The sequence below is a fragment of the Drosophila teissieri genome, chromosome X, assembly GCF_016746235.2.
Source record: "Drosophila teissieri strain GT53w chromosome X, Prin_Dtei_1.1, whole genome shotgun sequence".
NCBI classification, from domain to species: Eukaryota; Metazoa; Arthropoda; class Insecta; order Diptera; family Drosophilidae; genus Drosophila; species Drosophila teissieri.
The window spans coordinates 23,803,819-23,875,907 of NC_053034.1; the positions used below are offsets into that span (position 1 = coordinate 23,803,819).

Below are 72,089 nucleotides of genomic sequence, written 5' to 3' on the forward strand. Positions count from 1 at the left end.
ATTTTCAATTCTGTTTGCCATCCAACATATAGGATATTCTCTTATATATTAAGAGAATACAGTAATATTATATTGATATTTCCTTTATTCATATATAATTAAATATATTTTTCCATTATTCATATGATAAATATTCATTTCCATATGTTTAATATTTAATTTCCATATATTATTGTCGAAATCATATAAATACATAAGTTTCGAACAATACGAGAGGTCGGCAACCACTGCCTACCTATAGTAGTTTTTGAACCCTCTGTCGATAAAAGGGTCGCTTACACTACTATAACCTTTCACGTATATGGATTATTCCTATATTTCCAAGAGAATATAGGAATATTTTATCATTTCTTCATTTATCCATACGATAAATATTCATTTCCATATGTTTAATATTTAATTTCCATATATTATTGTCGAAATCATATAAATACTTAAGTTTCGAACAATACGAGAGGTCGGCAACCACTGCCTACCTATAGTAGTTTTTGAACCCTCTGTCGATAAAAGGGTCGCTTACACTACTATAACCTTTCACGTATATGGATTATTCCTATATTTCCAAGAGAATATAGGAATATTTTATCATTTCTTCATTTATCCATACGATAAATATTCATTTCCATATGTTTAATATTTAATTTCCATATATTATTGTCGAAATCATATAAATACATAAGTTTCGAACAATACGAGAGGTCGGCAACCACTGCCTACCTATAGTAGTTTTTGAACCCTCTGTCGATAAAAGGGTCGCTTACACTACTATAACCTTTCACGTATATGGATTATTCCTATATTTCCAAGAGAATATAGGAATATTTTATCATTTCTTCATTTATCCATACGATAAATGTTCATTTCCATATGTTTAATATTTAATTTCCATATATTATTGTCGAAATCATATAAATACATAAGTTTCGAACAATACGAGAGGTCGGCAACCACTGCCTACCTATAGTAGTTTTTGAACCCTCTGTCGATAAAAGCGTCGCTTACACTACTATAACCTTTCACGTGTATGGGTTTTCTCTATAATACTAATAGAAAATATAAATATTTCATCATTATTTCCTTTATTAATATATAATTATATTATAATAATAATATATATTATAATATTATTATTATTATATTATATATTATTATATTATATAATATTTATTTTCATATGTATATTATTTAATATACTTATATTTTGTCTGTATTCATGTGATAAATATTCATTTTCATATGTTTTATATTTAATATACCTATAGTATTGGGGTTTCTTTCGTATACTAAAAGTATATACGATTATTTCATATATTTCTCCTTTAGTCATAATAAAGTTTTCATTTCTATTACAAGATAAGGACAATGTCACTAAATTGATGACGAGGTATTTGGCAACTTGATAGAATTTTGTAAAGTCTTTAATTCTATATCATTAGTAGATGGGGACAATTTCATATTTGGCAACTTGATAGAATTTTGTAAAGTCTTTAATTCTATATTATTAGTAGATAGGGACAATTTCATATGCGCGCGTCACTAATTCGATGACAATGCATTTGGCTACCGGGATCGATCCGAGAGGCAGGCAGGCGCTAAACCTCACGAACCAACAATAATAAGTACATTAGTGTACTTATTTCGAATCATCAAGCAAAGGATAAGCTTCAGTGGATCGCAGTATGGCAGCTGCTCAACCACTTACAACACCTTGCCTGTTACAAAAGTCGTTTACAATTGATTCTAGGCTTTGTCATTGTATTAAATAATGCTTTTATATGTAACTAGCGCGGCATCAGGTGATCGAAGATCCTCCCAATTTACTATGTTACAAATTACATTGGCATCACATCCATTGTCGTTTATAAAGTAAATTATAAACTTTAAATGGTTTAGAAGCCATACAATGCAAATTGCCCCTTATTTATCATTGCAGTCCAGCACGGATACGACCTTAGAGGCGTTCAGGCATAATCCAACGGACGTAGCGTCATACCACTGTTCGCTCGAACAAGTATTGTGCCATTGGTCCGTACCTGCGGTTCCTCTCGTACTACGCAGGAATGCTGTCGCAACAACGTTTTGTCATTAGTAGGGTAAAACTAACCTGTCTCACGACGGTCTAAACCCAGCTCACGTTCCCTTGCATGGGTGAACAATCCAACGCTTGGTGAATTTTGCTTCACAATGATAGGAAGAGCCGACATCGAAGGATCAAAAAGCGACGTCGCTATGAACGCTTGGCCGCCACAAGCCAGTTATCCCTATGGTAACTTTTCTGACACCTCTTGTTAAAAACTCTTTAAACCAAAAGGATCGATAGGCCGAGCTTTTGCTGTCCCTGTGTGTACTGAACACCGAGATCAAGTCAGCATTTGCCCTTTTGCTCTATGTGTGGTTTCTGTCCGCACTGAGCTGGCCTTGGGACACCTCCGTTATTATTTGAGAGATGTACCGCCCCAGTCAAACTCCCTACCTGGCAATGTCCTTGAATTGGATCATACCTGAGTAATTGGAGTTATACCAAATTTTCAAATCAAAAATACATAAATGCATCGTTTTATTAAAGAATTTGTTTGCGATTATATAACAAACTCGTGATACTTTGATCAAGAAGCTTGCATCAAAACCCAATACCATAAGATATAATAAATATATCCGTATAATGGCTAGGAAATGATACACGTTCCATTTAATCAAGTAAGTAAGGAAACAATAAGAGTAGTGGTATTTCATTGACGATACCAAACCGAGGTCTAATATCTCCCACTTATTCTACACCTCTTATGTCTCCTTACACTGCCAGATTAGAGTCAAGCTCAAAAGGGTCTTCTTTCCCCGCTAATTATTCCAAGCCCGTTCCCTTGGCTGTGGTTTCGCTAGATAGTAGATAGGGACAGTAGGAATCTCGTTAATCCATTCATGCGCGTCACTAATTAGATCAGTCGCGATCGAACACTCAACGAGTGCAGACGTGCCTACGGACCGCCAGCAAGAAATTGTTTCGCGTTTCTTTACCTCCGTTATTCGTACCGTTCACCGCGTCGCGAGATATCGCCACGCGCTCTGATTGGCTCAGCTCGCGTGCCTAACGGACACGCACTAATACTAACGCACACTCGAGCGTGCGTGTTATCGGTATCAACAGTTACTTTTGGCTAAAGTCACTGCGAACAACTCAGCAGCAGCCACGTGCTGAGGCTGGTACACCAACAAACGGTACCTACCGTGCCCTCCTCCCCTCCTTCCAAACTCCGAGACAACATGGACTGGCAAGCCCCCCCGCGACCCGCCAAGCTGGCCAAAGCGCCGCGAAAGAAGGCGCTCAAGGAGAAGGCGAAGAGCAGCAGCTCAAGCGAAAGCAGCTCCTCGGATTCTGAGCCTGGAGAAGTCAAGCGCAAAGCAGCGTGCAGAGACGCCAAGGAAGCCGCCGACAACGTGCCCAGCACCAGCGCAGCTCTGCGCAAGAAGCTGGAAAATAACTCCTTCGCCCTTCTGTCCAGCACTGAGGACGAAGATAATGACGACGACAACTCCGACAACGAGCAGCAAACCCCTGTTGAGGAACCTGCTCCAAAAACCACGAGAAAACCCAACCCGATCCCGAAGACCATCAAGCCACCCCCGATCTACATCCCTGACGTGACCAACATCACAGCGCTGGTTAAAATGATTACGACTCTCGTCGGTGCCCAAAAAGAATTCTCGTACAAGACTGAGAGGAACAACAATGTACGAGTAATGATGCCTGACAAGGAATCCTACACAGCCCTTCGTCAGCAGCTCGTGGCACAGAACAAAAGGCACCGCACATTCCAACCCAAGGATGAGAGAGCGTATAGAGTTGTCATCAAGGGACTGCATCACTCAACCGACCAAACCGAGATTAGAGAGGAACTCTCGAAACACGGCCATACTGTCAGGGACCTGCACAACCCAATCGGCAGGAAATCTAAGGAACCCCTGGGGATCTTCTTTGTAAACCTGGAACCGGCGAGCAACAACACCGAAATATACAAGCTGAAGAGGATCTGCAGGTCGGTCGTCACCGTTGAGCCGCCTCTGAAATTCAACGACGTACCGCAGTGCTTCAGATGTCAAGGGTTCGGACACACCCAGCGCTACTGCTTTCTTGAGTTTCGCTGCGTCAAGTGTGGTGGCCCACACTACTGCCCACCGCGCTTTCCAATCTCTGAGGATCAATTCATGGAATTCTTTAACACACTAGGTGACAGGTTCATCGCAGCGGGTGACTATAACGCCAAGCACACCCATTGGGGATCTCGACTTGTGACGCCAAAGGGTAAGCAATTGTACAATGCGCTTACGAAGCCAGAAAACAAGCTAGACTATGTATCCCCGGGTAAGCCTACATACTGGCCAGCAGACCCAAGAAAAATCCCAGACCTGATCGATTTTGCAATTACTAAACATGTCCCCCGCAACATGGTCACCGCCGAAGCACTAGCAGATTTATCATCAGATCACTCACCTGTTTTTCTAAATATGCTAACTCGCCCCCACATCGTCGACCCACCGTATAGACTCACAAATTTTAGAACAAACTGGCCAAGGTATCAAAAGTATGTCTGTTCACACATAGAACTAACGACGGCATTATCTACAAAGGAGGATATAGACAAGTCAACGGAAACTCTTGGAAACATTTTAGTTTCGGCTGCAAAGGCTTCAACCCCGCCAGTGACGTATGCAAAACCAAACTACATCAAAACTAATCGCGAAATCGAGCGGCTGGTATTAGATAAACGACGCCTACGAAGGGATTGGCAGTCTAATAGATCGCCAATTACAAAGCACATGCTTAAGATAGCCACACGCAGGCTTACCAATGCTCTCAAACAAGAGGAAAAAAACAGCCAACGTTCATATATCGAGCAACTCTCTCCCACCAGCACTAAGTACCCTCTTTGGAGAGCTCACAGAAACCTAAAGACTCCAATAGCGCCAATTATGCCACTACGAAGTCCCTCTGGCACCTGGTTTCGAAGTGATGAAGAAAGAGCCAGTGCTTTCGCTGACCATTTACAAAATGTATTCCGACCAAATCCCTCTACCGACACATTTATTCTCCCTCCTTTAATAGCAGCCAATCTAGATCCTCAAGAACCCTTTGAATTCCGACCATGTGAACTAGCAAAGGTTATCAAAGAGCAACTGAACCCAAGAAAATCGCCTGGCTACGACCTAATAACTCCAAGAATGCTCATTGAACTCCCAAAGTGTGCTATTCTTCACATCTGCCTGTTGTTCAACGCAATCGCCAAGCTTGGATACTTCCCTCAAAAATGGAAAAAGTCGACCATAGTAATGATTCCAAAGCCAGGAAAAGATAAAACGCAGCCATCATCATATAGACCGATAAGCTTACTAACATGTCTTTCAAAGCTGTTTGAAAAAATGCTACTCCTTCGGATTAGCCCTCATCTTAGAATAAACAACACACTTCCAACACATCAATTTGGCTTTAGAGAAAAACATGGAACCATCGAACAGGTCAATCGAATCACGTCAGAAATTCGTACTGCTTTTGAACATCGAGAATACTGCACAGCCATTTTTCTAGACGTCGCGCAGGCATTTGACAGAGTGTGGCTCGATGGACTTTTGTTTAAAATAATCAAGCTGTTGCCCCAAAACACACATAAGCTACTGAAGTCATACCTATATAACAGAGTGTTTGCAATAAGATGCGATACAAGCACTTCACGCGATTGCGCAATCGAAGCTGGAGTGCCGCAAGGCAGTGTACTGGGTCCAATCTTATACACCCTGTATACGGCGAATTTCCCCATAGACTACAATCTAACAACCTCCACGTTCGCTGATGATACCGCGATACTCAGTCGCTCCAAATGCCCAATAAAAGCCACGGCACTCCTATCCCGACACTTAACATCTGTAGAACGATGGCTTGCCGACTGGAGAATTTCAATAAATGTTCAAAAATGCAAGCAGGTTACCTTTACCTTAAACAAACAAACATGCCCACCACTGGTCTTGAATAACATATGCATTCCACAAGCCGACGAGGTAACATATCTGGGTGTTCATCTGGACAGGCGGCTCACTTGGCGCAAACATATAGAAGCCAAATCGATACATCTTAAACTTAAAGCAAGGAACCTCCACTGGCTCATAAATGCTCGCTCTCCACTTAGTCTGGAGTTCAAGGCTCTTCTATACAACTCCGTCTTAAAACCTATCTGGACTTATGGCTCCGAGCTGTGGGGCAACGCATCCAGAAGTAACATAGACATTATTCAGCGAGCACAGTCAAGAATTCTGAGAATTATCACTGGAGCGCCGTGGTACCTTCGGAACGAAAACATACACAGAGACCTAAAAATCAAATTAGTAATCGAAGTAATAGCTGAGAAAAAAACGAAGTATAACGAAAAGCTGACCACCCATACAAATCCCCTCGCAAGAAAACTAATCCGAGTATGCAGTCAAAGCCGGCTGCACCGCAACGACCTCCCAGCCCAGCAATAAACTTATTAGGGCATTAATGAAAAAACTATCACTAAGTGAAAGTTAATTAAGTTAGATTAAGATTTGAACACTTATTGTTAGTCTCTTAACACAAAGGGAAGATTCAATAAATAATAAAAAAAGCAAAAAAAAAAAAAAAAAAAAAAGTGTGGTGGCCTCCACGACTCCAGGGCGTGTGTAAAAAAGGACGACGAGAAAGCATGCTGCCTACATTGCCAAGCCGACCACCCAGCGTCGTTCAAAGGTTGCCCCGCATACAAGAAGGCTAAGGCTCAACAAGCGCCTAAGCCCAAACCAAGGAACACGGAAAGCAACAACAAGCCCTCTTTCGAGCTCCCAAATATCACAAAAGGAATGAGCTATAGAGACGCGCTTAGTGGCACAAACAAGCCCCAAGGAAGCATTCCCCCACCGACACCCCCAACCCCACCTGAAGCCCCTCAACCTAACCACATGGAGGCCATGTTCAATCGATTTGAGAGCCTGGTCGAAAAAATGATGGAGAAGATGTTTGCTCAGATGACGCAGCTTGTTGCTTCCATCCTCAACAGCAAGTCATGCAAATAAGTCTCAACATTGTCTTCTGGAATGCGAACGGCTTGCAGAGAAGCAAAGCCGAAGTCGAGCACACCATCAAAACCGATAACATCGACGTCCTATTGGTCTCCGAATCCCACTTTTGCCCCAGATCCCACTTCACCATCCCCGGATACGAACTCATCACAGCCAACCACCCATCAGGCAGAGCACGAGGAGGAGCGGCCATGCTCATCAAAAGCGGCATCCAGTTCACTGAACTGCCTGCGATACAGGAGGATTGGGCACAGTGTGCAGTGGCCAGAGTCAACAGCCTACAGGGAGATATTACGGTTGGAGCGGTTTACTTCCCCCCCAGGCACGCGATTACAGAAACTCACCTGCATGAGTTCTTCGAGTCCCTTGGACCTCGCTTCATTGCAGCCGGAGACTTCAATGCAAAGCACTCCTGGTGGGGGTCCCGCACAAATAACCCCAAAGGTAAAACGCTCCACAAGTACCTGATACGCAAAAACCTGGACTGCCACTCTACTGGAGAGCCCACACACTGGCCCTCGGACCCTTCTAAGCCGCCGGATCTGCTGGACATCGCGATCTGCAAAGGCATAGGTCGTGCCAAACTCGTCTGCACCACATACGACAGGCTCGTATCGGACCACAGCGCCGTCAACCTGCTCCTCAACATCCCCGTCCTCAGGAAGACGCCGCTCCGTAGACTCACGGGGAATCGTACCAATGCCCCAAAGTTCACGTTCTGGATGCTCTCCTCACTAAACCCAGACCCAGACCTCTCCACACCAAGCAACATAGACGCGGCCATCGATGACTTAAACAAGGAGATACATAATGCCGCCGAGTTTGCGAACCCTCCTCCCCCTACGACCCCGAGAACTCCAGCAAGGGACCTGCATCTGTGGTCCCCAGAAATCGCCGCCCTCGTGGCCGAGAAAAGACGCCTCAGAAGGGTATGGTTCCTCTCGCGTAACCCCAGGGATAAGACAGCGCTCAATCGTGCCTCCAAGGAACTGAAGGAAAAACTGACGACCCTACGCCAAGACTCGTTTCAACGTTTCCTTGAAGACCTGGAACCTGGAGACCCGCAGCACAACCTGTGGAACGTCACGCGGCATATCAAAAGACCTGCCAAGAAAACGGTACCAGTGCGTAAAGCGGACGGCACCTGGTGTCGGTCTGAGGCAGAAAGAGCCGAAGCTTTTGCTGACCACCTCCACACTGCCTTCACACCGTTTGACCGATGCACAGCTGCAGAGCAAGCTGACACCATCAGAGCTGTTGAAAGCCCATGTGCTCCAGGACCAGCAATCCAGCCCGTTGCACCAGAGGAGATCGCGCAGGAAATTGCCTCACTGAAAAACGGCAAGTCCCCAGGCCCCGATCGCATCGACGCTACTGCACTAAAAATGTTACCCACATTTTGCTCACAGCTGCTCGCCAACATATTTAACAGCTGCTTCCGGCTAGGGTACTTCCCGAAACTATGGAAACGCGCCGATGTGATCACCATCCTCAAGCCCGGTAAACCTGAAGCCAATCTCGCCTCCTATCGTCCGATTAGTTTGCTGGCAATCCTCTCCAAAATACTCGAAAGAGTATTTCTGCGCAGAGTGTTGCCAGCACTGGACGAGGCTGGTTTGATCCCCGATCACCAGTTTGGCTTCAGGCGCTCCCACGGAACACCAGAGCAATGCCACCGGCTTGTAGAGCAAATATTGGAGGCCTTCGAAAGGAAGCAATACTGCTGCGCCGTCATGCTGGATGTCAAACAGGCCTTCGACAAAGTCTGTCACCCTGGTCTCCACTACAAGATCAAGTCGCACCTTCCCGGATCCCACTTCGCCTTCCTCAAATCCTTCACCGAGGGTAGAGAGTTCCAAGTTCGCTGCGGAACAGCGACCAGCACGCCTAGGCCGATAAGAGCCGGAGTACCCCAAGGCAGCGTTCTTGGACCAATACTGTACACACTCTACACAGCAGACCTTCCTATCACACCCTCCCGAAGCCTAACAGTGGCCACATACGCCGATGACACCGCCTTCCTAGCCTCCGCCTCAGACCCCCAAGAAGCATCAGCCATCATTCAAAGCCAGCTGGATGCCCTCGACCCATGGTTGAAGCGATGGAACATTGCCGTGAACGCAGACAAATCCACCCAAACTACTTTCTCCCTGCGCAGAGGAGACTGCCCCCCAGTCACGCTCAACGGGGAAACTATTCCATCTTCAAGCACCCCGAAACACCTCGGATTGACGCTAGACCGGAGGCTCACTTGGCGCCCCCACCTAATCGCCAAACGACACCAGGCCGACCTGCGCCTCAAGCAACTCCATTGGCTCATCGGGAAAAGGTCCAAACTTAGGGAGAACCTAAAACTCCTCCTGTACAAGGCCATCCTGAAGCCAATTTGGACTTATGGGATTCAGTTGTGGGGCACTGCAAGCGTCTCTAACCGAATCCGCATACAACGCTTTCAAAACAAGTGCCTGAGGCTAATCTCTGACGCTCACCCATACCACGAGAACTCGACAATCCATAAGGAGCTAGGAATACCGTGGGTAGCAGAGGAAATCTCCCGATTCAGTGCGAGATACGCCAAGCGTCTAGACAACCACCCAAACCATCTGGCTATCAACCTCCTGGACAATAGTGAAACCATCAGGCGCCTCCAGAGGAAACACCCGCTTGATCTCCCCCACTTATAACCTCCTGGACAATAGTGAAACCATCAGGCGCCTCCAGAGGAAACACCCGCTTGATCTCCCCCACTTATAACCCACTACAATGAACCCCCGACCTATCTACAACTTTGTAATCCCTTAAGTTAATGCCCCCCCCACCCAATCATTTAATTATTGTCCACATGGACAGATTTTAAATTAATAAATGTACGATACAACAAAAAAAAAAAAACTAATTAGATGACGAGGCATTTGGCTACCTTAAGAGAGTCATAGTTACTCCCGCCGTTGACCCGCGCTTACTTGAATTTCTTCACTTTGACATTCAGAGCACTGGGCAGAAATCACATTGTGTCAACACCCGCTAGGGCCATCACAATGCTTTGTTTTAATTAGACAGTCGGATTCCCCAAGTCCGTGCCAGTTCTGAATTGATTGTTAATTGATAATCGTTATAATTAATAAGAACTAATTGGTTTAACCCAAATAGTATTCTTAAAAATTTTAGCAAGAAAGTTCCACAATTGGCTACGTAACTAAACTATCCGGGGAACAAGAAACTAACATAAATGCTAGAAACTCTATTTACCCAGAACGAGCACATAAACCATGTTATTGTTTCCCAATCAAGCCCGACTATCTCAATCTTCAGAGCCAATCCTTATCCCGAAGTTACGGATCTAATTTGCCGACTTCCCTTACCTACATTATTCTATCGACTAGAGACTCTTCACCTTGGAGACCAGCTGCGGATATTGGTACGGCCTGTTGAGAAGTTTGCGTGTCCCCACCATAAATTTTCAAGGTCCGAGGAGAAAATATCGACACAACAGTATATGTCATGCTCTTCTAGCCCATCTACCATATCTCTCTGCGAAAGACTTCCATGGTAGTACGGCTATAAAACAGAAAAGAAAACTCTTCCGATATCTCTCGACGGCTTCTTTATGGTCGTTCCTGTTGCCAGGATGAGCACGAGGCCCATATTTAATAACAAACGGATACTCAACAGGTTACGGAATTGGAACCGTATTCCCTTTCGTTCAAAATTATTCAAGTGTATTATATTCGCTTTTTGTATGTAGTTTGGCATTTTTGTTTTACTTGAAAATTTTCGGCTTTCGCCTTGAACTTAGGACCGACTAACTCGTGATCAACCACTGTTCACACGAAACCCTTCTCCACTTCAGTCCTCCAAGGTCTCATTCGATTATTTGCTACTACCACCAAGATCTGTACCAATGGCAGCTCCATGCAGGCTTACGCCAAACACTTCTACGCATACCATTGTACCTTCCTACTCACTAAAGTTTCAAAATTTATATCACAAGTAATATAAATCATCTACTTTAGCGGTAATGTATAGGTATACAACTTAAGCGCCATCCATTTTAAGGGCTAGTTGCTTCGGCAGGTGAGTTGTTACACACTCCTTAGCGGATTTCGACTTCCATGATCACCGTCCTGCTGTTTTAAGCAACCAACGCCTTTCATGGTATCTGCATGAGTTGTTAATTTGGGCACCGTAACATTACGTTTGGTTCATCCCACAGCGCCAGTTCTGCTTACCAAAAGTGGCCCACTGGGCACATTATATCATAACCTTGAACTTCATATCAAGAAAGTTAAGGTTCTTACCCATTTAAAGTTTGAGAATAGGTTAAGATCGTTTCGACCCTAAGGCCTCTAATCATTCGCTTTACCAGATAAGATTATTTTATATAATATTAAAATGCACCAGCTATCCTGAGGGAAACTTCGGAAGGAACCAGCTACTAGATGGTTCGATTGGTCTTTCGCCCCTATACTCAATTCTGACAATCGATTTGCACGTCAGAACTGTTTCGGTCTTCCATCAGGGTTTCCCCTGACTTCAACCTGATCAAGTATAGTTCACCATCTTTCGGGTCACAGCATATATGCTCAAGGTACGTTCCAGTTAGAGGCATAAATAATATAAATATACATTATACATAACTATATAGAACGCCCCGGGATTGTGTTAATTAGCTATAAATAGTTAAAAAACTAATCCCATTAGTAGTCAAGTTAATTACGCTATTAGGTTTATATCCCAATAACTTGCACATATGTTAGACTCCTTGGTCCGTGTTTCAAGACGGGTCCCGAAGGTATCCTGAATCTTTCGCATTGTTAATCATACAAGTGCATATAATAAACATAAAAATCAATGATAATTATGCCATTATATAATTCCGAAAAATTAACGCACTGTAATCATATAAATCTATCAGCACTTTATCAAATTAATAACATTTATTCTGTGTTAAAATGCAAGCACTTTAATTTGAATTTCCACCGAGCACAATGTGGCAGCTGGTGTTCCACAAGGAAGTGTTCTGGGCCCCCTGCTCTACTGCCTATATAGCCACGACATGCCGCAGCCGGATGTAAGCCTTTACGGGAACTCAATGTTGGCCACATTTGCCGATGACGTGTGCGTCACCTACAGGTCCCGATGCGAGCACGACGCAGCGGATGGTATACAGGACTTTGCAGATCGATTCTCGGAATGGGCAAGACGTTGGAACATTGGCATAAATAGCAGTAAATCCAACAACGTTTGCTATACTTTAAAGCGGAGAACGCCACCGCCCGTCTACATCGAGGCAGCCCTTGTACCACAGCCGAACGCAGCCAAATACCTTGGAGTGCTTCTGGATCGCAGACTCACATTTGCCAAGCATGTGACCGACATTAAAACTCGCCTACGTGCTAAGGTGGCGAAGCACTACTGGCTACTGTGTCCGCGCAGTAAATTGTCGCTATCCAACAAGCTGACAATCTACAAACAGATTTTAGCTCCAAACTGGAAGTACGGGTGCCAAATCTGGGGCTTGGCATGCGACAGCCAAATCAAAAGAATCCAGGCTATACAAAATAAGGTCGCAAGACTCATCACCGGATGCGAGTGGTTTGTGCGAAATACCACCCTGCACAGAGACCTGAAACTCGCAACGGTATTTGACGAGATAAACCAGCACTCGAGCAGATACCATGACAGGTTGGAGAGCCACAGAAATCCGCTGGCCAGCGCTCTAAACAGATCTCGCCCACTAAGAAGGCTGAATAGAAGACAACCGAGGGATCTCATATCCCGATCTCCTGTGACAAGGGTCAGCAGAAGCGGACGCTTATCTTAATTCCTATATGTTATCTGTGATTGTTATGTAATTGTAGTAAAATCATTGTAAAATAGAAAAAGCTAACTGTAGTTAGCCGGCGCGCCCAAATGGGCTGAATTAATAGAAAAGAAGGACACAAAGGGGCTCCAAGTTTTCCCCGTATGCCTTAATAAATAAACAATTATTATTATTAAAAAAAAAAAAAATTTGAATAAACTATAAGTTATATTTTATGATAAATTTGGGATATGCTAATAGATTACAATGTCCTTATATGGAAAAAATGCACACTATCCTCATAATATTATTTAAATATTACAATTTTAATGATGAATTTTCCATAACGGATATTCAGGTTCATCGGGCTTAACCTCTAAGCAGTTTCACGTACTGTTTAACTCTCTATTCAGAGTTCTTTTCAACTTTCCCTCACGGTACTTGTTTACTATCGGTCTCATGGTTATATTTAGTTTTAGATGGAGTTTACCACCCACTTAGTGCTGCACTATCAAGCAACACGACTCTTTGGAAACATCATCTAGTAATCATTAACGTTATACGGGCCTGGCACCCTCTATGGGTAAATGGCCTCATTTAAGAAGGACTTAAATCGTTAATTTCTCATACTAGAATATTGACGCTCCATACACTGCATCTCACATTTGCCATATAGACAAAGTGACTTAGTGCTGAACTGTTTTCTTTTCGCTCGCCGCTACTAAGAAAATCCTTGTTAGTTTCTTTTCCTCCCCTAATTAATATGCTTAAATTCAGGGGGTAGTCCCATATGAGTTGAGGTTGTATATAACTTTTTATTGCTATTAATTCTTTATATATAATGATAAAACATTTTATTAAATTCGTTGTAATAATTTCCATTATTTTTTGTAGCTTAGTATTTTCCATTAACGAACCAACGAAGAAAATAACATAACCAAATTTTTTCTATTTCCGAATCATTAATAAGAGACAATCCTAGATGAAAAATAATTCAATTTTTTATGCTAGACATTTCTCAGTATTATTTGATTGAAAAAGAAAATATTTCTCTTCGTTTTTCACATTCAAATGTGAGGATAATGTTTTTCATATACAGTTTTTAATATTATGAATAAAATTATTATTTTATCCAATAATATACCATATGCTTATAAAAATTTATAAACAACTTAATTAGCATAGTCTTACAACCCTCAACCATATGTAGTCCAAGCAGCACTATAAAATTAATTAAAGTACATAACAGCATGGACTGCGATATGCGTTCAAAATGTCGATGTTCATGTGTCCTGCAGTTCACACGATGACGCACAGTTTGCTGCGTTCTTCATCGACCCATGAGCCGAGTGATCCACCGCTTAGAGTTTTATAATTCATTTCTATATAATGTCAATATTGTTTTTATTGAAAGAAATTAAAAATACACCATTTTACTGGCATATATCAATTCCTTCAATAAATGTATTTTTATACCTAAAATAAATGCTGCGAAATGTCTTAGTTTCATATAAGCAATATGTATCATATAATTACCATTTTATTTATAATTACCAATATGGGCGATACATACTGCATTTTATATAAAACATTAACCTGATGGATGCCAGGTACAACATTGTATATTTTAGGTTGTTGCATTAGCCAACGTATGCTCATAACTAAGATGAACAATACATATTCGCAACGCGTGTATATTATGGTCCATATACACACAAATTTTAAAAATTCGATTGTCCATTTTCGAATTTTTAGGAAACACATTGTTTATTTTTATTTTAAAGCAATATATAAATCATATTATTTTTTTGTGAATCCGCAAAACTTCACACACAATATATTGTGGTCCCCAATCACAATTTTTAACTTATGTGGATTAATGTGGACCGCAGTCACATATAACCCAATGTGGTGGCTAACCACATTTTATGATGTTTGGCTAGGAAAACCAGATCATCATTTTAATTTGATTTTTGATTCTTTGAATCAATTGAATTATTGTGTTCGATAATAGTCATATATAATTGCTTTTGTAAATAATCATAAATCATGTGCTTTTGTAAATTGATCTCATTGTAATTTGGTAAATTTGGTTTTTGGTAAATTCAATTTATTTGTATTATAACAAATGTTTATTAACGGTAAGGATATTATACAATAATGATCCTTCCGCAGGTTCACCTACGGAAACCTTGTTACGACTTTTACTTCCTCTAAATAATCAAGTTCGGTCAACTTTTGCGAAACAACCGTAACACGCAAGGCGTCACAGTGATCGTTATTGGGAATTCCAAGTTCATGTGAACAGTTTCAGTTCACAATCCCAAGCATGAAAGTGGTTCAGCGGTTTACCCGGACCTCTCGGTCTAGGAAATACACGTTGATACTTTCATTGTAGCGCGCGTGCAGCCCAGGACATCTAAGGGCATCACAGACCTGTTATTGCTCAATCTCATTATTGCTAGACGCAATTTGTCCATTTAAGAAGCTAGTGTCCTTATAATGGGACAAACCAACAGGTACGGCTCCACTTACATAAACACATTCAAACACAATAAACATTTTACTGCCACCATGAATGAAGGCTATATAAGCTTCAGCACCATAATCCTGAAGATATCTATTTAATATATTTGAGTCTCGTTCGTTATCGGAATTAACCAGACAAATCACTCCACGAACTAAGAACGGCCATGCACCACCACCCATAGATTCGAGAAAGAGTTATCAATCTGTCTTACACACTTATGTTCGGACCTGGTAAGTTTTCCCGTGTTGAGTCAAATTAAGCCGCAGGCTCCACTCCTGGTGGTGCCCTTCCGTCAATTCCTTTAAGTTTCAGCTTTGCAACCATACTTCCCCCGGAGCCCAAAAGCTTTGGTTTCCCGGGAAGCGACTGAGAGAGCCATAAAAGTAGCTACACCCAATTGCTAGCTGGCATCGTTTATGGTTAGAACTAGGGCGGTATCTGATCGCCTTCGAACCTCTAACTTTCGTTCTTGATTAATGAAAACATCTTTGGCAAATGCTTTCGCTTAAGTTAGTCTTACGACGGTCCAAGAATTTCACCTCTCGCGTCGTAATACTAATGCCCCCAAACTGCTTCTATTAATCATTACCTCTTGATCTGAAAACCAATGAAAGCAGAACAGAGGTCTTATTTCATTATCCCATGCACAGAATATTCAGGCATTTGAAGCCTGCTTTAAGCACTCTAATTTGTTCAAAGTAATAGTACCGGCCCACAATAACACTCGTTTAAGAGCACTAATGCAGGTTTTTAAATAGGAGGAACATATGAAAAAATACAAGTATTTAAACACATATAAGAACTCCACCGGTAATACGCTTACATACATAAAGGTATAGTACTAACCACAATTGTAAGTTGTACTACCCGTATGAAGCACAAGTTCAACTACGAACGTTTTAACCGCAACAACTTTAATATACGCTATTGGAGCTGGAATTACCGCGGCTGCTGGCACCAGACTTGCCCTCCAATTGGTCCTTGTTAAAGGATTTAAAGTGTACTCATTCCAATTACAGGGCCTCGGATATGAGTCCTGTATTGTTATTTTTCGTCACTACCTCCCCGAGCTGGGAGTGGGTAATTTACGCGCCTGCTGCCTTCCTTAGATGTGGTAGCCGTTTCTCAGGCTCCCTCTCCGGAATCGAACCCTGATTCCCCGTTACCCGTTGCAACCATGGTAGTCCTAGATACTACCATCAAAAGTTGATAGGGCAGACATTTGAAAGATCTGTCGTCGGTACAAGACCATACGATCTGCATGTTATCTAGAGTTCAACCAATATAACGATCTTGCGATCGCTTGGTTTTAGCCTAATAAAAGCACATGTCCCATAAGGTTCATGTTTTAATTGCATGTATTAGCTCTAGAATTACCACAGTTATCCAAGTAACTGTTAACGATCTAAGGAACCATAACTGATATAATGAGCCTTTTGCGGTTTCACTTTTAATTCGTGTGTACTTAGACATGCATGGCTTAATCTTTGAGACAAGCATATAACTACTGGCAGGATCAACCAGAATAATGTTTCTTTTTTATATTTCATTCATATTTTTTGAATTGAAATAAGTAATATAAATATTATAGATTTCCATTTTATATAATTCCATTTCTTATTATAAAATTTGCCTTTGGGTTTAAATCTATTTTAATTCGATTACGGCCATTTTTATATAGCAATCGTATTCGTATTCGTAAATTCCATTCTTGTTTTATATATATATATATTTCCATAATTTTTTATTTATATTATACATATTTCATTCTAAAATATCATTTTGTTTCCAACATACATAATTATTGTATCCACACATGTACAATTTTTGTTTAACCAATATAAATATTGAGCTAAATCATTTGCATTTTGATGATAAATTTAAAATTTATCTTTTTCCATATAACTCTCTGGTAATATATAACATAAAACCGAGCGCATATGATGATTTATATATAAAATTTGTAATTTTCCAAAATTTTTATTATACCGCGGGTAACGATATTAACACTTCCAACTTTATGACAGGTAATAAATAATAATATATTTGCCTGCATCCAAAAATTAACGATAATATATGGAAACGATTTGTTATTCTATGTATAATAGAAACTTGACTTTTGTTTCAACGATATTATCTAAGGGCGTATATTCCTATTAACCGCGGAGCCAAGTCCCAATGTTCATAAGAACTGAGAAACAAATTTGTACGGAAAATAATATACTTTATTTGTAAGTAACCAATGTAATACGAGAGGTCGGCAACCACTGCCTACCTATAGTAGTTTTTGAACCCGCTGTCCTCAAAGCGGGTATTTTCAATTCTGTTTGCCATCCAACATATAGGATATTCTCTTATATATTAAGAGAATACAGTAATATTATATTGATATTTCCTTTATTCATATATAATTAAATATATTTTTCCATTATTCATATGATAAATATTCATTTCCATATGTTTAATATTTAATTTCCATATATTATTGTCGAAATCATATAAATACATAAGTTTCGAACAATACGAGTGGTCGGCAACCACTGCCTACCTATAGTAGTTTTTGAACCCTCTGTCGATAAAAGGGTCGCTTACACTACTATAACCTTTCACGTATATGGATTATTCCTATATTTCCAAGAGAATATAGGAATATTTTATCATTTCTTCATTTATCCATACGATAAATATTCATTTCCATATGTTTAATATTTAATTTCCATATATTATTGTCGAAATCATATAAATACATAAGTTTCGAACAATACGAGAGGTCGGCAACCACTGCCTACCTATAGTAGTTTTTGAACCCTCTGTCGATAAAAGGGTCGCTTACACTACTATAACCTTTCATGTATATGGATTATTCCTATATTTCCAAGAGAATATAGGAATATTTTATCATTTCTTCATTTATCCATACGATAAATATTCATTTCCATATGTTTAATATTTAATTTCCATATATTATTGTCGAAATCATATAAATACATAAGTTTCGAACAATACGAGAGGTCGGCAACCACTGCCTACCTATAGTAGTTTTTGAACCCTCTGTCGATAAAAGGGTCGCTTACACTACTATAACCTTTCACGTATATGGATTATTCCTATATTTCCAAGAGAATATAGGAATATTTTATCATTTTTTCATTTATCCATACGATAAATGTTCATTTCCATATGTTTAATATTTAATTTCCATATATTATTGTCGAAATCATATAAATACATAAGTTTCGAACAATACGAGAGGTCGGCAACCACTGCCTACCTATAGTAGTTTTTGAACCCTCTGTCGATAAAAGGGTCGCTTACACTACTATAACCTTTCACGTATATGGATTATTCCTATATTTCCAAGAGAATATAGGAATATTTTATCATTTCTTCATTTATCCATGCGATAAATATTCATTTCCATATGTTTAATATTTAATTTCCATATATTATTGTCGAAATCATATAAATACATAAGTTTCGAACAATACGAGAGGTCGGCAACCACTGCCTACCTATAGTAGTTTTTGAACCCTCTGTCGATAAAAGGGTCGCTTACACTACTATAACCTTTCACGTATATGGATTATTCCTATATTTCCAAGAGAATATAGGAATATTTTATCATTTTTTCATTTATCCATACGATAAATGTTCATTTCCATATGTTTAATATTTAATTTCCATATATTATTGTCGAAATCATATAAATACATAAGTTTCGAACAATACGAGAGGTCGGCAACCACTGCCTACCTATAGTAGTTTTTGAACCCTCTGTCGATAAAAGCGTCGCTTACACTACTATAACCTTTCACGTATATGGATTATTCCTATATTTCCAAGAGAATATAGGAATATTTTATCATTTCTTCATTTATCCATACGATAAATATTCATTTCCATATGTTTAATATTTAATTTCCATATATTATTGTCGAAATCATATAAATACATAAGTTTCGAACAATACGAGTGGTCGGCAACCACTGCCTACCTATAGTAGTTTTTGAACCCTCTGTCGATAAAAGCGTCGCTTACACTACTATAACCTTTCACGTGTATGGGTTTTCTCTATAATACTAATAGAAAATATAAATATTTCATCATTATTTCCTTTATTAATATATAATTATATTATAATAATAATATATATTATAATATTATTATTATTATATTATATATTATTATATTATATAATATTTATTTTCATATGTATATTATTTAATATACTTATATTTTGTCTGTATTCATGTGATAAATATTCATTTTCATATGTTTTATATTTAATATACCTATAGTATTGGGGTTTCTTTCGTATACTAAAAGTATATACGATTATTTCATATATTTCTCCTTTAGTCATAATAAAGTTTTCATTTCTATTACAAGATAAGGACAATGTCACTAAATTGATGACGAGGTATTTGGCAACTTGATAGAATTTTTCAAAGTCTTTAACTCTATCATTAGTAGATGGGACAATTTCATATGCGTCACTAAATTGATGACGAGTCATTTGGCAACTTGATAGAATTTTTTAAAGTCTTTAATTCTATATCATTAGTAGATGGGGACAATTTCATATTTGGCAACTTGATAAATTTTGTAAAGTCTTTAATTCTATATTATTAGTAGATAGGGACAATTTCATATGCGCGCGTCACTAAATCGCGCGATATAATGTCCTATGAAATGTCCGATGACAATGCATTTGGCAACTTGATAGAATTTTGTAAAGTCTTTAATTCTATATCATTAGTAGATGGGGACAATTTCATATTTGGCAACTTGATAGAATTTTGTAAAGTCTTTAATTCTATATTATTAGTAGATAGGGACAATTTCATATGCGCGCGTCACTAAATCGATGACAATGCATTTGGCAACTTGATAGAATTTTGTAAAGTCTTTAATTCTATATCATTAGTAGATGGGGACAATTTCATATTTGGCAACTTGATAGAATTTTGTAAAGTCTTTAATTCTATATTATTAGTAGATAGGGACAATTTCATATGCGCGCGTCACTAAATCGATGACAATGCATTTGCAACTTGATAGAATTTTGTAAAGTCTTTAATTCTATATCATTAGTAGATGGGGACAATTTCATATTTGGCAACTTGATAGAATTTTGTAGTCTTTAATTCTATATTATTAGTAGATAGGGACAATTTCATATGCGCGCGTCACTAAATCGATGACAATGCATTTGGCAACTTGATAGAATTTTGTAAAGTCTTTAATTCTATATCATTAGTAGATGGGGACAATTTCATATTTGGCAACTTGATAGAATTTTGTAAAGTCTTTAATTCTATATTATTAGTAGATAGGGACAATTTCATATGCGCGCGTCACTAAATCGATGACAATGCATTTGGCAACTTGATAGAATTTTGTAAAGTCTTTAATTCTATATCATTAGTAGATGGGGACCATTTCATATTTGGCAACTTGATAGAATTTTGTAAAGTCTTTAATTCTATATTATTAGTAGATAGGGACAATTTCATATGCGCGCGTCACTAAATCGATGACAATGCATTTGCAACTTGATAGAATTTTGTAAAGTCTTTAATTCTATATCATTAGTAGATGGGGACAATTTCATATTTGGCAACTTGATAGAATTTTGTAAAGTCTTTAATTCTATATTATTAGTAGATAGGGACAATTTCATATGCGCGCGTCACTAAATCGATGACAATGCATTTGGCAACTTGATAGAATTTTGTAAAGTCTTTAATTCTATATCATTAGTAGATGGGGACAATTTCATATTTGGCAACTTGATAGAATTTTGTAAAGTCTTTAATTCTATATTATTAGTAGATAGGGACAATCTCATATGCGCGCGTCACTAATTCGATGACAATGCATTTGGCTACCGGGATCGATCCGAGAGGCAGGCAGGCGCTATACTATAGCTAGTGCGCTGCGCTAAACCTCACGAACCAACAATAATAAGTACATTAGTGTACTTATTTCGAATCATCAAGCAAAGGATAAGCTTCAGTGGATCGCAGTATGGCAGCTGCTCAACCACTTACAACACCTTGCCTGTTACAAAAGTCGTTTACAATTGATTCTAGGCTTTGTCATTGTATTAAATAATGCTTTTATATGTAACTAGCGCGGCATCAGGTGATCGAAGATCCTCCCAATTTACTATGTTACAAATTACATTGGCATCACATCCATTGTCGTTTATAAAGTAAATTATAAACTTTAAATGGTTTAGAAGCCATACAATGCAAATTGCCCCTTATTTATCATTGCAGTCCAGCACGGATACGACCTTAGAGGCGTTCAGGCATAATCCAACGGACGTAGCGTCATACCACTGTTCGCTCGAACAAGTATTGTGCCATTGGTCCGTACCTGCGGTTCCTCTCGTACTACGCAGGAATGCTGTCGCAACAACGTTTTGTCATTAGTAGGGTAAAACTAACCTGTCTCACGACGGTCTAAACCCAGCTCACGTTCCCTTGCATGGGTGAACAATCCAACGCTTGGTGAATTTTGCTTCACAATGATAGGAAGAGCCGACATCGAAGGATCAAAAAGCGACGTCGCTATGAACGCTTGGCCGCCACAAGCCAGTTATCCCTATGGTAACTTTTCTGACACCTCTTGTTAAAAACTCTTTAAACCAAAAGGATCGATAGGCCGAGCTTTTGCTGTCCCTGTGTGTACTGAACACCGAGATCAAGTCAGCATTTGCCCTTTTGCTCTATGTGTGGTTTCTGTCCGCACTGAGCTGGCCTTGGGACACCTCCGTTATTATTTGAGAGATGTACCGCCCCAGTCAAACTCCCTACCTGGCAATGTCCTTGAATTGGATCATACCTGAGTAATTGGAGTTATACCAAATTTTCAAATCAAAAATACATAAATGCATCGTTTTATTAAAGAATTTGTTTGCGATTATATAACAAACTCGTGATACTTTGATCAAGAAGCTTGCATCAAAACCCAATACCATAAGATATAATAAATATATCCGTATAATGGCTAGGAAATGATACACGTTCCATTTAATCAAGTAAGTAAGGAAACAATAAGAGTAGTGGTATTTCATTGACGATACCAAACCGAGGTCTAATATCTCCCACTTATTCTACACCTCTTATGTCTCCTTACACTGCCAGATTAGAGTCAAGCTCAAAAGGGTCTTCTTTCCCCGCTAATTATTCCAAGCCCGTTCCCTTGGCTGTGGTTTCGCTAGATAGTAGATAGGGACAGTAGGAATCTCGTTAATCCATTCATGCGCGTCACTAATTAGATGACGAGGCATTTGGCTACCTTAAGAGAGTCATAGTTACTCCCGCCGTTGACCCGCGCTTACTTGAATTTCTTCACTTTGACATTCAGAGCACTGGGCAGAAATCACATTGTGTCAACACCCGCTAGGGCCATCACAATGCTTTGTTTTAATTAGACAGTCGGATTCCCCAAGTCCGTGCCAGTTCTGAATTGATTGTTAATTGATAATCGTTATAATTAATAAGAACTAATTGGTTTAACCCAAATAGTATTCTTAAAAATTTTAGCAAGAAAGTTCCACAATTGGCTACGTAACTAAACTATCCGGGGAACAAGAAACTAACATAAATGCTAGAAACTCTATTTACCCAGAACGAGCACATAAACCATGTTATTGTTTCCCAATCAAGCCCGACTATCTCAATCTTCAGAGCCAATCCTTATCCCGAAGTTACGGATCTAATTTGCCGACTTCCCTTACCTACATTATTCTATCGACTAGAGACTCTTCACCTTGGAGACCAGCTGCGGATATTGGTACGGCCTGTTGAGAAGTTTGCGTGTCCCCACCATAAATTTTCAAGGTCCGAGGAGAAAATATCGACACAACAGTATATGTCATGCTCTTCTAGCCCATCTACCATATCTCTCTGCGAAAGACTTCCATGGTAGTACGGCTATAAAACAGAAAAGAAAACTCTTCCGATATCTCTCGACGGCTTCTTTATGGTCGTTCCTGTTGCCAGGATGAGCACGAGGCCCATATTTAATAACAAACGGATACTCAACAGGTTACGGAATTGGAACCGTATTCCCTTTCGTTCAAAATTATTCAAGTGTATTATATTCGCTTTTTGTATGTAGTTTGGCATTTTTGTTTTACTTGAAAATTTTCGGCTTTCGCCTTGAACTTAGGACCGACTAACTCGTGATCAACCACTGTTCACACGAAACCCTTCTCCACTTCAGTCCTCCAAGGTCTCATTCGATTATTTGCTACTACCACCAAGATCTGTACCAATGGCAGCTCCATGCAGGCTTACGCCAAACACTTCTACGCATACCATTGTACCTTCCTACTCACTAAAGTTTCAAAATTTATATCACAAGTAATATAAATCATCTACTTTAGCGGTAATGTATAGGTATACAACTTAAGCGCCATCCATTTTAAGGGCTAGTTGCTTCGGCAGGTGAGTTGTTACACACTCCTTAGCGGATTTCGACTTCCATGATCACCGTCCTGCTGTTTTAAGCAACCAACGCCTTTCATGGTATCTGCATGAGTTGTTAATTTGGGCACCGTAACATTACGTTTGGTTCATCCCACAGCGCCAGTTCTGCTTACCAAAAGTGGCCCACTGGGCACATTATATCATAACCTTGAACTTCATATCAAGAAAGTTAAGGTTCTTACCCATTTAAAGTTTGAGAATAGGTTAAGATCGTTTCGACCCTAAGGCCTCTAATCATTCGCTTTACCAGATAAGATTATTTTATATAATATTAAAATGCACCAGCTATCCTGAGGGAAACTTCGGAAGGAACCAGCTACTAGATGGTTCGATTGGTCTTTCGCCCCTATACTCAATTCTGACAATCGATTTGCACGTCAGAACTGTTTCGGTCTTCCATCAGGGTTTCCCCTGACTTCAACCTGATCAAGTATAGTTCACCATCTTTCGGGTCACAGCATATATGCTCAAGGTACGTTCCAGTTAGAGGCATAAATAATATAAATATACATTATACATAACTATATAGAACGCCCCGGGATTGTGTTAATTAGCTATAAATAGTTAAAAAACTAATCCCATTAGTAGTCAAGTTAATTACGCTATTAGGTTTATATCCCAATAACTTGCACATATGTTAGACTCCTTGGTCCGTGTTTCAAGACGGGTCCCGAAGGTATCCTGAATCTTTCGCATTGTTAATCATACAAGTGCATATAATAAACATAAAAATCAATGATAATTATGCCATTATATAATTCCGAAAAATTAACGCACTGTAATCATATAAATCTATCAGCACTTTATCAAATTAATAACATTTATTCTGTGTTAAAATGCAAGCACTTTAATTTGAATAAACTATAAGTTATATTTTATGATAAATTTGGGATATGCTAATAGATTACAATGTCCTTATATGGAAAAAATGCACACTATCCTCATAATATTATTTAAATATTACAATTTTAATGATGAATTTTCCATAACGGATATTCAGGTTCATCGGGCTTAACCTCTAAGCAGTTTCACGTACTGTTTAACTCTCTATTCAGAGTTCTTTTCAACTTTCCCTCACGGTACTTGTTTACTATCGGTCTCATGGTTATATTTAGTTTTAGATGGAGTTTACCACCCACTTAGTGCTGCACTATCAAGCAACACGACTCTTTGGAAACATCATCTAGTAATCATTAACGTTATACGGGCCTGGCACCCTCTATGGGTAAATGGCCTCATTTAAGAAGGACTTAAATCGTTAATTTCTCATACTAGAATATTGACGCTCCATACACTGCATCTCACATTTGCCATATAGACAAAGTGACTTAGTGCTGAACTGTTTTCTTTTCGCTCGCCGCTACTAAGAAAATCCTTGTTAGTTTCTTTTCCTCCCCTAATTAATATGCTTAAATTCAGGGGGTAGTCCCATATGAGTTGAGGTTGTATATAACTTTTTATTGCTATTAATTCTTTATATATAATGATAAAACATTTTATTAAATTCGTTGTAATAATTTCCATTATTTTTTGTAGCTTAGTATTTTCCATTAACGAACCAACGAAGAAAATAACATAACCAAATTTTTTCTATTTCCGAATCATTAATAAGAGACAATCCTAGATGAAAAATAATTCAATTTTTTATGCTAGACATTTCTCAGTATTATTTGATTGAAAAAGAAAATATTTCTCTTCGTTTTTCACATTCAAATGTGAGGATAATGTTTTTCATATACAGTTTTTAATATTATGAATAAAATTATTATTTTATCCAATAATATACCATATGCTTATAAAAATTTATAAACAACTTAATTAGCATAGTCTTACAACCCTCAACCATATGTAGTCCAAGCAGCACTATAAAATTAATTAAAGTACATAACAGCATGGACTGCGATATGCGTTCAAAATGTCGATGTTCATGTGTCCTGCAGTTCACACGATGACGCACAGTTTGCTGCGTTCTTCATCGACCCATGAGCCGAGTGATCCACCGCTTAGAGTTTTATAATTCATTTCTATATAATGTCAATATTGTTTTTATTGAAAGAAATTAAAAATACACCATTTTACTGGCATATATCAATTCCTTCAATAAATGTATTTTTATACCTAAAATAAATGCTGCGAAATGTCTTAGTTTCATATAAGCAATATGTATCATATAATTACCATTTTATTTATAATTACCAATATGGGCGATACATACTGCATTTTATATAAAACATTAACCTGATGGATGCCAGGTACAACATTGTATATTTTAGGTTGTTGCATTAGCCAACGTATGCTCATAACTAAGATGAACAATACATATTCGCAACGCGTGTATATTATGGTCCATATACACACAAATTTTAAAAATTCGATTGTCCATTTTCGAATTTTTAGGAAACACATTGTTTATTTTTATTTTAAAGCAATATATAAATCATATTATTTTTTTGTGAATCCGCAAAACTTCACACACAATATATTGTGGTCCCCAATCACAATTTTTAACTTATGTGGATTAATGTGGACCGCAGTCACATATAACCCAATGTGGTGGCTAACCACATTTTATGATGTTTGGCTAGGAAAACCAGATCATCATTTTAATTTGATTTTTGATTCTTTGAATCAATTGAATTATTGTGTTCGATAATAGTCATATATAATTGCTTTTGTAAATAATCATAAATCATGTGCTTTTGTAAATTGATCTCATTGTAATTTGGTAAATTTGGTTTTTGGTAAATTCAATTTATTTGTATTATAACAAATGTTTATTAACGGTAAGGATATTATACAATAATGATCCTTCCGCAGGTTCACCTACGGAAACCTTGTTACGACTTTTACTTCCTCTAAATAATCAAGTTCGGTCAACTTTTGCGAAACAACCGTAACACGCAAGGCGTCACAGTGATCACGTCCGGAGACCTCACTAAATAATTCAATCGGTAGTAGCGACGGGCGGTGTGTACAAAGGGCAGGGACGTAATCAATGCGAGTTAATGACTCACACTTACTGGGAATTCCAAGTTCATGTGAACAGTTTCAGTTCACAATCCCAAGCATGAAAGTGGTTCAGCGGTTTACCCGGACCTCTCGGTCTAGGAAATACACGTTGATACTTTCATTGTAGCGCGCGTGCAGCCCAGGACATCTAAGGGCATCACAGACCTGTTATTGCTCAATCTCATTATTGCTAGACGCAATTTGTCCATTTAAGAAGCTAGTGTCCTTATAATGGGACAAACCAACAGGTACGGCTCCACTTACATAAACACATTCAAACACAATAAACATTTTACTGCCACCATGAATGAAGGCTATATAAGCTTCAGCACCATAATCCTGAAGATATCTATTTAATATATTTGAGTCTCGTTCGTTATCGGAATTAACCAGACAAATCACTCCACGAACTAAGAACGGCCATGCACCACCACCCATAGATTCGAGAAAGAGCTATCAATCTGTCTTACACACTTATGTTCGGACCTGGTAAGTTTTCCCGTGTTGAGTCAAATTAAGCCGCAGGCTCCACTCCTGGTGGTGCCCTTCCGTCAATTCCTTTAAGTTTCAGCTTTGCAACCATACTTCCCCCGGAGCCCAAAAGCTTTGGTTTCCCGGGAAGCGACTGAGAGAGCCATAAAAGTAGCTACACCCAATTGCTAGCTGGCATCGTTTATGGTTAGAACTAGGGCGGTATCTGATCGCCTTCGAACCTCTAACTTTCGTTCTTGATTAATGAAAACATCTTTGGCAAATGCTTTCGCTTAAGTTAGTCTTACGACGGTCCAAGAATTTCACCTCTCGCGTCGTAATACTAATGCCCCCAAACTGCTTCTATTAATCATTACCTCTTGATCTGAAAACCAATGAAAGCAGAACAGAGGTCTTATTTCATTATCCCATGCACAGAATATTCAGGCATTTGAAGCCTGCTTTAAGCACTCTAATTTGTTCAAAGTAATAGTACCGGCCCACAATAACACTCGTTTAAGAGCACTAATGCAGGTTTTTAAATAGGAGGAACATATGAAAAAATACAAGTATTTAAACACATATAAGAACTCCACCGGTAATACGCTTACATACATAAAGGTATAGTACTAACCACAATTGTAAGTTGTACTACCCGTATGAAGCACAAGTTCAACTACGAACGTTTTAACCGCAACAACTTTAATATACGCTATTGGAGCTGGAATTACCGCGGCTGCTGGCACCAGACTTGCCCTCCAATTGGTCCTTGTTAAAGGATTTAAAGTGTACTCATTCCAATTACAGGGCCTCGGATATGAGTCCTGTATTGTTATTTTTCGTCACTACCTCCCCGAGCTGGGAGTGGGTAATTTACGCGCCTGCTGCCTTCCTTAGATGTGGTAGCCGTTTCTCAGGCTCCCTCTCCGGAATCGAACCCTGATTCCCCGTTACCCGTTGCAACCATGGTAGTCCTAGATACTACCATCAAAAGTTGATAGGGCAGACATTTGAAAGATCTGTCGTCGGTACAAGACCATACGATCTGCATGTTATCTAGAGTTCAACCAATATAACGATCTTGCGATCGCTTGGTTTTAGCCTAATAAAAGCACATGTCCCATAAGGTTCATGTTTTAATTGCATGTATTAGCTCTAGAATTACCACAGTTATCCAAGTAACTGTTAACGATCTAAGGAACCATAACTGATATAATGAGCCTTTTGCGGTTTCACTTTTAATTCGTGTGTACTTAGACATGCATGGCTTAATCTTTGAGACAAGCATATAACTACTGGCAGGATCAACCAGAATAATGTTTCTTTTTTCATATTTCATTCATATTTTTTGAATTGAAATAAGTAATATAAATATTATAGATTTCCATTTTATATAATTCCATTTCTTATTATAAAATTTGCCTTTGGGTTTTTAAATCTATTTTAATTCGATTACGGCCATTTTTATATAGCATTCGTATTCGTATTCGTAAATTCCATTCTTGTTTTATATATATATATATTTCCATAATTTTTTATTTATATTATACATATTTCATTCTAAAATATCATTTTGTTTCCAACATACATAATTATTGTATCCACACATGTACAATTTTTGTTTAACCAATATAAATATTGAGCTAAATCATTTGCATTTTGATGATAAATTTAAAATTTATCTTTTTCCATATAACTCTCTGGTAATATATAACATAAAACCGAGCGCATATGATGATTTATATATAAAATTTGTAATTTTCCAAAAATTTTATTATACCGCGGGTAACGATATAAACACTTCCAACTTTATGACAGGTAATAAATAATAATATATTTGCCTGCATCCAAAAATTAACGATAATATATGGAAACGATTTGTTATTCTATGTATAATAGAAACTTGACTTTTGTTTCAACGATATTATCTAAGGGCGTATATTCCTATTAACCGCGGAGCCAAGTCCCAATGTTCATAAGAACTGAGAAACAAATTTGTACGGAAAATAATATACTTTATTTGTAAGTAACCAATGTAATACGAGAGGTCGGCAACCACTGCCTACCTATAGTAGTTTTTGAACCCGCTGTCCTCAAAGCGGGTATTTTCAATTCTGTTTGCCATCCAACATATAGGATATTCTCTTATATATTAAGAGAATACAGTAATATTATATTGATATTTCCTTTATTCATATATAATTAAATATATTTTTCCATTATTCATATGATAAATATTCATTTCCATATGTTTAATATTTAATTTCCATATATTATTGTCGAAATCATATAAATACATAAGTTTCGAACAATACGAGTGGTCGGCAACCACTGCCTACCTATAGTAGTTTTTGAACCCTCTGTCGATAAAAGGGTCGCTTACACTACTATAACCTTTCACGTATATGGATTATTCCTATATTTCCAAGAGAATATAGGAATATTTTATCATTTCTTCATTTATCCATACGATAAATATTCATTTCCATATGTTTAATATTTAATTTCCATATATTATTGTCGAAATCATATAAATACATAAGTTTCGAACAATACGAGAGGTCGGCAACCACTGCCTACCTATAGTAGTTTTTGAACCCTCTGTCGATAAAAGGGTCGCTTACACTACTATAACCTTTCATGTATATGGATTATTCCTATATTTCCAAGAGAATATAGGAATATTTTATCATTTCTTCATTTATCCATACGATAAATATTCATTTCCATATGTTTAATATTTAATTTCCATATATTATTGTCGAAATCATATAAATACATAAGTTTCGAACAATACGAGAGGTCGGCAACCACTGCCTACCTATAGTAGTTTTTGAACCCTCTGTCGATAAAAGGGTCGCTTACACTACTATAACCTTTCACGTATATGGATTATTCCTATATTTCCAAGAGAATATAGGAATATTTTATCATTTTTTCATTTATCCATACGATAAATGTTCATTTCCATATGTTTAATATTTAATTTCCATATATTATTGTCGAAATCATATAAATACATAAGTTTCGAACAATACGAGAGGTCGGCAACCACTGCCTACCTATAGTAGTTTTTGAACCCTCTGTCGATAAAAGCGTCGCTTACACTACTATAACCTTTCACGTATATGGATTATTCCTATATTTCCAAGAGAATATAGGAATATTTTATCATTTCTTCATTTATCCATACGATAAATATTCATTTCCATATGTTTAATATTTAATTTCCATATATTATTGTCGAAATCATATAAATACATAAGTTTCGAACAATACGAGTGGTCGGCAACCACTGCCTACCTATAGTAGTTTTTGAACCCTCTGTCGATAAAAGCGTCGCTTACACTACTATAACCTTTCACGTGTATGGGTTTTCTCTATAATACTAATAGAAAATATAAATATTTCATCATTATTTCCTTTATTAATATATAATTATATTATAATAATATATATTATAATATTATTATTATTATATTATATATTATTATATTATATAATATTTATTTTCATATGTATATTATTTAATATACTTATATTTTGTCTGTATTCATGTGATAAATATTCATTTTCATATGTTTTATATTTAATATACCTATAGTATTGGGGTTTCTTTCGTATACTAAAAGTATATACGATTATTTCATATATTTCTCCTTTAGTCATAATAAAGTTTTCATTTCTATTACAAGATAAGGACAATGTCACTAAATTGATGACGAGGTATTTGGCAACTTGATAGAATTTTTCAAAGTCTTTAACTCTATCATTAGTAGATGGGACAATTTCATATGCGTCACTAAATTGATGACGAGTCATTTGGCAACTTGATAGAATTTTTTAAAGTCTTTAATTCTATATCATTAGTAGATGGGGACAATTTCATATTTGGCAACTTGATAGAATTTTGTAAAGTCTTTAATTCTATATTATTAGTAGATAGGGACAATTTCATATGCGCGCGTCACTAAATCGATGACAATGCATTTGGCAACTTGATAGAATTTTGTAAAGTCTTTAATTCTATATCATTAGTAGATGGGACAATTTCATATTTGGCAACTTGATAGAATTTTGTAAAGTCTTTAATTCTATATTATTAGTAGATAGGGACAATTTCATATGCGCGCGTCACTAAATCGATGACAATGCATTTGCAACTTGATAGAATTTTGTAAAGTCTTTAATTCTATATCATTAGTAGATGGGGACAATTTCATATTTGGCAACTTGATAGAATTTTGTAAAGTCTTTAATTCTATATTATTAGTAGATAGGGACAATTTCATATGCGCGCGTCACTAAATCGATGACAATGCATTTGCAACTTGATAGAATTTTGTAAAGTCTTTAATTCTATATCATTAGTAGATGGGGACAATTTCATATTTGGCAACTTGATAGAATTTTGTAAAGTCTTTAATTCTATATTATTAGTAGATAGGGACAATTTCATATGCGCGCGTCACTAAATCGATGACAATGCATTTGGCAACTTGATAGAATTTTGTAAAGTCTTTAATTCTATATCATTAGTAGATGGGGACATTTCATATTTGGCAACTTGATAGAATTTTGTAAAGTCTTTAATTCTATATTATTAGTAGATAGGGACAATTTCATATGCGCGCGTCACTAAATCGATGACAATGCATTTGCAACTTGATAGAATTTTGTAAAGTCTTTAATTCTATATCATTAGTAGATGGGGACATTTCATATTTGGCAACTTGATAGAATTTTGTAAAGTCTTTAATTCTATATTATTAGTAGATAGGGACAATTTCATATGCGCGCGTCACTAAATCGATGACAATGCATTTGCAACTTGATAGAATTTTGTAAAGTCTTTAATTCTATATCATTAGTAGATGGGACAATTTCATATTGGCAACTTGATAGAATTTTGTAAAGTCTTTAATTCTATATTATTAGTAGATAGGGACAATTTCATATGCGCGCGTCACTAAATCGATGACAATGCATTTGGCAACTTGATAGAATTTTGTAAAGTCTTTAATTCTATATCATTAGTAGATGGGGACAATTTCATATTTGGCAACTTGATAGAATTTTGTAAAGTCTTTAATTCTATATTATTAGTAGATAGGGACAATCTCATATGCGCGCGTCACTAATTCGATGACAATGCATTTGGCTACCGGGATCGATCCGAGAGGCAGGCAGGCGCTATACTATAGCTAGTGCGCTGCGCTAAACCTCACGAACCAACAATAATAAGTACATTAGTGTACTTATTTCGAATCATCAAGCAAAGGATAAGCTTCAGTGGATCGCAGTATGGCAGCTGCTCAACCACTTACAACACCTTGCCTGTTACAAAAGTCGTTTACAATTGATTCTAGGCTTTGTCATTGTATTAAATAATGCTTTTATATGTAACTAGCGCGGCATCAGGTGATCGAAGATCCTCCCAATTTACTATGTTACAAATTACATTGGCATCACATCCATTGTCGTTTATAAAGTAAATTATAAACTTTAAATGGTTTAGAAGCCATACAATGCAAATTGCCCCTTATTTATCATTGCAGTCCAGCACGGATACGACCTTAGAGGCGTTCAGGCATAATCCAACGGACGTAGCGTCATACCACTGTTCGCTCGAACAAGTATTGTGCCATTGGTCCGTACCTGCGGTTCCTCTCGTACTACGCAGGAATGCTGTCGCAACAACGTTTTGTCATTAGTAGGGTAAAACTAACCTGTCTCACGACGGTCTAAACCCAGCTCACGTTCCCTTGCATGGGTGAACAATCCAACGCTTGGTGAATTTTGCTTCACAATGATAGGAAGAGCCGACATCGAAGGATCAAAAAGCGACGTCGCTATGAACGCTTGGCCGCCACAAGCCAGTTATCCCTATGGTAACTTTTCTGACACCTCTTGTTAAAAACTCTTTAAACCAAAAGGATCGATAGGCCGAGCTTTTGCTGTCCCTGTGTGTACTGAACACCGAGATCAAGTCAGCATTTGCCCTTTTGCTCTATGTGTGGTTTCTGTCCGCACTGAGCTGGCCTTGGGACACCTCCGTTATTATTTGAGAGATGTACCGCCCCAGTCAAACTCCCTACCTGGCAATGTCCTTGAATTGGATCATACCTGAGTAATTGGAGTTATACCAAATTTTCAAATCAAAAATACATAAATGCATCGTTTTATTAAAGAATTTGTTTGCGATTATATAACAAACTCGTGATACTTTGATCAAGAAGCTTGCATCAAAACCCAATACCATAAGATATAATAAATATATCCGTATAATGGCTAGGAAATGATACACGTTCCATTTAATCAAGTAAGTAAGGAAACAATAAGAGTAGTGGTATTTCATTGACGATACCAAACCGAGGTCTAATATCTCCCACTTATTCTACACCTCTTATGTCTCCTTACACTGCCAGATTAGAGTCAAGCTCAAAAGGGTCTTCTTTCCCCGCTAATTATTCCAAGCCCGTTCCCTTGGCTGTGGTTTCGCTAGATAGTAGATAGGGACAGTAGGAATCTCGTTAATCCATTCATGCGCGTCACTAATTAGATGACGAGGCATTTGGCTACCTTAAGAGAGTCATAGTTACTCCCGCCGTTGACCCGCGCTTACTTGAATTTCTTCACTTTGACATTCAGAGCACTGGGCAGAAATCACATTGTGTCAACACCCGCTAGGGCCATCACAATGCTTTGTTTTAATTAGACAGTCGGATTCCCCAAGTCCGTGCCAGTTCTGAATTGATTGTTAATTGATAATCGTTATAATTAATAAGAACTAATTGGTTTAACCCAAATAGTATTCTTAAAAATTTTAGCAAGAAAGTTCCACAATTGGCTACGTAACTAAACTATCCGGGGAACAAGAAACTAACATAAATGCTAGAAACTCTATTTACCCAGAACGAGCACATAAACCATGTTATTGTTTCCCAATCAAGCCCGACTATCTCAATCTTCAGAGCCAATCCTTATCCCGAAGTTACGGATCTAATTTGCCGACTTCCCTTACCTACATTATTCTATCGACTAGAGACTCTTCACCTTGGAGACCAGCTGCGGATATTGGTACGGCCTGTTGAGAAGTTTGCGTGTCCCCACCATAAATTTTCAAGGTCCGAGGAGAAAATATCGACACAACAGTATATGTCATGCTCTTCTAGCCCATCTACCATATCTCTCTGCGAAAGACTTCCATGGTAGTACGGCTATAAAACAGAAAAGAAAACTCTTCCGATATCTCTCGACGGCTTCTTTATGGTCGTTCCTGTTGCCAGGATGAGCACGAGGCCCATATTTAATAACAAACGGATACTCAACAGGTTACGGAATTGGAACCGTATTCCCTTTCGTTCAAAATTATTCAAGTGTATTATATTCGCTTTTTGTATGTAGTTTGGCATTTTTGTTTTACTTGAAAATTTTCGGCTTTCGCCTTGAACTTAGGACCGACTAACTCGTGATCAACCACTGTTCACACGAAACCCTTCTCCACTTCAGTCCTCCAAGGTCTCATTCGATTATTTGCTACTACCACCAAGATCTGTACCAATGGCAGCTCCATGCAGGCTTACGCCAAACACTTCTACGCATACCATTGTACCTTCCTACTCACTAAAGTTTCAAAATTTATATCACAAGTAATATAAATCATCTACTTTAGCGGTAATGTATAGGTATACAACTTAAGCGCCATCCATTTTAAGGGCTAGTTGCTTCGGCAGGTGAGTTGTTACACACTCCTTAGCGGATTTCGACTTCCATGATCACCGTCCTGCTGTTTTAAGCAACCAACGCCTTTCATGGTATCTGCATGAGTTGTTAATTTGGGCACCGTAACATTACGTTTGGTTCATCCCACAGCGCCAGTTCTGCTTACCAAAAGTGGCCCACTGGGCACATTATATCATAACCTTGAACTTCATATCAAGAAAGTTAAGGTTCTTACCCATTTAAAGTTTGAGAATAGGTTAAGATCGTTTCGACCCTAAGGCCTCTAATCATTCGCTTTACCAGATAAGATTATTTTATATAATATTAAAATGCACCAGCTATCCTGAGGGAAACTTCGGAAGGAACCAGCTACTAGATGGTTCGATTGGTCTTTCGCCCCTATACTCAATTCTGACAATCGATTTGCACGTCAGAACTGTTTCGGTCTTCCATCAGGGTTTCCCCTGACTTCAACCTGATCAAGTATAGTTCACCATCTTTCGGGTCACAGCATATATGCTCAAGGTACGTTCCAGTTAGAGGCATAAATAATATAAATATACATTATACATAACTATATAGAACGCCCCGGGATTGTGTTAATTAGCTATAAATAGTTAAAAAACTAATCCCATTAGTAGTCAAGTTAATTACGCTATTAGGTTTATATCCCAATAACTTGCACATATGTTAGACTCCTTGGTCCGTGTTTCAAGACGGGTCCCGAAGGTATCCTGAATCTTTCGCATTGTTAATCATACAAGTGCATATAATAAACATAAAAATCAATGATAATTATGCCATTATATAATTCCGAAAAATTAACGCACTGTAATCATATAAATCTATCAGCACTTTATCAAATTAATAACATTTATTCTGTGTTAAAATGCAAGCACTTTAATTTGAATAAACTATAAGTTATATTTTATGATAAATTTGGGATATGCTAATAGATTACAATGTCCTTATATGGAAAAAATGCACACTATCCTCATAATATTATTTAAATATTACAATTTTAATGATGAATTTTCCATAACGGATATTCAGGTTCATCGGGCTTAACCTCTAAGCAGTTTCACGTACTGTTTAACTCTCTATTCAGAGTTCTTTTCAACTTTCCCTCACGGTACTTGTTTACTATCGGTCTCATGGTTATATTTAGTTTTAGATGGAGTTTACCACCCACTTAGTGCTGCACTATCAAGCAACACGACTCTTTGGAAACATCATCTAGTAATCATTAACGTTATACGGGCCTGGCACCCTCTATGGGTAAATGGCCTCATTTAAGAAGGACTTAAATCGTTAATTTCTCATACTAGAATATTGACGCTCCATACACTGCATCTCACATTTGCCATATAGACAAAGTGACTTAGTGCTGAACTGTTTTCTTTTCGCTCGCCGCTACTAAGAAAATCCTTGTTAGTTTCTTTTCCTCCCCTAATTAATATGCTTAAATTCAGGGGGTAGTCCCATATGAGTTGAGGTTGTATATAACTTTTTATTGCTATTAATTCTTTATATATAATGATAAAACATTTTATTAAATTCGTTGTAATAATTTCCATTATTTTTTGTAGCTTAGTATTTTCCATTAACGAACCAACGAAGAAAATAACATAACCAAATTTTTTCTATTTCCGAATCATTAATAAGAGACAATCCTAGATGAAAAATAATTCAATTTTTTATGCTAGACATTTCTCAGTATTATTTGATTGAAAAAGAAAATATTTCTCTTCGTTTTTCACATTCAAATGTGAGGATAATGTTTTTCATATACAGTTTTTAATATTATGAATAAAATTATTATTTTATCCAATAATATACCATATGCTTATAAAAATTTATAAACAACTTAATTAGCATAGTCTTACAACCCTCAACCATATGTAGTCCAAGCAGCACTATAAAATTAATTAAAGTACATAACAGCATGGACTGCGATATGCGTTCAAAATGTCGATGTTCATGTGTCCTGCAGTTCACACGATGACGCACAGTTTGCTGCGTTCTTCATCGACCCATGAGCCGAGTGATCCACCGCTTAGAGTTTTATAATTCATTTCTATATAATGTCAATATTGTTTTTATTGAAAGAAATTAAAAATACACCATTTTACTGGCATATATCAATTCCTTCAATAAATGTATTTTTATACCTAAAATAAATGCTGCGAAATGTCTTAGTTTCATATAAGCAATATGTATCATATAATTACCATTTTATTTATAATTACCAATATGGGCGATACATACTGCATTTTATATAAAACATTAACCTGATGGATGCCAGGTACAACATTGTATATTTTAGGTTGTTGCATTAGCCAACGTATGCTCATAACTAAGATGAACAATACATATTCGCAACGCGTGTATATTATGGTCCATATACACACAAATTTTAAAAATTCGATTGTCCATTTTCGAATTTTTAGGAAACACATTGTTTATTTTTATTTTAAAGCAATATATAAATCATATTATTTTTTTGTGAATCCGCAAAACTTCACACACAATATATTGTGGTCCCCAATCACAATTTTTAACTTATGTGGATTAATGTGGACCGCAGTCACATATAACCCAATGTGGTGGCTAACCACATTTTATGATGTTTGGCTAGGAAAACCAGATCATCATTTTAATTTGATTTTTGATTCTTTGAATCAATTGAATTATTGTGTTCGATAATAGTCATATATAATTGCTTTTGTAAATAATCATAAATCATGTGCTTTTGTAAATTGATCTCATTGTAATTTGGTAAATTTGGTTTTTGGTAAATTCAATTTATTTGTATTATAACAAATGTTTATTAACGGTAAGGATATTATACAATAATGATCCTTCCGCAGGTTCACCTACGGAAACCTTGTTACGACTTTTACTTCCTCTAAATAATCAAGTTCGGTCAACTTTTGCGAAACAACCGTAACACGCAAGGCGTCACAGTGATCACGTCCGGAGACCTCACTAAATAATTCAATCGGTAGTAGCGACGGGCGGTGTGTACAAAGGGCAGGGACGTAATCAATGCGAGTTAATGACTCACACTTACTGGGAATTCCAAGTTCATGTGAACAGTTTCAGTTCACAATCCCAAGCATGAAAGTGGTTCAGCGGTTTACCCGGACCTCTCGGTCTAGGAAATACACGTTGATACTTTCATTGTAGCGCGCGTGCAGCCCAGGACATCTAAGGGCATCACAGACCTGTTATTGCTCAATCTCATTATTGCTAGACGCAATTTGTCCATTTAAGAAGCTAGTGTCCTTATAATGGGACAAACCAACAGGTACGGCTCCACTTACATAAACACATTCAAACACAATAAACATTTTACTGCCACCATGAATGAAGGCTATATAAGCTTCAGCACCATAATCCTGAAGATATCTATTTAATATATTTGAGTCTCGTTCGTTATCGGAATTAACCAGACAAATCACTCCACGAACTAAGAACGGCCATGCACCACCACCCATAGATTCGAGAAAGAGCTATCAATCTGTCTTACACACTTATGTTCGGACCTGGTAAGTTTTCCCGTGTTGAGTCAAATTAAGCCGCAGGCTCCACTCCTGGTGGTGCCCTTCCGTCAATTCCTTTAAGTTTCAGCTTTGCAACCATACTTCCCCCGGAGCCCAAAAGCTTTGGTTTCCCGGGAAGCGACTGAGAGAGCCATAAAAGTAGCTACACCCAATTGCTAGCTGGCATCGTTTATGGTTAGAACTAGGGCGGTATCTGATCGCCTTCGAACCTCTAACTTTCGTTCTTGATTAATGAAAACATCTTTGGCAAATGCTTTCGCTTAAGTTAGTCTTACGACGGTCCAAGAATTTCACCTCTCGCGTCGTAATACTAATGCCCCCAAACTGCTTCTATTAATCATTACCTCTTGATCTGAAAACCAATGAAAGCAGAACAGAGGTCTTATTTCATTATCCCATGCACAGAATATTCAGGCATTTGAAGCCTGCTTTAAGCACTCTAATTTGTTCAAAGTAATAGTACCGGCCCACAATAACACTCGTTTAAGAGCACTAATGCAGGTTTTTAAATAGGAGGAACATATGAAAAAATACAAGTATTTAAACACATATAAGAACTCCACCGGTAATACGCTTACATACATAAAGGTATAGTACTAACCACAATTGTAAGTTGTACTACCCGTATGAAGCACAAGTTCAACTACGAACGTTTTAACCGCAACAACTTTAATATACGCTATTGGAGCTGGAATTACCGCGGCTGCTGGCACCAGACTTGCCCTCCAATTGGTCCTTGTTAAAGGATTTAAAGTGTACTCATTCCAATTACAGGGCCTCGGATATGAGTCCTGTATTGTTATTTTTCGTCACTACCTCCCCGAGCTGGGAGTGGGTAATTTACGCGCCTGCTGCCTTCCTTAGATGTGGTAGCCGTTTCTCAGGCTCCCTCTCCGGAATCGAACCCTGATTCCCCGTTACCCGTTGCAACCATGGTAGTCCTAGATACTACCATCAAAAGTTGATAGGGCAGACATTTGAAAGATCTGTCGTCGGTACAAGACCATACGATCTGCATGTTATCTAGAGTTCAACCAATATAACGATCTTGCGATCGCTTGGTTTTAGCCTAATAAAAGCACATGTCCCATAAGGTTCATGTTTTAATTGCATGTATTAGCTCTAGAATTACCACAGTTATCCAAGTAACTGTTAACGATCTAAGGAACCATAACTGATATAATGAGCCTTTTGCGGTTTCACTTTTAATTCGTGTGTACTTAGACATGCATGGCTTAATCTTTGAGACAAGCATATAACTACTGGCAGGATCAACCAGAATAATGTTTCTTTTTTCATATTTCATTCATATTTTTTGAATTGAAATAAGTAATATAAATATTATAGATTTCCATTTTATATAATTCCATTTCTTATTATAAAATTTGCCTTTGGGTTTTTAAATCTATTTTAATTCGATTACGGCCATTTTTATATAGCATTCGTATTCGTATTCGTAAATTCCATTCTTGTTTTTATATATATATATATTTCCATAATTTTTTATTTATATTATACATATTTCATTCTAAAATATCATTTTGTTTCCAACATACATAATTATTGTATCCACACATGTACAATTTTTGTTTAACCAATATAAATATTGAGCTAAATCATTTGCATTTTGATGATAAATTTAAAATTTATCTTTTTCCATATAACTCTCTGGTAATATATAACATAAAACCGAGCGCATATGATGATTTATATATAAAATTTGTAATTTTCCAAAAATTTTATTATACCGTGGGTAACGATATAAACACTTCCAACTTTATGACAGGTAATAAATAATAATATATTTGCCTGCATCCAAAAATTAACGATAATATATGGAAACGATTTGTTATTCTATGTATAATAGAAACTTGACTTTTGTTTCAACGATATTATCTAAGGGCGTATATTCCTATTAACCGCGGAGCCAAGTCCCAATGTTCATAAGAACTGAGAAACAAATTTGTACGGAAAATAATATACTTTATTTGTAAGTAACCAATGTAATACGAGAGGTCGGCAACCACTGCCTACCTATAGTAGTTTTTGAACCCGCTGTCCTCAAAGCGGGTATTTTCAATTCTGTTTGCCATCCAACATATAGGATATTCTCTTATATATTAAGAGAATACAGTAATATTATATTGATATTTCCTTTATTCATATATAATTAAATATATTTTTCCATTATTCATATGATAAATATTCATTTCCATATGTTTAATATTTAATTTCCATATATTATTGTCGAAATCATATAAATACATAAGTTTCGAACAATACGAGTGGTCGGCAACCACTGCCTACCTATAGTAGTTTTTGAACCCTCTGTCGATAAAAGGGTCGCTTACACTACTATAACCTTTCACGTATATGGATTATTCCTATATTTCCAAGAGAATATAGGAATATTTTATCATTTCTTCATTTATCCATACGATAAATATTCATTTCCATATGTTTAATATTTAATTTCCATATATTATTGTCGAAATCATATAAATACATAAGTTTCGAACAATACGAGAGGTCGGCAACCACTGCCTACCTATAGTAGTTTTTGAACCCTCTGTCGATAAAAGGGTCGCTTACACTACTATAACCTTTCATGTATATGGATTATTCCTATATTTCCAAGAGAATATAGGAATATTTTATCATTTCTTCATTTATCCATACGATAAATATTCATTTCCATATGTTTAATATTTAATTTCCATATATTATTGTCGAAATCATATAAATACATAAGTTTCGAACAATACGAGAGGTCGGCAACCACTGCCTACCTATAGTAGTTTTTGAACCCTCTGTCGATAAAAGGGTCGCTTACACTACTATAACCTTTCACGTATATGGATTATTCCTATATTTCCAAGAGAATATAGGAATATTTTATCATTTTTTCATTTATCCATACGATAAATGTTCATTTCCATATGTTTAATATTTAATTTCCATATATTATTGTCGAAATCATATAAATACATAAGTTTCGAACAATACGAGAGGTCGGCAACCACTGCCTACCTATAGTAGTTTTTGAACCCTCTGTCGATAAAAGGGTCGCTTACACTACTATAACCTTTCACGTATATGGATTATTCCTATATTTCCAAGAGAATATAGGAATATTTTATCATTTTTTCATTTATCCATACGATAAATGTTCATTTCCATATGTTTAATATTTAATTTCCATATATTATTGTCGAAATCATATAAATACATAAGTTTCGAACAATACGAGAGGTCGGCAACCACTGCCTACCTATAGTAGTTTTTGAACCCTCTGTCGATAAAAGCGTCGCTTACACTACTATAACCTTTCACGTATATGGATTATTCCTATATTTCCAAGAGAATATAGGAATATTTTATCATTTCTTCATTTATCCATACGATAAATATTCATTTCCATATGTTTAATATTTAATTTCCATATATTATTGTCGAAATCATATAAATACATAAGTTTCGAACAATACGAGTGGTCGGCAACCACTGCCTACCTATAGTAGTTTTTGAACCCTCTGTCGATAAAAGCGTCGCTTACACTACTATAACCTTTCACGTGTATGGGTTTTCTCTATAATACTAATAGAAAATATAAATATTTCATCATTATTTCCTTTATTAATATATAATTATATTATAATAATAATATATATTATAATATTATTATTATTATATTATATATTATTATATTATATAATATTTATTTTCATATGTATATTATTTAATATACTTATATTTTGTCTGTATTCATGTGATAAATATTCATTTTCATATGTTTTATATTTAATATACCTATAGTATTGGGGTTTCTTTCGTATACTAAAAGTATATACGATTATTTCATATATTTCTCCTTTAGTCATAATAAAGTTTTCATTTCTATTACAAGATAAGGACAATGTCACTAAATTGATGACGAGGTATTTGGCAACTTGATAGAATTTTTCAAAGTCTTTAACTCTATCATTAGTAGATGGGACAATTTCATATGCGTCACTAAATTGATGACGAGTCATTTGGCAACTTGATAGAATTTTTTAAAGTCTTTAATTCTATATCATTAGTAGATGGGGACAATTTCATATTTGGCAACTTGATAGAATTTTGTAAAGTCTTTAATTCTATATTATTAGTAGATAGGGACAATTTCATATGCGCGCGTCACTAAATCGATGACAATGCATTTGGCAACTTGATAGAATTTTGTAAAGTCTTTAATTCTATATCATTAGTAGATGGGGACAATTTCATATTTGGCAACTTGATAGAATTTTGTAAAGTCTTTAATTCTATATTATTAGTAGATAGGGACAATTTCATATGCGCGCGTCACTAAATCGATGACAATGCATTTGCAACTTGATAGAATTTTGTAAAGTCTTTAATTCTATATCATTAGTAGATGGGGACAATTTCATATTTGGCAACTTGATAGAATTTTGTAAAGTCTTTAATTCTATATTATTAGTAGATAGGGACAATTTCATATGCGCGCGTCACTAAATCGATGACAATGCATTTGGCAACTTGATAGAATTTTGTAAAGTCTTTAATTCTATATCATTAGTAGATGGGGACAATTTCATATTTGGCAACTTGATAGAATTTTGTAAAGTCTTTAATTCTATATTATTAGTAGATAGGGACAATTTCATATGCGCGCGTCACTAAATCGATGACAATGCATTTGGCAACTTGATAGAATTTTGTAAAGTCTTTAATTCTATATCATTAGTAGATGGGGACCATTTCATATTTGGCAACTTGATAGAATTTTGTAAAGTCTTTAATTCTATATTATTAGTAGATAGGGACAATTTCATATGCGCGCGTCACTAAATCGATGACAATGCATTTGCAACTTGATAGAATTTTGTAAAGTCTTTAATTCTATATCATTAGTAGATGGGGACAATTTCATATTTGGCAACTTGATAGAATTTTGTAAAGTCTTTAATTCTATATTATTAGTAGATAGGGACAATTTCATATGCGCGCGTCACTAAATCGATGACAATGCATTTGGCAACTTGATAGAATTTTGTAAAGTCTTTAATTCTATATCATTAGTAGATGGGGACAATTTCATATTTGGCAACTTGATAGAATTTTGTAAAGTCTTTAATTCTATATTATTAGTAGATAGGGACAATCTCATATGCGCGCGTCACTAATTCGATGACAATGCATTTGGCTACCGGGATCGATCCGAGAGGCAGGCAGGCGCTATACTATAGCTAGTGCGCTGCGCTAAACCTCACGAACCAACAATAATAAGTACATTAGTGTACTTATTTCGAATCATCAAGCAAAGGATAAGCTTCAGTGGATCGCAGTATGGCAGCTGCTCAACCACTTACAACACCTTGCCTGTTACAAAAGTCGTTTACAATTGATTCTAGGCTTTGTCATTGTATTAAATAATGCTTTTATATGTAACTAGCGCGGCATCAGGTGATCGAAGATCCTCCCAATTTACTATGTTACAAATTACATTGGCATCACATCCATTGTCGTTTATAAAGTAAATTATAAACTTTAAATGGTTTAGAAGCCATACAATGCAAATTGCCCCTTATTTATCATTGCAGTCCAGCACGGATACGACCTTAGAGGCGTTCAGGCATAATCCAACGGACGTAGCGTCATACCACTGTTCGCTCGAACAAGTATTGTGCCATTGGTCCGTACCTGCGGTTCCTCTCGTACTACGCAGGAATGCTGTCGCAACAACGTTTTGTCATTAGTAGGGTAAAACTAACCTGTCTCACGACGGTCTAAACCCAGCTCACGTTCCCTTGCATGGGTGAACAATCCAACGCTTGGTGAATTTTGCTTCACAATGATAGGAAGAGCCGACATCGAAGGATCAAAAAGCGACGTCGCTATGAACGCTTGGCCGCCACAAGCCAGTTATCCCTATGGTAACTTTTCTGACACCTCTTGTTAAAAACTCTTTAAACCAAAAGGATCGATAGGCCGAGCTTTTGCTGTCCCTGTGTGTACTGAACACCGAGATCAAGTCAGCATTTGCCCTTTTGCTCTATGTGTGGTTTCTGTCCGCACTGAGCTGGCCTTGGGACACCTCCGTTATTATTTGAGAGATGTACCGCCCCAGTCAAACTCCCTACCTGGCAATGTCCTTGAATTGGATCATACCTGAGTAATTGGAGTTATACCAAATTTTCAAATCAAAAATACATAAATGCATCGTTTTATTAAAGAATTTGTTTGCGATTATATAACAAACTCGTGATACTTTGATCAAGAAGCTTGCATCAAAACCCAATACCATAAGATATAATAAATATATCCGTATAATGGCTAGGAAATGATACACGTTCCATTTAATCAAGTAAGTAAGGAAACAATAAGAGTAGTGGTATTTCATTGACGATACCAAACCGAGGTCTAATATCTCCCACTTATTCTACACCTCTTATGTCTCCTTACACTGCCAGATTAGAGTCAAGCTCAAAAGGGTCTTCTTTCCCCGCTAATTATTCCAAGCCCGTTCCCTTGGCTGTGGTTTCGCTAGATAGTAGATAGGGACAGTAGGAATCTCGTTAATCCATTCATGCGCGTCACTAATTAGATGACGAGGCATTTGGCTACCTTAAGAGAGTCATAGTTACTCCCGCCGTTGACCCGCGCTTACTTGAATTTCTTCACTTTGACATTCAGAGCACTGGGCAGAAATCACATTGTGTCAACACCCGCTAGGGCCATCACAATGCTTTGTTTTAATTAGACAGTCGGATTCCCCAAGTCCGTGCCAGTTCTGAATTGATTGTTAATTGATAATCGTTATAATTAATAAGAACTAATTGGTTTAACCCAAATAGTATTCTTAAAAATTTTAGCAAGAAAGTTCCACAATTGGCTACGTAACTAAACTATCCGGGGAACAAGAAACTAACATAAATGCTAGAAACTCTATTTACCCAGAACGAGCACATAAACCATGTTATTGTTTCCCAATCAAGCCCGACTATCTCAATCTTCAGAGCCAATCCTTATCCCGAAGTTACGGATCTAATTTGCCGACTTCCCTTACCTACATTATTCTATCGACTAGAGACTCTTCACCTTGGAGACCAGCTGCGGATATTGGTACGGCCTGTTGAGAAGTTTGCGTGTCCCCACCATAAATTTTCAAGGTCCGAGGAGAAAATATCGACACAACAGTATATGTCATGCTCTTCTAGCCCATCTACCATATCTCTCTGCGAAAGACTTCCATGGTAGTACGGCTATAAAACAGAAAAGAAAACTCTTCCGATATCTCTCGACGGCTTCTTTATGGTCGTTCCTGTTGCCAGGATGAGCACGAGGCCCATATTTAATAACAAACGGATACTCAACAGGTTACGGAATTGGAACCGTATTCCCTTTCGTTCAAAATTATTCAAGTGTATTATATTCGCTTTTTGTATGTAGTTTGGCATTTTTGTTTTACTTGAAAATTTTCGGCTTTCGCCTTGAACTTAGGACCGACTAACTCGTGATCAACCACTGTTCACACGAAACCCTTCTCCACTTCAGTCCTCCAAGGTCTCATTCGATTATTTGCTACTACCACCAAGATCTGTACCAATGGCAGCTCCATGCAGGCTTACGCCAAACACTTCTACGCATACCATTGTACCTTCCTACTCACTAAAGTTTCAAAATTTATATCACAAGTAATATAAATCATCTACTTTAGCGGTAATGTATAGGTATACAACTTAAGCGCCATCCATTTTAAGGGCTAGTTGCTTCGGCAGGTGAGTTGTTACACACTCCTTAGCGGATTTCGACTTCCATGATCACCGTCCTGCTGTTTTAAGCAACCAACGCCTTTCATGGTATCTGCATGAGTTGTTAATTTGGGCACCGTAACATTACGTTTGGTTCATCCCACAGCGCCAGTTCTGCTTACCAAAAGTGGCCCACTGGGCACATTATATCATAACCTTGAACTTCATATCAAGAAAGTTAAGGTTCTTACCCATTTAAAGTTTGAGAATAGGTTAAGATCGTTTCGACCCTAAGGCCTCTAATCATTCGCTTTACCAGATAAGATTATTTTATATAATATTAAAATGCACCAGCTATCCTGAGGGAAACTTCGGAAGGAACCAGCTACTAGATGGTTCGATTGGTCTTTCGCCCCTATACTCAATTCTGACAATCGATTTGCACGTCAGAACTGTTTCGGTCTTCCATCAGGGTTTCCCCTGACTTCAACCTGATCAAGTATAGTTCACCATCTTTCGGGTCACAGCATATATGCTCAAGGTACGTTCCAGTTAGAGGCATAAATAATATAAATATACATTATACATAACTATATAGAACGCCCCGGGATTGTGTTAATTAGCTATAAATAGTTAAAAAACTAATCCCATTAGTAGTCAAGTTAATTACGCTATTAGGTTTATATCCCAATAACTTGCACATATGTTAGACTCCTTGGTCCGTGTTTCAAGACGGGTCCCGAAGGTATCCTGAATCTTTCGCATTGTTAATCATACAAGTGCATATAATAAACATAAAAATCAATGATAATTATGCCATTATATAATTCCGAAAAATTAACGCACTGTAATCATATAAATCTATCAGCACTTTATCAAATTAATAACATTTATTCTGTGTTAAAATGCAAGCACTTTAATTTGAATAAACTATAAGTTATATTTTATGATAAATTTGGGATATGCTAATAGATTACAATGTCCTTATATGGAAAAAATGCACACTATCCTCATAATATTATTTAAATATTACAATTTTAATGATGAATTTTCCATAACGGATATTCAGGTTCATCGGGCTTAACCTCTAAGCAGTTTCACGTACTGTTTAACTCTCTATTCAGAGTTCTTTTCAACTTTCCCTCACGGTACTTGTTTACTATCGGTCTCATGGTTATATTTAGTTTTAGATGGAGTTTACCACCCACTTAGTGCTGCACTATCAAGCAACACGACTCTTTGGAAACATCATCTAGTAATCATTAACGTTATACGGGCCTGGCACCCTCTATGGGTAAATGGCCTCATTTAAGAAGGACTTAAATCGTTAATTTCTCATACTAGAATATTGACGCTCCATACACTGCATCTCACATTTGCCATATAGACAAAGTGACTTAGTGCTGAACTGTTTTCTTTTCGCTCGCCGCTACTAAGAAAATCCTTGTTAGTTTCTTTTCCTCCCCTAATTAATATGCTTAAATTCAGGGGGTAGTCCCATATGAGTTGAGGTTGTATATAACTTTTTATTGCTATTAATTCTTTATATATAATGATAAAACATTTTATTAAATTCGTTGTAATAATTTCCATTATTTTTTGTAGCTTAGTATTTTCCATTAACGAACCAACGAAGAAAATAACATAACCAAATTTTTTCTATTTCCGAATCATTAATAAGAGACAATCCTAGATGAAAAATAATTCAATTTTTTATGCTAGACATTTCTCAGTATTATTTGATTGAAAAAGAAAATATTTCTCTTCGTTTTTCACATTCAAATGTGAGGATAATGTTTTTCATATACAGTTTTTAATATTATGAATAAAATTATTATTTTATCCAATAATATACCATATGCTTATAAAAATTTATAAACAACTTAATTAGCATAGTCTTACAACCCTCAACCATATGTAGTCCAAGCAGCACTATAAAATTAATTAAAGTACATAACAGCATGGACTGCGATATGCGTTCAAAATGTCGATGTTCATGTGTCCTGCAGTTCACACGATGACGCACAGTTTGCTGCGTTCTTCATCGACCCATGAGCCGAGTGATCCACCGCTTAGAGTTTTATAATTCATTTCTATATAATGTCAATATTGTTTTTATTGAAAGAAATTAAAAATACACCATTTTACTGGCATATATCAATTCCTTCAATAAATGTATTTTTATACCTAAAATAAATGCTGCGAAATGTCTTAGTTTCATATAAGCAATATGTATCATATAATTACCATTTTATTTATAATTACCAATATGGGCGATACATACTGCATTTTATATAAAACATTAACCTGATGGATGCCAGGTACAACATTGTATATTTTAGGTTGTTGCATTAGCCAACGTATGCTCATAACTAAGATGAACAATACATATTCGCAACGCGTGTATATTATGGTCCATATACACACAAATTTTAAAAATTCGATTGTCCATTTTCGAATTTTTAGGAAACACATTGTTTATTTTTATTTTAAAGCAATATATAAATCATATTATTTTTTTGTGAATCCGCAAAACTTCACACACAATATATTGTGGTCCCCAATCACAATTTTTAACTTATGTGGATTAATGTGGACCGCAGTCACATATAACCCAATGTGGTGGCTAACCACATTTTATGATGTTTGGCTAGGAAAACCAGATCATCATTTTAATTTGATTTTTGATTCTTTGAATCAATTGAATTATTGTGTTCGATAATAGTCATATATAATTGCTTTTGTAAATAATCATAAATCATGTGCTTTTGTAAATTGATCTCATTGTAATTTGGTAAATTTGGTTTTTGGTAAATTCAATTTATTTGTATTATAACAAATGTTTATTAACGGTAAGGATATTATACAATAATGATCCTTCCGCAGGTTCACCTACGGAAACCTTGTTACGACTTTTACTTCCTCTAAATAATCAAGTTCGGTCAACTTTTGCGAAACAACCGTAACACGCAAGGCGTCACAGTGATCACGTCCGGAGACCTCACTAAATAATTCAATCGGTAGTAGCGACGGGCGGTGTGTACAAAGGGCAGGGACGTAATCAATGCGAGTTAATGACTCACACTTACTGGGAATTCCAAGTTCATGTGAACAGTTTCAGTTCACAATCCCAAGCATGAAAGTGGTTCAGCGGTTTACCCGGACCTCTCGGTCTAGGAAATACACGTTGATACTTTCATTGTAGCGCGCGTGCAGCCCAGGACATCTAAGGGCATCACAGACCTGTTATTGCTCAATCTCATTATTGCTAGACGCAATTTGTCCATTTAAGAAGCTAGTGTCCTTATAATGGGACAAACCAACAGGTACGGCTCCACTTACATAAACACATTCAAACACAATAAACATTTTACTGCCACCATGAATGAAGGCTATATAAGCTTCAGCACCATAATCCTGAAGATATCTATTTAATATATTTGAGTCTCGTTCGTTATCGGAATTAACCAGACAAATCACTCCACGAACTAAGAACGGCCATGCACCACCACCCATAGATTCGAGAAAGAGCTATCAATCTGTCTTACACACTTATGTTCGGACCTGGTAAGTTTTCCCGTGTTGAGTCAAATTAAGCCGCAGGCTCCACTCCTGGTGGTGCCCTTCCGTCAATTCCTTTAAGTTTCAGCTTTGCAACCATACTTCCCCCGGAGCCCAAAAGCTTTGGTTTCCCGGGAAGCGACTGAGAGAGCCATAAAAGTAGCTACACCCAATTGCTAGCTGGCATCGTTTATGGTTAGAACTAGGGCGGTATCTGATCGCCTTCGAACCTCTAACTTTCGTTCTTGATTAATGAAAACATCTTTGGCAAATGCTTTCGCTTAAGTTAGTCTTACGACGGTCCAAGAATTTCACCTCTCGCGTCGTAATACTAATGCCCCCAAACTGCTTCTATTAATCATTACCTCTTGATCTGAAAACCAATGAAAGCAGAACAGAGGTCTTATTTCATTATCCCATGCACAGAATATTCAGGCATTTGAAGCCTGCTTTAAGCACTCTAATTTGTTCAAAGTAATAGTACCGGCCCACAATAACACTCGTTTAAGAGCACTAATGCAGGTTTTTAAATAGGAGGAACATATGAAAAAATACAAGTATTTAAACACATATAAGAACTCCACCGGTAATACGCTTACATACATAAAGGTATAGTACTAACCACAATTGTAAGTTGTACTACCCGTATGAAGCACAAGTTCAACTACGAACGTTTTAACCGCAACAACTTTAATATACGCTATTGGAGCTGGAATTACCGCGGCTGCTGGCACCAGACTTGCCCTCCAATTGGTCCTTGTTAAAGGATTTAAAGTGTACTCATTCCAATTACAGGGCCTCGGATATGAGTCCTGTATTGTTATTTTTCGTCACTACCTCCCCGAGCTGGGAGTGGGTAATTTACGCGCCTGCTGCCTTCCTTAGATGTGGTAGCCGTTTCTCAGGCTCCCTCTCCGGAATCGAACCCTGATTCCCCGTTACCCGTTGCAACCATGGTAGTCCTAGATACTACCATCAAAAGTTGATAGGGCAGACATTTGAAAGATCTGTCGTCGGTACAAGACCATACGATCTGCATGTTATCTAGAGTTCAACCAATATAACGATCTTGCGATCGCTTGGTTTTAGCCTAATAAAAGCACATGTCCCATAAGGTTCATGTTTTAATTGCATGTATTAGCTCTAGAATTACCACAGTTATCCAAGTAACTGTTAACGATCTAAGGAACCATAACTGATATAATGAGCCTTTTGCGGTTTCACTTTTAATTCGTGTGTACTTAGACATGCATGGCTTAATCTTTGAGACAAGCATATAACTACTGGCAGGATCAACCAGAATAATGTTTCTTTTTTCATATTTCATTCATATTTTTTGAATTGAAATAAGTAATATAAATATTATAGATTTCCATTTTATATAATTCCATTTCTTATTATAAAATTTGCCTTTGGGTTTTTAAATCTATTTTAATTCGATTACGGCCATTTTTATATAGCATTCGTATTCGTATTCGTAAATTCCATTCTTGTTTTATATATATATATATTTCCATAATTTTTTATTTATATTATACATATTTCATTCTAAAATATCATTTTGTTTCCAACATACATAATTATTGTATCCACACATGTACAATTTTTGTTTAACCAATATAAATATTGAGCTAAATCATTTGCATTTTGATGATAAATTTAAAATTTATCTTTTTCCATATAACTCTCTGGTAATATATAACATAAAACCGAGCGCATATGATGATTTATATATAAAATTTGTAATTTTCCAAAAATTTTATTATACCGTGGGTAACGATATAAACACTTCCAACTTTATGACAGGTAATAAATAATAATATATTTGCCTGCATCCAAAAATTAACGATAATATATGGAAACGATTTGTTATTCTATGTATAATAGAAACTTGACTTTTGTTTCAACGATATTATCTAAGGGCGTATATTCCTATTAACCGCGGAGCCAAGTCCCAATGTTCATAAGAACTGAGAAACAAATTTGTACGGAAAATAATATACTTTATTTGTAAGTAACCAATGTAATACGAGAGGTCGGCAACCACTGCCTACCTATAGTAGTTTTTGAACCCGCTGTCCTCAAAGCGGGTATTTTCAATTCTGTTTGCCATCCAACATATAGGATATTCTCTTATATATTAAGAGAATACAGTAATATTATATTGATATTTCCTTTATTCATATATAATTAAATATATTTTTCCATTATTCATATGATAAATATTCATTTCCATATGTTTAATATTTAATTTCCATATATTATTGTCGAAATCATATAAATACATAAGTTTCGAACAATACGAGTGGTCGGCAACCACTGCCTACCTATAGTAGTTTTTGAACCCTCTGTCGATAAAAGGGTCGCTTACACTACTATAACCTTTCACGTATATGGATTATTCCTATATTTCCAAGAGAATATAGGAATATTTTATCATTTCTTCATTTATCCATACGATAAATATTCATTTCCATATGTTTAATATTTAATTTCCATATATTATTGTCGAAATCATATAAATACATAAGTTTCGAACAATACGAGAGGTCGGCAACCACTGCCTACCTATAGTAGTTTTTGAACCCTCTGTCGATAAAAGGGTCGCTTACACTACTATAACCTTTCATGTATATGGATTATTCCTATATTTCCAAGAGAATATAGGAATATTTTATCATTTCTTCATTTATCCATACGATAAATATTCATTTCCATATGTTTAATATTTAATTTCCATATATTATTGTCGAAATCATATAAATACATAAGTTTCGAACAATACGAGAGGTCGGCAACCACTGCCTACCTATAGTAGTTTTTGAACCCTCTGTCGATAAAAGGGTCGCTTACACTACTATAACCTTTCACGTATATGGATTATTCCTATATTTCCAAGAGAATATAGGAATATTTTATCATTTTTTCATTTATCCATACGATAAATGTTCATTTCCATATGTTTAATATTTAATTTCCATATATTATTGTCGAAATCATATAAATACATAAGTTTCGAACAATACGAGAGGTCGGCAACCACTGCCTACCTATAGTAGTTTTTGAACCCTCTGTCGATAAAAGGGTCGCTTACACTACTATAACCTTTCACGTATATGGATTATTCCTATATTTCCAAGAGAATATAGGAATATTTTATCATTTTTTCATTTATCCATACGATAAATGTTCATTTCCATATGTTTAATATTTAATTTCCATATATTATTGTCGAAATCATATAAATACATAAGTTTCGAACAATACGAGAGGTCGGCAACCACTGCCTACCTATAGTAGTTTTTGAACCCTCTGTCGATAAAAGCGTCGCTTACACTACTATAACCTTTCACGTATATGGATTATTCCTATATTTCCAAGAGAATATAGGAATATTTTATCATTTCTTCATTTATCCATACGATAAATATTCATTTCCATATGTTTAATATTTAATTTCCATATATTATTGTCGAAATCATATAAATACATAAGTTTCGAACAATACGAGTGGTCGGCAACCACTGCCTACCTATAGTAGTTTTTGAACCCTCTGTCGATAAAAGCGTCGCTTACACTACTATAACCTTTCACGTGTATGGGTTTTCTCTATAATACTAATAGAAAATATAAATATTTCATCATTATTTCCTTTATTAATATATAATTATATTATAATAATAATATATATTATAATATTATTATTATTATATTATATATTATTATATTATATAATATTTATTTTCATATGTATATTATTTAATATACTTATATTTTGTCTGTATTCATGTGATAAATATTCATTTTCATATGTTTTATATTTAATATACCTATAGTATTGGGGTTTCTTTCGTATACTAAAAGTATATACGATTATTTCATATATTTCTCCTTTAGTCATAATAAAGTTTTCATTTCTATTACAAGATAAGGACAATGTCACTAAATTGATGACGAGGTATTTGGCAACTTGATAGAATTTTTCAAAGTCTTTAACTCTATCATTAGTAGATGGGACAATTTCATATGCGTCACTAAATTGATGACGAGTCATTTGGCAACTTGATAGAATTTTTTAAAGTCTTTAATTCTATATCATTAGTAGATGGGGACAATTTCATATTTGGCAACTTGATAGAATTTTGTAAAGTCTTTAATTCTATATTATTAGTAGATAGGGACAATTTCATATGCGCGCGTCACTAAATCGATGACAATGCATTTGGCAACTTGATAGAATTTTGTAAAGTCTTTAATTCTATATCATTAGTAGATGGGGACAATTTCATATTTGGCAACTTGATAGAATTTTGTAAAGTCTTTAATTCTATATTATTAGTAGATAGGGACAATTTCATATGCGCGCGTCACTAAATCGATGACAATGCATTTGCAACTTGATAGAATTTTGTAAAGTCTTTAATTCTATATCATTAGTAGATGGGGACAATTTCATATTTGGCAACTTGATAGAATTTTGTAAAGTCTTTAATTCTATATTATTAGTAGATAGGGACAATTTCATATGCGCGCGTCACTAAATCGATGACAATGCATTTGGCAACTTGATAGAATTTTGTAAAGTCTTTAATTCTATATCATTAGTAGATGGGGACAATTTCATATTTGGCAACTTGATAGAATTTTGTAAGTCTTTAATTCTATATTATTAGTAGATAGGGACAATTTCATATGCGCGCGTCACTAAATCGATGACAATGCATTTGGCAACTTGATAGAATTTTGTAAAGTCTTTAATTCTATATCATTAGTAGATGGGGACATTTCATATTTGGCAACTTGATAGAATTTTGTAAAGTCTTTAATTCTATATTATTAGTAGATAGGGACAATTTCATATGCGCGCGTCACTAAATCGATGACAATGCATTTGCAACTTGATAGAATTTTGTAAAGTCTTTAATTCTATATCATTAGTAGATGGGGACAATTTCATATTTGGCAACTTGATAGAATTTTGTAAAGTCTTTAATTCTATATTATTAGTAGATAGGGACAATTTCATATGCGCGCGTCACTAAATCGATGACAATGCATTTGGCAACTTGATAGAATTTTGTAAAGTCTTTAATTCTATATCATTAGTAGATGGGGACAATTTCATATTTGGCAACTTGATAGAATTTTGTAAAGTCTTTAATTCTATATTATTAGTAGATAGGGACAATCTCATATGCGCGCGTCACTAATTCGATGACAATGCATTTGGCTACCGGGATCGATCCGAGAGGCAGGCAGGCGCTATACTATAGCTAGTGCGCTGCGCTAAACCTCACGAACCAACAATAATAAGTACATTAGTGTACTTATTTCGAATCATCAAGCAAAGGATAAGCTTCAGTGGATCGCAGTATGGCAGCTGCTCAACCACTTACAACACCTTGCCTGTTACAAAAGTCGTTTACAATTGATTCTAGGCTTTGTCATTGTATTAAATAATGCTTTTATATGTAACTAGCGCGGCATCAGGTGATCGAAGATCCTCCCAATTTACTATGTTACAAATTACATTGGCATCACATCCATTGTCGTTTATAAAGTAAATTATAAACTTTAAATGGTTTAGAAGCCATACAATGCAAATTGCCCCTTATTTATCATTGCAGTCCAGCACGGATACGACCTTAGAGGCGTTCAGGCATAATCCAACGGACGTAGCGTCATACCACTGTTCGCTCGAACAAGTATTGTGCCATTGGTCCGTACCTGCGGTTCCTCTCGTACTACGCAGGAATGCTGTCGCAACAACGTTTTGTCATTAGTAGGGTAAAACTAACCTGTCTCACGACGGTCTAAACCCAGCTCACGTTCCCTTGCATGGGTGAACAATCCAACGCTTGGTGAATTTTGCTTCACAATGATAGGAAGAGCCGACATCGAAGGATCAAAAAGCGACGTCGCTATGAACGCTTGGCCGCCACAAGCCAGTTATCCCTATGGTAACTTTTCTGACACCTCTTGTTAAAAACTCTTTAAACCAAAAGGATCGATAGGCCGAGCTTTTGCTGTCCCTGTGTGTACTGAACACCGAGATCAAGTCAGCATTTGCCCTTTTGCTCTATGTGTGGTTTCTGTCCGCACTGAGCTGGCCTTGGGACACCTCCGTTATTATTTGAGAGATGTACCGCCCCAGTCAAACTCCCTACCTGGCAATGTCCTTGAATTGGATCATACCTGAGTAATTGGAGTTATACCAAATTTTCAAATCAAAAATACATAAATGCATCGTTTTATTAAAGAATTTGTTTGCGATTATATAACAAACTCGTGATACTTTGATCAAGAAGCTTGCATCAAAACCCAATACCATAAGATATAATAAATATATCCGTATAATGGCTAGGAAATGATACACGTTCCATTTAATCAAGTAAGTAAGGAAACAATAAGAGTAGTGGTATTTCATTGACGATACCAAACCGAGGTCTAATATCTCCCACTTATTCTACACCTCTTATGTCTCCTTACACTGCCAGATTAGAGTCAAGCTCAAAAGGGTCTTCTTTCCCCGCTAATTATTCCAAGCCCGTTCCCTTGGCTGTGGTTTCGCTAGATAGTAGATAGGGACAGTAGGAATCTCGTTAATCCATTCATGCGCGTCACTAATTAGATGACGAGGCATTTGGCTACCTTAAGAGAGTCATAGTTACTCCCGCCGTTGACCCGCGCTTACTTGAATTTCTTCACTTTGACATTCAGAGCACTGGGCAGAAATCACATTGTGTCAACACCCGCTAGGGCCATCACAATGCTTTGTTTTAATTAGACAGTCGGATTCCCCAAGTCCGTGCCAGTTCTGAATTGATTGTTAATTGATAATCGTTATAATTAATAAGAACTAATTGGTTTAACCCAAATAGTATTCTTAAAAATTTTAGCAAGAAAGTTCCACAATTGGCTACGTAACTAAACTATCCGGGGAACAAGAAACTAACATAAATGCTAGAAACTCTATTTACCCAGAACGAGCACATAAACCATGTTATTGTTTCCCAATCAAGCCCGACTATCTCAATCTTCAGAGCCAATCCTTATCCCGAAGTTACGGATCTAATTTGCCGACTTCCCTTACCTACATTATTCTATCGACTAGAGACTCTTCACCTTGGAGACCAGCTGCGGATATTGGTACGGCCTGTTGAGAAGTTTGCGTGTCCCCACCATAAATTTTCAAGGTCCGAGGAGAAAATATCGACACAACAGTATATGTCATGCTCTTCTAGCCCATCTACCATATCTCTCTGCGAAAGACTTCCATGGTAGTACGGCTATAAAACAGAAAAGAAAACTCTTCCGATATCTCTCGACGGCTTCTTTATGGTCGTTCCTGTTGCCAGGATGAGCACGAGGCCCATATTTAATAACAAACGGATACTCAACAGGTTACGGAATTGGAACCGTATTCCCTTTCGTTCAAAATTATTCAAGTGTATTATATTCGCTTTTTGTATGTAGTTTGGCATTTTTGTTTTACTTGAAAATTTTCGGCTTTCGCCTTGAACTTAGGACCGACTAACTCGTGATCAACCACTGTTCACACGAAACCCTTCTCCACTTCAGTCCTCCAAGGTCTCATTCGATTATTTGCTACTACCACCAAGATCTGTACCAATGGCAGCTCCATGCAGGCTTACGCCAAACACTTCTACGCATACCATTGTACCTTCCTACTCACTAAAGTTTCAAAATTTATATCACAAGTAATATAAATCATCTACTTTAGCGGTAATGTATAGGTATACAACTTAAGCGCCATCCATTTTAAGGGCTAGTTGCTTCGGCAGGTGAGTTGTTACACACTCCTTAGCGGATTTCGACTTCCATGATCACCGTCCTGCTGTTTTAAGCAACCAACGCCTTTCATGGTATCTGCATGAGTTGTTAATTTGGGCACCGTAACATTACGTTTGGTTCATCCCACAGCGCCAGTTCTGCTTACCAAAAGTGGCCCACTGGGCACATTATATCATAACCTTGAACTTCATATCAAGAAAGTTAAGGTTCTTACCCATTTAAAGTTTGAGAATAGGTTAAGATCGTTTCGACCCTAAGGCCTCTAATCATTCGCTTTACCAGATAAGATTATTTTATATAATATTAAAATGCACCAGCTATCCTGAGGGAAACTTCGGAAGGAACCAGCTACTAGATGGTTCGATTGGTCTTTCGCCCCTATACTCAATTCTGACAATCGATTTGCACGTCAGAACTGTTTCGGTCTTCCATCAGGGTTTCCCCTGACTTCAACCTGATCAAGTATAGTTCACCATCTTTCGGGTCACAGCATATATGCTCAAGGTACGTTCCAGTTAGAGGCATAAATAATATAAATATACATTATACATAACTATATAGAACGCCCCGGGATTGTGTTAATTAGCTATAAATAGTTAAAAAACTAATCCCATTAGTAGTCAAGTTAATTACGCTATTAGGTTTATATCCCAATAACTTGCACATATGTTAGACTCCTTGGTCCGTGTTTCAAGACGGGTCCCGAAGGTATCCTGAATCTTTCGCATTGTTAATCATACAAGTGCATATAATAAACATAAAAATCAATGATAATTATGCCATTATATAATTCCGAAAAATTAACGCACTGTAATCATATAAATCTATCAGCACTTTATCAAATTAATAACATTTATTCTGTGTTAAAATGCAAGCACTTTAATTTGAATAAACTATAAGTTATATTTTATGATAAATTTGGGATATGCTAATAGATTACAATGTCCTTATATGGAAAAAATGCACACTATCCTCATAATATTATTTAAATATTACAATTTTAATGATGAATTTTCCATAACGGATATTCAGGTTCATCGGGCTTAACCTCTAAGCAGTTTCACGTACTGTTTAACTCTCTATTCAGAGTTCTTTTCAACTTTCCCTCACGGTACTTGTTTACTATCGGTCTCATGGTTATATTTAGTTTTAGATGGAGTTTACCACCCACTTAGTGCTGCACTATCAAGCAACACGACTCTTTGGAAACATCATCTAGTAATCATTAACGTTATACGGGCCTGGCACCCTCTATGGGTAAATGGCCTCATTTAAGAAGGACTTAAATCGTTAATTTCTCATACTAGAATATTGACGCTCCATACACTGCATCTCACATTTGCCATATAGACAAAGTGACTTAGTGCTGAACTGTTTTCTTTTCGCTCGCCGCTACTAAGAAAATCCTTGTTAGTTTCTTTTCCTCCCCTAATTAATATGCTTAAATTCAGGGGGTAGTCCCATATGAGTTGAGGTTGTATATAACTTTTTATTGCTATTAATTCTTTATATATAATGATAAAACATTTTATTAAATTCGTTGTAATAATTTCCATTATTTTTTGTAGCTTAGTATTTTCCATTAACGAACCAACGAAGAAAATAACATAACCAAATTTTTTCTATTTCCGAATCATTAATAAGAGACAATCCTAGATGAAAAATAATTCAATTTTTTATGCTAGACATTTCTCAGTATTATTTGATTGAAAAAGAAAATATTTCTCTTCGTTTTTCACATTCAAATGTGAGGATAATGTTTTTCATATACAGTTTTTAATATTATGAATAAAATTATTATTTTATCCAATAATATACCATATGCTTATAAAAATTTATAAACAACTTAATTAGCATAGTCTTACAACCCTCAACCATATGTAGTCCAAGCAGCACTATAAAATTAATTAAAGTACATAACAGCATGGACTGCGATATGCGTTCAAAATGTCGATGTTCATGTGTCCTGCAGTTCACACGATGACGCACAGTTTGCTGCGTTCTTCATCGACCCATGAGCCGAGTGATCCACCGCTTAGAGTTTTATAATTCATTTCTATATAATGTCAATATTGTTTTTATTGAAAGAAATTAAAAATACACCATTTTACTGGCATATATCAATTCCTTCAATAAATGTATTTTTATACCTAAAATAAATGCTGCGAAATGTCTTAGTTTCATATAAGCAATATGTATCATATAATTACCATTTTATTTATAATTACCAATATGGGCGATACATACTGCATTTTATATAAAACATTAACCTGATGGATGCCAGGTACAACATTGTATATTTTAGGTTGTTGCATTAGCCAACGTATGCTCATAACTAAGATGAACAATACATATTCGCAACGCGTGTATATTATGGTCCATATACACACAAATTTTAAAAATTCGATTGTCCATTTTCGAATTTTTAGGAAACACATTGTTTATTTTTATTTTAAAGCAATATATAAATCATATTATTTTTTTGTGAATCCGCAAAACTTCACACACAATATATTGTGGTCCCCAATCACAATTTTTAACTTATGTGGATTAATGTGGACCGCAGTCACATATAACCCAATGTGGTGGCTAACCACATTTTATGATGTTTGGCTAGGAAAACCAGATCATCATTTTAATTTGATTTTTGATTCTTTGAATCAATTGAATTATTGTGTTCGATAATAGTCATATATAATTGCTTTTGTAAATAATCATAAATCATGTGCTTTTGTAAATTGATCTCATTGTAATTTGGTAAATTTGGTTTTTGGTAAATTCAATTTATTTGTATTATAACAAATGTTTATTAACGGTAAGGATATTATACAATAATGATCCTTCCGCAGGTTCACCTACGGAAACCTTGTTACGACTTTTACTTCCTCTAAATAATCAAGTTCGGTCAACTTTTGCGAAACAACCGTAACACGCAAGGCGTCACAGTGATCACGTCCGGAGACCTCACTAAATAATTCAATCGGTAGTAGCGACGGGCGGTGTGTACAAAGGGCAGGGACGTAATCAATGCGAGTTAATGACTCACACTTACTGGGAATTCCAAGTTCATGTGAACAGTTTCAGTTCACAATCCCAAGCATGAAAGTGGTTCAGCGGTTTACCCGGACCTCTCGGTCTAGGAAATACACGTTGATACTTTCATTGTAGCGCGCGTGCAGCCCAGGACATCTAAGGGCATCACAGACCTGTTATTGCTCAATCTCATTATTGCTAGACGCAATTTGTCCATTTAAGAAGCTAGTGTCCTTATAATGGGACAAACCAACAGGTACGGCTCCACTTACATAAACACATTCAAACACAATAAACATTTTACTGCCACCATGAATGAAGGCTATATAAGCTTCAGCACCATAATCCTGAAGATATCTATTTAATATATTTGAGTCTCGTTCGTTATCGGAATTAACCAGACAAATCACTCCACGAACTAAGAACGGCCATGCACCACCACCCATAGATTCGAGAAAGAGCTATCAATCTGTCTTACACACTTATGTTCGGACCTGGTAAGTTTTCCCGTGTTGAGTCAAATTAAGCCGCAGGCTCCACTCCTGGTGGTGCCCTTCCGTCAATTCCTTTAAGTTTCAGCTTTGCAACCATACTTCCCCCGGAGCCCAAAAGCTTTGGTTTCCCGGGAAGCGACTGAGAGAGCCATAAAAGTAGCTACACCCAATTGCTAGCTGGCATCGTTTATGGTTAGAACTAGGGCGGTATCTGATCGCCTTCGAACCTCTAACTTTCGTTCTTGATTAATGAAAACATCTTTGGCAAATGCTTTCGCTTAAGTTAGTCTTACGACGGTCCAAGAATTTCACCTCTCGCGTCGTAATACTAATGCCCCCAAACTGCTTCTATTAATCATTACCTCTTGATCTGAAAACCAATGAAAGCAGAACAGAGGTCTTATTTCATTATCCCATGCACAGAATATTCAGGCATTTGAAGCCTGCTTTAAGCACTCTAATTTGTTCAAAGTAATAGTACCGGCCCACAATAACACTCGTTTAAGAGCACTAATGCAGGTTTTTAAATAGGAGGAACATATGAAAAAATACAAGTATTTAAACACATATAAGAACTCCACCGGTAATACGCTTACATACATAAAGGTATAGTACTAACCACAATTGTAAGTTGTACTACCCGTATGAAGCACAAGTTCAACTACGAACGTTTTAACCGCAACAACTTTAATATACGCTATTGGAGCTGGAATTACCGCGGCTGCTGGCACCAGACTTGCCCTCCAATTGGTCCTTGTTAAAGGATTTAAAGTGTACTCATTCCAATTACAGGGCCTCGGATATGAGTCCTGTATTGTTATTTTTCGTCACTACCTCCCCGAGCTGGGAGTGGGTAATTTACGCGCCTGCTGCCTTCCTTAGATGTGGTAGCCGTTTCTCAGGCTCCCTCTCCGGAATCGAACCCTGATTCCCCGTTACCCGTTGCAACCATGGTAGTCCTAGATACTACCATCAAAAGTTGATAGGGCAGACATTTGAAAGATCTGTCGTCGGTACAAGACCATACGATCTGCATGTTATCTAGAGTTCAACCAATATAACGATCTTGCGATCGCTTGGTTTTAGCCTAATAAAAGCACATGTCCCATAAGGTTCATGTTTTAATTGCATGTATTAGCTCTAGAATTACCACAGTTATCCAAGTAACTGTTAACGATCTAAGGAACCATAACTGATATAATGAGCCTTTTGCGGTTTCACTTTTAATTCGTGTGTACTTAGACATGCATGGCTTAATCTTTGAGACAAGCATATAACTACTGGCAGGATCAACCAGAATAATGTTTCTTTTTTCATATTTCATTCATATTTTTTGAATTGAAATAAGTAATATAAATATTATAGATTTCCATTTTATATAATTCCATTTCTTATTATAAAATTTGCCTTTGGGTTTTTAAATCTATTTTAATTCGATTACGGCCATTTTTATATAGCATTCGTATTCGTATTCGTAAATTCCATTCTTGTTTTTATATATATATATATTTCCATAATTTTTTATTTATATTATACATATTTCATTCTAAAATATCATTTTGTTTCCAACATACATAATTATTGTATCCACACATGTACAATTTTTGTTTAACCAATATAAATATTGAGCTAAATCATTTGCATTTTGATGATAAATTTAAAATTTATCTTTTTCCATATAACTCTCTGGTAATATATAACATAAAACCGAGCGCATATGATGATTTATATATAAAATTTGTAATTTTCCAAAAATTTTATTATACCGTGGGTAACGATATAAACACTTCCAACTTTATGACAGGTAATAAATAATAATATATTTGCCTGCATCCAAAAATTAACGATAATATATGGAAACGATTTGTTATTCTATGTATAATAGAAACTTGACTTTTGTTTCAACGATATTATCTAAGGGCGTATATTCCTATTAACCGCGGAGCCAAGTCCCAATGTTCATAAGAACTGAGAAACAAATTTGTACGGAAAATAATATACTTTATTTGTAAGTAACCAATGTAATACGAGAGGTCGGCAACCACTGCCTACCTATAGTAGTTTTTGAACCCGCTGTCCTCAAAGCGGGTATTTTCAATTCTGTTTGCCATCCAACATATAGGATATTCTCTTATATATTAAGAGAATACAGTAATATTATATTGATATTTCCTTTATTCATATATAATTAAATATATTTTTCCATTATTCATATGATAAATATTCATTTCCATATGTTTAATATTTAATTTCCATATATTATTGTCGAAATCATATAAATACATAAGTTTCGAACAATACGAGTGGTCGGCAACCACTGCCTACCTATAGTAGTTTTTGAACCCTCTGTCGATAAAAGGGTCGCTTACACTACTATAACCTTTCACGTATATGGATTATTCCTATATTTCCAAGAGAATATAGGAATATTTTATCATTTCTTCATTTATCCATACGATAAATATTCATTTCCATATGTTTAATATTTAATTTCCATATATTATTGTCGAAATCATATAAATACATAAGTTTCGAACAATACGAGAGGTCGGCAACCACTGCCTACCTATAGTAGTTTTTGAACCCTCTGTCGATAAAAGGGTCGCTTACACTACTATAACCTTTCATGTATATGGATTATTCCTATATTTCCAAGAGAATATAGGAATATTTTATCATTTCTTCATTTATCCATACGATAAATATTCATTTCCATATGTTTAATATTTAATTTCCATATATTATTGTCGAAATCATATAAATACATAAGTTTCGAACAATACGAGAGGTCGGCAACCACTGCCTACCTATAGTAGTTTTTGAACCCTCTGTCGATAAAAGGGTCGCTTACACTACTATAACCTTTCACGTATATGGATTATTCCTATATTTCCAAGAGAATATAGGAATATTTTATCATTTTTTCATTTATCCATACGATAAATGTTCATTTCCATATGTTTAATATTTAATTTCCATATATTATTGTCGAAATCATATAAATACATAAGTTTCGAACAATACGAGAGGTCGGCAACCACTGCCTACCTATAGTAGTTTTTGAACCCTCTGTCGATAAAAGGGTCGCTTACACTACTATAACCTTTCACGTATATGGATTATTCCTATATTTCCAAGAGAATATAGGAATATTTTATCATTTTTTCATTTATCCATACGATAAATGTTCATTTCCATATGTTTAATATTTAATTTCCATATATTATTGTCGAAATCATATAAATACATAAGTTTCGAACAATACGAGAGGTCGGCAACCACTGCCTACCTATAGTAGTTTTTGAACCCTCTGTCGATAAAAGCGTCGCTTACACTACTATAACCTTTCACGTATATGGATTATTCCTATATTTCCAAGAGAATATAGGAATATTTTATCATTTCTTCATTTATCCATACGATAAATATTCATTTCCATATGTTTAATATTTAATTTCCATATATTATTGTCGAAATCATATAAATACATAAGTTTCGAACAATACGAGTGGTCGGCAACCACTGCCTACCTATAGTAGTTTTTGAACCCTCTGTCGATAAAAGCGTCGCTTACACTACTATAACCTTTCACGTGTATGGGTTTTCTCTATAATACTAATAGAAAATATAAATATTTCATCATTATTTCCTTTATTAATATATAATTATATTATAATAATAATATATATTATAATATTATTATTATTATATTATATATTATTATATTATATAATATTTATTTTCATATGTATATTATTTAATATACTTATATTTTGTCTGTATTCATGTGATAAATATTCATTTTCATATGTTTTATATTTAATATACCTATAGTATTGGGGTTTCTTTCGTATACTAAAAGTATATACGATTATTTCATATATTTCTCCTTTAGTCATAATAAAGTTTTCATTTCTATTACAAGATAAGGACAATGTCACTAAATTGATGACGAGGTATTTGGCAACTTGATAGAATTTTTCAAAGTCTTTAACTCTATCATTAGTAGATGGGACAATTTCATATGCGTCACTAAATTGATGACGAGTCATTTGGCAACTTGATAGAATTTTTTAAAGTCTTTAATTCTATATCATTAGTAGATGGGGACAATTTCATATTTGGCAACTTGATAGAATTTTGTAAAGTCTTTAATTCTATATTATTAGTAGATAGGGACAATTTCATATGCGCGCGTCACTAAATCGATGACAATGCATTTGGCAACTTGATAGAATTTTGTAAAGTCTTTAATTCTATATCATTAGTAGATGGGGACAATTTCATATTTGGCAACTTGATAGAATTTTGTAAAGTCTTTAATTCTATATTATTAGTAGATAGGGACAATTTCATATGCGCGCGTCACTAAATCGATGACAATGCATTTGCAACTTGATAGAATTTTGTAAAGTCTTTAATTCTATATCATTAGTAGATGGGGACAATTTCATATTTGGCAACTTGATAGAATTTTGTAAAGTCTTTAATTCTATATTATTAGTAGATAGGGACAATTTCATATGCGCGCGTCACTAAATCGATGACAATGCATTTGGCAACTTGATAGAATTTTGTAAAGTCTTTAATTCTATATCATTAGTAGATGGGGACAATTTCATATTTGGCAACTTGATAGAATTTTGTAAAGTCTTTAATTCTATATTATTAGTAGATAGGGACAATTTCATATGCGCGCGTCACTAAATCGATGACAATGCATTTGGCAACTTGATAGAATTTTGTAAAGTCTTTAATTCTATATCATTAGTAGATGGGGACATTTCATATTTGGCAACTTGATAGAATTTTGTAAAGTCTTTAATTCTATATTATTAGTAGATAGGGACAATTTCATATGCGCGCGTCACTAAATCGATGACAATGCATTTGCAACTTGATAGAATTTTGTAAAGTCTTTAATTCTATATCATTAGTAGATGGGGACAATTTCATATTTGGCAACTTGATAGAATTTTGTAAAGTCTTTAATTCTATATTATTAGTAGATAGGGACAATTTCATATGCGCGCGTCACTAAATCGATGACAATGCATTTGGCAACTTGATAGAATTTTGTAAAGTCTTTAATTCTATATCATTAGTAGATGGGGACAATTTCATATTTGGCAACTTGATAGAATTTTGTAAAGTCTTTAATTCTATATTATTAGTAGATAGGGACAATTTCATATGCGCGCGTCACTAAATCGATGACAATGCATTTGGCAACTTGATAGAATTTTGTAAAGTCTTTATTCTATATCATTAGTAGATGGGACAATTTCATATTTGGCAACTTGATAGAATTTTGTAAAGTCTTTAATTCTATATTATTAGTAGATAGGGACAATCTCATATGCGCGCGTCACTAATTCGATGACAATGCATTTGGCTACCGGGATCGATCCGAGAGGCAGGCAGGCGCTATACTATAGCTAGTGCGCTGCGCTAAACCTCACGAACCAACAATAATAAGTACATTAGTGTACTTATTTCGAATCATCAAGCAAAGGATAAGCTTCAGTGGATCGCAGTATGGCAGCTGCTCAACCACTTACAACACCTTGCCTGTTACAAAAGTCGTTTACAATTGATTCTAGGCTTTGTCATTGTATTAAATAATGCTTTTATATGTAACTAGCGCGGCATCAGGTGATCGAAGATCCTCCCAATTTACTATGTTACAAATTACATTGGCATCACATCCATTGTCGTTTATAAAGTAAATTATAAACTTTAAATGGTTTAGAAGCCATACAATGCAAATTGCCCCTTATTTATCATTGCAGTCCAGCACGGATACGACCTTAGAGGCGTTCAGGCATAATCCAACGGACGTAGCGTCATACCACTGTTCGCTCGAACAAGTATTGTGCCATTGGTCCGTACCTGCGGTTCCTCTCGTACTACGCAGGAATGCTGTCGCAACAACGTTTTGTCATTAGTAGGGTAAAACTAACCTGTCTCACGACGGTCTAAACCCAGCTCACGTTCCCTTGCATGGGTGAACAATCCAACGCTTGGTGAATTTTGCTTCACAATGATAGGAAGAGCCGACATCGAAGGATCAAAAAGCGACGTCGCTATGAACGCTTGGCCGCCACAAGCCAGTTATCCCTATGGTAACTTTTCTGACACCTCTTGTTAAAAACTCTTTAAACCAAAAGGATCGATAGGCCGAGCTTTTGCTGTCCCTGTGTGTACTGAACACCGAGATCAAGTCAGCATTTGCCCTTTTGCTCTATGTGTGGTTTCTGTCCGCACTGAGCTGGCCTTGGGACACCTCCGTTATTATTTGAGAGATGTACCGCCCCAGTCAAACTCCCTACCTGGCAATGTCCTTGAATTGGATCATACCTGAGTAATTGGAGTTATACCAAATTTTCAAATCAAAAATACATAAATGCATCGTTTTATTAAAGAATTTGTTTGCGATTATATAACAAACTCGTGATACTTTGATCAAGAAGCTTGCATCAAAACCCAATACCATAAGATATAATAAATATATCCGTATAATGGCTAGGAAATGATACACGTTCCATTTAATCAAGTAAGTAAGGAAACAATAAGAGTAGTGGTATTTCATTGACGATACCAAACCGAGGTCTAATATCTCCCACTTATTCTACACCTCTTATGTCTCCTTACACTGCCAGATTAGAGTCAAGCTCAAAAGGGTCTTCTTTCCCCGCTAATTATTCCAAGCCCGTTCCCTTGGCTGTGGTTTCGCTAGATAGTAGATAGGGACAGTAGGAATCTCGTTAATCCATTCATGCGCGTCACTAATTAGATGACGAGGCATTTGGATGCCTCGCTTACTTGAATTTCTTCACTTTGACATTCAGAGCACTGGGCAGAAATCACATTGTGTCAACACCCGCTAGGGCCATCACAATGCTTTGTTTTAATTAGACAGTCGGATTCCCCAAGTCCGTGCCAGTTCTGAATTGATTGTTAATTGATAATCGTTATAATTAATAAGAACTAATTGGTTTAACCCAAATAGTATTCTTAAAAATTTTAGCAAGAAAGTTCCACAATTGGCTACGTAACTAAACTATCCGGGGAACAAGAAACTAACATAAATGCTAGAAACTCTATTTACCCAGAACGAGCACATAAACCATGTTATTGTTTCCCAATCAAGCCCGACTATCTCAATCTTCAGAGCCAATCCTTATCCCGAAGTTACGGATCTAATTTGCCGACTTCCCTTACCTACATTATTCTATCGACTAGAGACTCTTCACCTTGGAGACCAGCTGCGGATATTGGTACGGCCTGTTGAGAAGTTTGCGTGTCCCCACCATAAATTTTCAAGGTCCGAGGAGAAAATATCGACACAACAGTATATGTCATGCTCTTCTAGCCCATCTACCATATCTCTCTGCGAAAGACTTCCATGGTAGTACGGCTATAAAACAGAAAAGAAAACTCTTCCGATATCTCTCGACGGCTTCTTTATGGTCGTTCCTGTTGCCAGGATGAGCACGAGGCCCATATTTAATAACAAACGGATACTCAACAGGTTACGGAATTGGAACCGTATTCCCTTTCGTTCAAAATTATTCAAGTGTATTATATTCGCTTTTTGTATGTAGTTTGGCATTTTTGTTTTACTTGAAAATTTTCGGCTTTCGCCTTGAACTTAGGACCGACTAACTCGTGATCAACCACTGTTCACACGAAACCCTTCTCCACTTCAGTCCTCCAAGGTCTCATTCGATTATTTGCTACTACCACCAAGATCTGTACCAATGGCAGCTCCATGCAGGCTTACGCCAAACACTTCTACGCATACCATTGTACCTTCCTACTCACTAAAGTTTCAAAATTTATATCACAAGTAATATAAATCATCTACTTTAGCGGTAATGTATAGGTATACAACTTAAGCGCCATCCATTTTAAGGGCTAGTTGCTTCGGCAGGTGAGTTGTTACACACTCCTTAGCGGATTTCGACTTCCATGATCACCGTCCTGCTGTTTTAAGCAACCAACGCCTTTCATGGTATCTGCATGAGTTGTTAATTTGGGCACCGTAACATTACGTTTGGTTCATCCCACAGCGCCAGTTCTGCTTACCAAAAGTGGCCCACTGGGCACATTATATCATAACCTTGAACTTCATATCAAGAAAGTTAAGGTTCTTACCCATTTAAAGTTTGAGAATAGGTTAAGATCGTTTCGACCCTAAGGCCTCTAATCATTCGCTTTACCAGATAAGATTATTTTATATAATATTAAAATGCACCAGCTATCCTGAGGGAAACTTCGGAAGGAACCAGCTACTAGATGGTTCGATTGGTCTTTCGCCCCTATACTCAATTCTGACAATCGATTTGCACGTCAGAACTGTTTCGGTCTTCCATCAGGGTTTCCCCTGACTTCAACCTGATCAAGTATAGTTCACCATCTTTCGGGTCACAGCATATATGCTCAAGGTACGTTCCAGTTAGAGGCATAAATAATATAAATATACATTATACATAACTATATAGAACGCCCCGGGATTGTGTTAATTAGCTATAAATAGTTAAAAAACTAATCCCATTAGTAGTCAAGTTAATTACGCTATTAGGTTTATATCCCAATAACTTGCACATATGTTAGACTCCTTGGTCCGTGTTTCAAGACGGGTCCCGAAGGTATCCTGAATCTTTCGCATTGTTAATCATACAAGTGCATATAATAAACATAAAAATCAATGATAATTATGCCATTATATAATTCCGAAAAATTAACGCACTGTAATCATATAAATCTATCAGCACTTTATCAAATTAATAACATTTATTCTGTGTTAAAATGCAAGCACTTTAATTTGAATAAACTATAAGTTATATTTTATGATAAATTTGGGATATGCTAATAGATTACAATGTCCTTATATGGAAAAAATGCACACTATCCTCATAATATTATTTAAATATTACAATTTTAATGATGAATTTTCCATAACGGATATTCAGGTTCATCGGGCTTAACCTCTAAGCAGTTTCACGTACTGTTTAACTCTCTATTCAGAGTTCTTTTCAACTTTCCCTCACGGTACTTGTTTACTATCGGTCTCATGGTTATATTTAGTTTTAGATGGAGTTTACCACCCACTTAGTGCTGCACTATCAAGCAACACGACTCTTTGGAAACATCATCTAGTAATCATTAACGTTATACGGGCCTGGCACCCTCTATGGGTAAATGGCCTCATTTAAGAAGGACTTAAATCGTTAATTTCTCATACTAGAATATTGACGCTCCATACACTGCATCTCACATTTGCCATATAGACAAAGTGACTTAGTGCTGAACTGTTTTCTTTTCGCTCGCCGCTACTAAGAAAATCCTTGTTAGTTTCTTTTCCTCCCCTAATTAATATGCTTAAATTCAGGGGGTAGTCCCATATGAGTTGAGGTTGTATATAACTTTTTATTGCTATTAATTCTTTATATATAATGATAAAACATTTTATTAAATTCGTTGTAATAATTTCCATTATTTTTTGTAGCTTAGTATTTTCCATTAACGAACCAACGAAGAAAATAACATAACCAAATTTTTTCTATTTCCGAATCATTAATAAGAGACAATCCTAGATGAAAAATAATTCAATTTTTTATGCTAGACATTTCTCAGTATTATTTGATTGAAAAAGAAAATATTTCTCTTCGTTTTTCACATTCAAATGTGAGGATAATGTTTTTCATATACAGTTTTTAATATTATGAATAAAATTATTATTTTATCCAATAATATACCATATGCTTATAAAAATTTATAAACAACTTAATTAGCATAGTCTTACAACCCTCAACCATATGTAGTCCAAGCAGCACTATAAAATTAATTAAAGTACATAACAGCATGGACTGCGATATGCGTTCAAAATGTCGATGTTCATGTGTCCTGCAGTTCACACGATGACGCACAGTTTGCTGCGTTCTTCATCGACCCATGAGCCGAGTGATCCACCGCTTAGAGTTTTATAATTCATTTCTATATAATGTCAATATTGTTTTTATTGAAAGAAATTAAAAATACACCATTTTACTGGCATATATCAATTCCTTCAATAAATGTATTTTTATACCTAAAATAAATGCTGCGAAATGTCTTAGTTTCATATAAGCAATATGTATCATATAATTACCATTTTATTTATAATTACCAATATGGGCGATACATACTGCATTTTATATAAAACATTAACCTGATGGATGCCAGGTACAACATTGTATATTTTAGGTTGTTGCATTAGCCAACGTATGCTCATAACTAAGATGAACAATACATATTCGCAACGCGTGTATATTATGGTCCATATACACACAAATTTTAAAAATTCGATTGTCCATTTTCGAATTTTTAGGAAACACATTGTTTATTTTTATTTTAAAGCAATATATAAATCATATTATTTTTTTGTGAATCCGCAAAACTTCACACACAATATATTGTGGTCCCCAATCACAATTTTTAACTTATGTGGATTAATGTGGACCGCAGTCACATATAACCCAATGTGGTGGCTAACCACATTTTATGATGTTTGGCTAGGAAAACCAGATCATCATTTTAATTTGATTTTTGATTCTTTGAATCAATTGAATTATTGTGTTCGATAATAGTCATATATAATTGCTTTTGTAAATAATCATAAATCATGTGCTTTTGTAAATTGATCTCATTGTAATTTGGTAAATTTGGTTTTTGGTAAATTCAATTTATT

General features: G+C 36.1%; 15 non-coding genes across 15 annotated transcripts; all 15 read right to left on the reverse strand.

Annotated features, from left to right (window-relative positions):
• Positions 1-14,076: 14,076 nt before the first annotated feature.
• On the reverse strand, positions 14,077-14,255 carry LOC122625415. Its single transcript, XR_006326584.1, has one exon. It is a non-coding gene; the product is annotated as a 5.8S ribosomal RNA (ribosomal RNA).
• A 7,150-nt stretch (positions 14,256-21,405) lies between these two features.
• On the reverse strand, positions 21,406-25,366 carry LOC122625407. Its single transcript, XR_006326578.1, has one exon. It is a non-coding gene; the product is annotated as a large subunit ribosomal RNA (ribosomal RNA).
• A 386-nt stretch (positions 25,367-25,752) lies between these two features.
• Positions 25,753-25,931, reverse strand: LOC122625383. The gene has a single exon (XR_006326555.1). It is a non-coding gene; the product is annotated as a 5.8S ribosomal RNA (ribosomal RNA).
• Positions 25,932-26,720: 789 nt separating this feature from the next.
• Positions 26,721-28,715, reverse strand: LOC122625400. Its single transcript, XR_006326572.1, has one exon. It is a non-coding gene; the product is annotated as a small subunit ribosomal RNA (ribosomal RNA).
• A 3,948-nt stretch (positions 28,716-32,663) lies between these two features.
• LOC122625408 lies at positions 32,664-36,624 on the reverse strand. The gene has a single exon (XR_006326579.1). It is a non-coding gene; the product is annotated as a large subunit ribosomal RNA (ribosomal RNA).
• Positions 36,625-37,010: 386 nt separating this feature from the next.
• Positions 37,011-37,189, reverse strand: LOC122625384. Its single transcript, XR_006326556.1, has one exon. It is a non-coding gene; the product is annotated as a 5.8S ribosomal RNA (ribosomal RNA).
• A 789-nt stretch (positions 37,190-37,978) lies between these two features.
• On the reverse strand, positions 37,979-39,973 carry LOC122625401. Its single transcript, XR_006326573.1, has one exon. It is a non-coding gene; the product is annotated as a small subunit ribosomal RNA (ribosomal RNA).
• A 4,032-nt stretch (positions 39,974-44,005) lies between these two features.
• LOC122625409 lies at positions 44,006-47,966 on the reverse strand. Its single transcript, XR_006326580.1, has one exon. It is a non-coding gene; the product is annotated as a large subunit ribosomal RNA (ribosomal RNA).
• A 386-nt stretch (positions 47,967-48,352) lies between these two features.
• Positions 48,353-48,531, reverse strand: LOC122625385. Its single transcript, XR_006326557.1, has one exon. It is a non-coding gene; the product is annotated as a 5.8S ribosomal RNA (ribosomal RNA).
• A 789-nt stretch (positions 48,532-49,320) lies between these two features.
• On the reverse strand, positions 49,321-51,315 carry LOC122625402. Its single transcript, XR_006326574.1, has one exon. It is a non-coding gene; the product is annotated as a small subunit ribosomal RNA (ribosomal RNA).
• Positions 51,316-55,344: 4,029 nt separating this feature from the next.
• LOC122625411 lies at positions 55,345-59,305 on the reverse strand. The gene has a single exon (XR_006326581.1). It is a non-coding gene; the product is annotated as a large subunit ribosomal RNA (ribosomal RNA).
• Positions 59,306-59,691: 386 nt separating this feature from the next.
• LOC122625386 lies at positions 59,692-59,870 on the reverse strand. The gene has a single exon (XR_006326558.1). It is a non-coding gene; the product is annotated as a 5.8S ribosomal RNA (ribosomal RNA).
• Positions 59,871-60,659: 789 nt separating this feature from the next.
• On the reverse strand, positions 60,660-62,654 carry LOC122625403. The gene has a single exon (XR_006326575.1). It is a non-coding gene; the product is annotated as a small subunit ribosomal RNA (ribosomal RNA).
• Positions 62,655-66,851: 4,197 nt separating this feature from the next.
• Positions 66,852-70,778, reverse strand: LOC122625413. The gene has a single exon (XR_006326583.1). It is a non-coding gene; the product is annotated as a large subunit ribosomal RNA (ribosomal RNA).
• Positions 70,779-71,164: 386 nt separating this feature from the next.
• On the reverse strand, positions 71,165-71,343 carry LOC122625387. Its single transcript, XR_006326559.1, has one exon. It is a non-coding gene; the product is annotated as a 5.8S ribosomal RNA (ribosomal RNA).
• Between the last annotated feature and the right edge of the window lie 746 nt (positions 71,344-72,089).